Consider the following 72,089-nt stretch of genomic DNA (forward strand, 5'->3'; position numbering starts at 1 on the left):
AAAGTCAGTTGGAAAGGCAAATGGCCCAACCTTGACAATCATGTCCTCAATTATGCCTGATGGGTATTTAATGGAACCATCAGCAAGTTGGAGACATATCCGGGTTGGTTTGACTTCTCCAGTCAACCCAAGCTTTCTTATAGTGGATGCAGGTATTAGATTGATGCTTGCTCCAAGATCACATAGGGCTGTCTTGGTGCAAGCACCTTCTAATGTGCATGGTATCATAAAGCTTCCTGGATCTTGAAGCTTTTCTGGTAAGCTCTTTAATATGACTGCACTGCATTCCTCAGTGAGAAACACTTTTTCAGTTTCTCTCCAATCCTTCTTATGACTTAAGATCTCTTTCATGAACTTAGCATAAGAAGGTATTTGCTCAAGTGCCTCTGCAAACGGAATCTTTATTTCAAGAGTCCTTAGATAGTCTGCAAAGCGGGCAAATTGCTTATCCTGTTCCGCTTGGCGGAGTTTTTGAGGATAAGGCATCTTGGCTTTATATTCTTCAACCTTAGATACTGCAGGTTTATTCCTTACAGAAGTGGTTGAAGAAGCCTTATTAGAAGGATTACTGTCAGCACTCTCAGGTGTCTGATTTTCCTTGGGCGTTTGAACACCAGGGTTGGGAGGAAATTGGGCGTTAAACGCCAGCTTTTCCCCCTTTTCTGGCGTTTGAACGCCAGAACTGGGCAAGGAATGGGCGTTTAACGCCAGCTTTCCTTCCCTTTCTGGTGTTTGAACGCCAATGATATTCCTCTCCGGGCTCTTACTGTCCTCAGAGGGATTTTGAACAGTGGTTTGGTTGTCCTCTGTCAATTGTTCCTTGTTTGGCTTTTTACTCTTTTGAACAGTGTTATTTAGGGTCTTCCCACTCCTCAATTGAACTGCCTGACATTCCTCTGTTATCTGTTTAGATAATTGCTGTTTTGCTTGATTCAACTGCAGTTCTATGCTCTTGTTAGCAACTTTAGTTTCATAAAGCATCTCTTTAAAGTCTGCTAACTGTTCTGTCATCAGGAGCAATTGTTGATTAAGCTCAGTTATCTGTTCTTGAGGACTAGGGTCAGTGACTACTGCCATGACCTCCTCTTTTGGAGAGAACTCATTGCTAGAATATAAATATTGGTTTCTAGCAACAGTGTCTATAAGCTCTTGAGCTTCTTCAATTGTCTTCCTCATGTGTATAGATCCACCAGCTGAGTGGTCTAAAGACATCTGAGCTTTTTCTGTAAGCCCATAGTAGAAAATGTCTAACTGTACCCACTCTGAAAACATTTCAGATGGACATTTTCTTAACATACCTCTATACCTCTCCCAGGCATTATAAAGGGATTCATTATCCTCTTGTTTAAAGCCTTGGATGTCCAGTCTTAACTGTGTCATCCTTTTTGGAGGGTAAAAATGATTCAGGAATTTGTCTGACAACTGTTTCCATGTCTTTATGCTTGCTGTAGGTTGGTTATTCAACCACCTTTTAGCTTGATCTTTTACAGCAAATGGAAACAGTAGTAGTCTGTAGACATCCTGATCAACCTCTTTATCATGTACTGTGTCAGCAATTTGTAAAAATTGTGCCAGAAACTCAGTAGGTTCTTCCTGTGGAAGACCGGAATACTGGCAATTTTGCTGCACTATGATAATGAGTTGAGGATTTAGTTCAAAGCTGCTTGCTTTGATGGGAGGTGTACAGATGCTACTCCCATATGCAGCTGTAATGGGGTTAGCATATGACCCCAGAGTCCTTTTGGACTGATTGATCCCACTTAAGTCCATGATGGACAAAAGGGAAATGATAATGATTGCAAAGAGATAAATTTTGTTTGTTTTTTTTTTTTAGATTAAACGAAAAAAATAAAATAAAACAAAAGAAAATTAAAGTGAAAATTCGAAAATCAAAAAAAGAAAATAAGATCAAAGCAAATTGAGAACTGAATCAATTAGTTAATTAAAAAGATTTTGAAAACATAAATTAAAAAGATATGATTGAAAATTATTTTGAAAAAGATATGATTGCAAATAAAAATGATTAAAAAGATATGATTGAAAAAATTTTTTAGAAAAAGATTTGATTTTGAAAAGAGGAAAGAGAAAAACACAAAAAGACACCAAACTTAAAATTTTTAGAAAATCAAACACTAAATTTTCGAAAATTTTTAAGGGAAAAACACAAAGAGGACACCAAACTTAGAATTTTTTATAAATCAAAAAGGGAATAAGAACATGCAAAATCGAAAATTAAAAGAAAAACAAAAGCATGCAATTGACACCAAACTTAGAATATGAAACTAGACTCAACTAAAAGACTCTAAACTAACAAAAATAAAAAGTCCTAATCTAAGCAACAAGATAAGCCGTCAGTTGTCCAAACTCAACAATCCCCGGCAACGGCGCCAAAAACTTGGTGCACGAAATTGCAATAACACTTTTGTAATCCCGCACAACTAACCAGCAAGTGCACTGGGTCGTCCAAGTAATACCTTGCGTGAGCAAGGGTCGATCCCACGGAGATTGTCGGCTTGAAGCAAGCTATGGTTATCTTGTAAATCTTAGTCAGGATATCAGAACTTATCAGGATTGATTGTGAAAAGCAAAAGAACATGAAATGATTACTTGTTTTGCAGTAATGGAGAATAGGTTGAGGTTTGGAGATGCTCCATCTTTTGAATCTCTGCTTTCCTACTGTCTTCTTCTTCAGTCACGCAAGTCTCCTTCCATGGCAAGCTGTATGTAGGGTTTCACCGTTGTCAATGGCTACCTCCCATCCTCTCATTGGAACGATTCCTAATGCCCTGTCACGGCACGGCATTCCATCTGTCGGTTCTCAATCAGGCCGGAATAGAATCCAGTGATTCTTTTGCGTCTGTCACTAACGCCCCGCCTTCAGGAGATTGAAGCACGTCACAGCCATTCAGTCATTGAATCCTACTCAGAATACCACAGACAAGGTTTAGACCTTCCGGATTCTCTTGAATGCCGCCATCAGTCTAGCTTATACCACGAAGATTCCGGTTAAAGAATCCAAGAGATAACTACTTAATCTAAGGTAGAACGGAGGTGGTTGTCAGTCACACGTTCATGGTTGAGAATGGTGATGATTGTCACGGATCATCACATTCGTCCGGATTAAGAACAAGTATTATCTTGGAATGGAAGAAAGCATGATTGAATGAGAAACAGTAGTAATTGCATTAATCCATCAAGACACAGCAGAGCTCCTCACCCCCAACCATGGGGTTTAGAGACTCATGCTGTGGAAGAAAACGTGTACAATGTCATAAGATCATCAAAAGGTTGCATAAGGTACTGATACAATGTCAAAAGATCCTATAAATAGTAAACTAGTGTCCTAAGGTTTACAGAAATGAGTAAATGACAGAAAAATCCACTTCTGGGTCCACTTGGTGTGTGCTTGGGCTGAGCAATGAAGGAATTTCGTGTAGAGACCTTTTCTGGAGTTAAACGCCAGTTCTCATGCCAGTTTGGGCGTTTAACTCCAAATTTTATGCCAGTTCCGGCGTTTAACGCTGGAATTTCTGTAGGTGACTTTGAGCGCCGGTTTGGGCCATCAAATCTTGAGCAAAGGATGGACTATTATATATTGCTGGAAAGCCCAGGATGTCTACTTTCCAATGCCGTTGAGAGCGCGCCAATTGGGCTTCTGTAGCTCCAGAAAATCCGCTTCGAGTGCAGGGAGGTCAGAATCCAACAGCATCTGCAGTCCTTTTTGGTCTCGGAATCAGATTTTTGCTCAGGACCCTCAATTTCAGCCAGAAAATACCTGAAATCACAGAAAAACACACAAACTCATAGTAAAGTCCAGAAAAGTGAATTTTAGCTAAAAACTAATAAAAATATACTAAACACTAACTAGATTATACTAAAAACATACTAAAAACAATGCCAAAAAGCATACAAATTATCCGCTCATCACTTATGTATTTTCAACGGTGGAGTTTCTGCACACCATAGATTAAGGGTGTGGAGCTCTGCTGTACCTCAAGTATTAATGAAATTCTATCTTCTTTTATTCAAATCTCTTTTATTCTTATTCCAAGATATTCATTCGTACCCAAGAACATGATGAATGTGATGAGTCAAATTACCCTCATTATCATTCTCACTTATGAACGTGCGTGATTGACAACCACTTCCGTTCTACATGCAACAGAGCTTGAATGCGTATCTCTTAGATTCCCCAACAGAATCTTCGTGGTATAAGCTAGATAGATGGCGGCATTTATGAGGATCCGGAAAGTCTCACCTTGTCTGTGGTATTCCGAGTAGGATCCTGGGAATCCGGAAAGTCCAACCTTGTCTGTGGTGTTCCGAGTAGGATTCCGGTAATGAATGATCGTGACGTGCTTCAAACTTTAACCTGCTGGGCGTTAGTGACAAACGCAAAAGAGGGATTCTATTCCAGTAGGAGCGGGAACCAACCGGTGATTAGCCGTACTGTGACAGAGTGCGTTAGCATAGTTTTCACTGCGAGGATGGGATGTAGCCATCAGCCATGGGTGATGCCTCCAGACTGGTTAGCTGTGCGAGTGACAGCCGCACAGGTTATTTCCCCGTGAGGAATGAAAGTAGCCACAGTTGATAGTGAACCCCTATACAAAGCTTGCCATGGAAAGGAGTAAGAAGGATTGAGTAGAAGGAGTAGGAGAGCAGGCGTCCAAGAGCTCTACAGCATCTCCATCCGCTTATCTGAAATTCCCACCAATGAATCTGCATAAGTATCTTTATCCCTTTCATTATTTCTATTTTCGAAAACCCATAAAACTATTTTAATCTGCCTAACTGAGATTTGCAAGGTGACCATAGCTTGCTTCATACCAACAATCTCTGTGGATTCGACCCTTACTCACGTAAGGTTTATTACTTGGACGACCCAGTACACTTGCTGGTTAGTTGAACGAGATTGTGAAGGAAATAAACAATGCCCTCAGAGTATACATCCTACAAGTAGAAAGAACAAGTGATCACAATTTCGTCCACCAAAAGCTCTTCCATCGGTTCTGTGGGAATGATCCTTTGTGACTCCCTTTCTCAGTGGTTGCCCTTTTCACACACTCTTCAGCAACCCTACACTTGTTTACCAACTCGGAGAAGGTCCTAATCTCCATTGGTCCCACTGAACTAAAAATATCGCTCCGGAGTCCTCCTTCATACTTAACACACTTCCATTCCTCATATTCCATCGGAGTCCCTTGGCACATACGAGAGAACCTGATCAGTTCCTCAAACTTGTCAGTATACTCTGATATGGACATAGTACCCTGCTTCAGCTGTAACAATTCAAGTTCCTTGGCCGTCCTAGCAGAAGTCGGAAAGTACTTCTTATAGAACTCTTCTTGGAAAACATTCCAGGTGATATAGTCATCACCCTGCTGCAGAAGACGTCGGATACCTTGCCACCAATGCGATGTTTCACCTGTGAGCATATAGGTAGCAAACTTGACACGCTGTCCTTCAGGTACCACTTGTGCTTGCAGTGCTCGCTCTATAGCCTGAAACCATGTATCAGCCTCAGTCGGACTAGTAGTTCCCTTGAACTTAGGCGGATTAACCTTCAAAAAGTTTGCTAGTGTCATCGGGCCCTGAACTCCACCTCCATCATTACCATGGTTGTTCATCTGTTGACCAAGAGCCTCAGCAGTGGCTTGCATAGCAGCAGCCATGTACTCCAACGCAGTCATAAAGTTCACCGGGTCATTAGGGTTATTCTCCGGTGCATGAGCATTCGTACGACCTCTCGCACTACCTCTACCGCGTCCACGAGGAGCCATCAAGTTCCTATACATACCAAACAACCGATATTAAGTTGATCAGTCTCAATATCGGAAGTCTAGTACTTCAAAGTCCTAAATGCATGCTCATGAACGTTTATGCCAATTATATCAAGCAGATATACTAATAGCACATAACATACACACAGAGAATGCACAGAAGCATAGCCAGTCCATCCCTCAGGCTCTACAGGAACGAACTGCTCTGATACCATAATGTAACACCCTACCATACAGAGTCTTATGCTTAAGTCATAATTCAAAGATGGCAAGGTATTATGACCTCTAAAATAAAAATTAGTACATATAGTAGTATGAATGACTAATTATAACTAGGAGCCTTTGTAGAAAAAGGGGTAAACAAAAATCGCAACTCTAAAGCGCAACACTCCGATCGATAACGTAACGAGCAAGGATAAACCAACGCGAGATTATATATATACAAAGGTGATGTGTGGAAAACGATCCAACACAAAACTCACCGGCAAGTGTACCGGGTCGCATCAAGTAATAAAACTCACTTAGAGTGAGGTCGATCCCACAGGGATTGAAGGATTGAGCAATTTTAGTTTAGTGAGTGATTTAGTCAAGCGAATCAAGTGTTGGTTGAGTTGTTTGCAATTGACAGAAATTTAATTGCTCGAAATGTAAAGGGAGAGGGGAGAATTGCAGTAAATTAAATAGTAGGAAAGTAAAAGAAGCTGAAGCTTAAAATGAAAGTAATATAAAGTGCAGAAACTTAGATCGCAAGAAATGTAAATAGCTGAAACTTAAAGTGCAAGAAATGTAAATTGCTTGAATCATAAAAGGGATTGGGAATTGGGATTTTAGAATTTAAACAAGCAGAGGTAAATTGCAACAAACAGAAAAGTAGAAGATGAATTGAATTGAAGTGGGTCTCAAACAGAAGAGTGAAATGCCTTGGAAAATTTAGAACAGAGAAGCAGTGCTTAATTTGCAGCAATTTAAAGGTAGTTCACGATCTCAAGAGTGGAAGAGACTAGATAACAAGTCTAGATCTCAAATCCTTCCTTGATCCAACAAGAACAATTGCAAAAGAAATGAAGGAAAGTAAATTGCAGAAAGAGTAGAAGATGAAGCAGTAAATGGAGATTAAAATTCAATTCTGCAGAAAAGTAAAACAAGAGATCACAAGGTGAGATTGAAACAGAATTTCTTCAATTCTTCACCCAAGATCCAAAGCAAGAAAAGTAAAGAGTGCTTAAGCAAGAACAAGGAAGAAGAGAGATCAATTCTCCTTCCAAATTCTCTAAGAAATTAAAATGCAAGTCAAAAGGAAAATTTCAAAATGAAGTCTAAAGGTTCTAAAAAAAATAAAAGAAAGAAAAGTTCGTGCTCCTCATTACATCAAACTAGCTCCTATTTATACACTTTCTATTCTTGGATTTTGGGATTTGGATGGGCTTTTGATTTGGTGAAGAAATGAATTAAGTTGGATTTTTAATTGAATTTCAGTCCAAGAAGAATGTGCTCCCAGGAGGATGCTCAGCTCACAAGTTGAGCTGAGCATTGAGGCCTTGTGTGTTTGCCTTGTACCGTGCCAAGCATCAGGGGAATGCTCAGCTCACAAGTTGAGCTGAGCATTGGTGCCTTGGTGCCAATTTGGTGCGCGGTGTGCTGCTGGCCCGTGTCTTGGTGCGTGCTCCACTCCCTGGCCGTGCGATGCTCTTGAATGATGCACCAAGAATAATGCTCTGCTCACTAAGTGAGCTGAGCATTGGCTCTTCCAAGGGAAGGCCCTTGGTTCGAAACCCATGGAAAGCATGCGCTGAAGCTTTTCCTTGGTTTTCTTTTGGTGCTTTGCTTCCTTGCTTCCTCAAGGTGTGGGGTTCGAACCTTGGAGGATGCATTTTGGCCATTTTTGGCTTATTTTCCTTGTGAGTAGCGCCTCCCTCCTCCCCTTAGGTCATGGGTTCAAGCCTTAGAGCATGCACTTTACAACTTATTTTCTTTGAATTATTCTTCAGTGCTTTCGACAATGCTCACTTGGTGAGCTGAGCATTGTTTTTCTTCTCCTTGTTTCTTAGCTTCCTATTGTGCTCAGCTCATAAAGTGAGTAGAGCATTGTGCCTTGGTCCCATGGGAGTGAGTGTAGTGCTCACTTAGTGAGCATTGGTGCTCTTGGAGTGAGCTTCAAGGTTTCATGCGCCACACTTCCTCCTTTCTTTGCCACACTTTTTAGGCCACGTTTTCTTCTTTTCTTCACCTACAATTAATCAAAACAACCAATCAAAGTATCACCAAATTCACAAGGTTTATAAATCATTAAAATGCAATTAAATTTAGCCTAAACCTCATGATTTAGCATCAATTATATGGTGGTTGTTTGATTCAAAGAAACCATGCATTTTCATTCCAAATCACTTACTTAGAATGCAAGAAAGTGCATAAAACTTAATAAAAACAAAGAAAAAGGCTAGTGAAACTAGGCTAAGATGACTTGTCATCACAATACCAAACTTAAAACTTGCTTTTCCCCAAGCAAGCATCAAACACAAGAGAAGATAGAATGAAATAGATAATTATATATGTTCTTATTAAGCAGATAGTTGAATTTGGTCTATGGGGTTTTATGCAGATCAAAAGTAGCTCATTTATTTACTTGCTGTCGAACAAACAATGTCTCCTTAAAGGTCCACTAAGGTTGCTGCTACAATGTCCTACTTTTTGATCACTTCCCTTGTTAGCTTTTCTTCTTTCTTTTGCATAAAGAGCTTATTGCTTATTAAAGACTTGGTGGCAAATGTTGTAATGGCCTTTGGCTTAATTTCACTCAACATTTCTTCACCATAGACACATGGCTCACTTTTTCTTCCTAGGATCATTGATGCCCAGCATCTCTTTGGATAACTAAATGTTTTGTAGCTAGGTTGCTCTTTATTGTGGACTTTCAGTTGGTAATCCCAAATCAGTTGATCTAAGTTACCAAGTTTTAAGATACTCCTTAGAACTTACTTGTCCAAGCATATCCTAGTACATAAACACCACAGGCATATGTCTTAAGGTCCAAGCTATTGGTGTCTAGCCTTATTGTTTGTTTCTTTGCCAACTTTTGGCTTTTCTTCTTCTTTTTCTTTCTGTTTTGGTTTATTTTCAAGGGATTTTCAATAATTGGAAGATCATAGCAGCAAACTAGCTTAAGCTTCAAGAAACAAGTTATCCTGCAGCATTTATTCTATGAGCTAACAATTCAATCAAACACATACCACCACTAACTCACATTCTAACTTTTGCAACATTGAACAATTACTTTTCTAAATCAAATATCTTTCTTTTATTCAAATAGCAAGGGAAAACAAAACACAGTATTCAAGTTAATGAGTGATGACAATTATTATGCAATTTGCTTATTCTTGACTAACTATTGATGTAAACAAAAGAAGTAATTGAACATAAAGTATTTGGAGGCATGTCATGTTTCAGACATGCATCTTCCTTATTTAACAATAGTAAGAAGAAGCTTTTCCACCTCTATTTGTCAGGCATTTCCATTCTTTTGGATTTGCTGGATTCCCCCTTCTTCTTTTTCCTTTTTTGTGTATAATCTTGAGCTTCTTCATGAGGACATCTTCTATCCCAAACAGAATCTGTGAGACCTGAAAGTCTAACTTCCTCTAACCTTTGAATTGTCTTATGGATATAATGATGCTGCTTTGCTGCCTGCCGGTCTCTCAGTTCTTGGCATTGCTCGAATGATTTGATCTGTGGATTCAGCGTTGGCATGCTCTGGGTTAAATACTCCAACCTTGCTTGCACATCCTCATTACACTCAGATTGTTGCACGTATCTAACCTCTCCAATAGTGTGGTGAATGTTTTTCCATTGATATAGGTTGTGAGTATACTCCCCATATTTGGCTTGGGTCAAGAACATTTTACTATATGCCTCTTGAAGTCCTGTTGTTAGTTCCCTTTGTCCCTCAAGAATCTTGGCTTGAAACTCTTGTTGTTGGGCCATTGATTGTTGCTGCCAGCTCTCCATTCTTTCCTCCATTCTGTGCTGCCAAGCTTCATTCTGCTCCCTGTCTCTCAGGTATTGCTCTTGTGCTATCATATTTTGCTGTGATATTTCTTCAAGAGTTCTTTGCAGTTGACTCATGTCTATGGCCTTGTGAGCTTGTTCTCCTCTTTCCTCTGGTCTTCTTCTTCTTTGGGGCCTTTCTTCTTGATCATCATCCTCAGCAGTTCCTTCCATGCTTTTCTTTGAGATTCTAGATCCCCTTCTTACTTTTTCTGTATCCTCATCTTCAAAAATCACTCCAGCTTTATCACACAACCTCAGAATTGTGCTTGCATGTCCGAGCATAGTGGATTTGGTTGAGCTCTCAGCTATCTCCTGGATACTGTTGGCTATGAGTTTTGCAAGGTTGATTTCTCCTCCATGTAGGATACAGTATGTCAAGAGTGCTCGCTTGATTGTAACCCCTGAGGTGTTTCCAGTAGGGAGTATGGATCTCCTTACTATCTCATACCACCCCTTTGCCTCAGGGATGAGATTTCTTCTTTTCAGACTGCTTGGGACTCCTTTCGAATCCCTCTCCCAATCTGTGCCTTCCAAGCATATCCCTTGTAAGATTTCATCCGGGTCATTTTCTCTCTGCAATCTGTCCTCAAAGCTGGGCTCATCATAAGTTATAGTTCTCAACTTTAAGGCCCTTGTGATGGATGCCGGACTGAAATCTACTTCACTTCCTCTAACATAGCTTTTGTAAGGGGTGCTGTCTTTGCTTTCCTTCACAGCATTTGCGTAAAACTCTCTGATCATGACTGCACTGATCTTGGGGAGGGGGTCACATAGAAGATCCCACCTTCTTTCACAGGTGATTTGCTTCATGATGGGGTATTCTCCGTCCTTAAGTTCAAAGCCCCTTTCATGAATGATGAGCTTTGTTTTCATGAAATTATGATATTTTCTTTCATGAAATGGAGATCTGAACTTTCTTGCATCATATGCTGGGGGTTCAGCTACCATGGGTTCCTTTCCTGGCCTTCTTCTTGTGCTTGGTGAAGCCATGAGTGCGATCAGAAAGAATAGACAATGGTGGATTTGAGATCGGTTGAGGTGTGCTTTTGAGGTATCCAGAAAGTAATGAAATGAAAATTATTGTTATGAGAGGGATGGTGTGTGTATGTAGGATCGCACAATGTGGGAACAGAGGCTTCTGTTTATAGGAAGGCTTATAGGTACGAATGATGCAGGAGGTGCCTTGTCTCATTTATAGGCCGACTATCGAGATGTTGAGCGAAGACCATATTTGAAAAGTGATTCGGTCATGGCTTTTGAAGGGTGGAGATTGGATTGGATATCATGGCAGCTTCATGAGATGAACGGCTTTCATGTTCTCTTGAGGATTGACAAGGATTCTCTTTCCAATGGTTGCATGTAGTTCATCCTTTAAGATGAGTAGCATGCAGAATTTTTCACTTTTCCAAGATTGGCACATCCCTCTAGGTACACGTGGTCCTTGTCTTGACTTGTCTTAGCCATTCCTTTTTCTTGTCTTTTCCTCAAACCTTCTTTTCTAATTAAACCAAAATGAAATGTTTCAGAACTCATTTAAAGCACAGTGGTAAAGTGTCGAATGCTTTCATTCTATATTATGGTCCTTAGTCATGAAAGATCAATTGTGTCCCTTACTTGGTGAGCCAAACTTTGGTGAACACCAAACTTGTTTCTTGCTTAGTAATTAAAATAAACATTTGCCACAATTGATACTTTCATCATAAGTTTCCTATTTATTTCTTATCATAAACTCTTAAAATGAAACAATGCATGATCTATCTCTGCATGATTTGCCTTCCTAAACAAAAGTTTATTTTTCTTAAAGTTCGTACACATGCAGACACCAAACTTAGTGTTTGGTCATACACTTCACCAAGATGGCTGAGCATATGATCTAAGAATGCTTGAACTGTTAACTTTGGTGTGCTATCTAGCACACCAAACTTAGAAGTCTGGCATGTATTTCAAAACATTGTATGCATCTGTTAAGGGTGTCTAGAAAGATTCAAAATCATGCTAAAGTGATCACACTTTATTGAATTCAAAAGCAAACAGGAATCATAAAGCATGGGTTGCCTCCCATGGAGCGCTCTTTTATTGTCATTAGCTTGACATTGACTCCCTCTTTTAAGGTGGTTGATGACTGTAATGCCTCAACTTGTCCCCTCTGATTGTGAGCTTCTTCTTTGTTCCTTGGTGCTCTATCTCAGCATGCTCTAGTGAGAGTATTTTGTTCACAGTATAATAATCATCAGTCTGTTGACTTGCTCCTAGTTGTTGGTAGACCAATTGCACTTTGTCACCTTTGGAAAGCCCTTCTGTTGGAATTTTTTTATTCCTCCACCCCTTTTTGATCCTATTCTTGTCTTTCTTCCCTCCTTTTGTCGATCCTTCTTTTTTTACAACATGCTTCTTCTTGAGATTTCTTTTCTTGGTTGCCAACACTCCAATGTCCTTTTGAACTTCTTCATTATTTTGCACAGGTTCTCCCTCTTTTTGACCTGCTGTATCATCTATCTCTTACCTGGGGATGCAGCTGTTGTTTGTCTTGCTGATTCCCTCCTTCCATTGCAGATTTTCTCTGTCAGTTTCTGTATTTTCCTTCTTTTCATTGTTGAACTGTGTTTCTTGCAGTACACTCAAGGTTACACTTTTATCATGCATTCTGAGGGTTACTTCTCCTTGCTCTACGTCTATAATGGCCCTAGCAGTGGCTAAGAACGGTCTTCCTAGTATAATGGAGTCACCCTTGTTTTGATCTGATTCTAAGATTACAAAATCTGCAGGGAAGATAAGTTTGTCTACCTTGACTAGAAGATTCTCAATTACACCCCTGGTATATATCACTGACTTATCCACCAATTCTAGAGACATTTGTACTGGTTTCACCTCTTTTATGCACAGCTTTTTCACTAGAGAGGCAGGCATTAGATTGATGCTAGCTCCTAAGTCACACATCGCCTTGTTGATAGTCATACTTCCAATGGTGCAGGGTAAAAGGTAACTTCCAGGATCTCCAAGTTTAGGGGGAAGTCCTTTCTGGATTAGTGCTCTGCATTCTTCAGTAAGCAGTATAGTTTCATTAACTTGCCAACTCCTCTTTTTGTTGATAAGTTCTTTTAAGAATTTTGCATACAGGGGCATCTGTTCTAATGCTTCAACCAATGGAATATTGATCTCCAACTTCTTGAAGACTTCAAGAAATTTTGAAAAGTGTTGGTCCTTAGTTTCCTTGTTGAACCTTTGAGGATATGGCAAAGGTGGTGTGAAGCTCACTTCCTGCTTTTGTTCCTTTGTTGACTTTTCCATTGCTTCCTTCTCTTTTCTTAATTTTGGTGCTTGGTCTTCTTTTTCTTGAGGTTGATTATGAGGCTGCTTGCTTGCTGTTGCATCTTCATCATTGGATGCCTCTTCTTCAGCTTGTTTCTCTTCACTTTCCTTTGGCTTTTTGGTAGCTTCTTCATTTTTCACCAGGATCTTTCCACTCCTTAGCTGTATTGCCTTGCACTCCTCTTTTGGATTAGGAATGGTGTCACTTGGTAGTGAGCTTGATGGTTTTTTAACAGAAATTTGCTTGGAGATTTGCCCAATCTGCCTCTCCATGTTCTTCAATGAGGCTTCCTGGTTCCTTGTAGTCATCTCTTGTTGCTTTATCCACTTTTCCATGAGCATCTCTAGATTAGTGATCCTCTAGGAATCTTGTGAGATTGGTTGATTGTGGGATGTTGAGGATTGAGGGTATGTACTTTGGTTAGAGACTTGGTTATTGGATGGATGATGGTTAGAGTTGGGGTAAGTGTTTTGTGGTTTTCTATATGTGTTCTGGTTAGTATTCGGCTGGTTGTTGTGGTTTGTGTTTTTCCAATTGCTTTGGGTTGAGTTCCTTTGCCATGGCTGCTGAGTTTGATTGTGGTTGTCTCCCCACCTGAGGTTGGGATGGTTTTTCCAAGAGGGATTGTAAGTATCACCATAGACTTCATTTGATCCAGAATTTTGGTTGTGCATGTACTGGACTTGCTCTTGCTGTTGCTCCTCTTGAATTTCTTCATTTTTCCCCCAAGTAGTTGATGGTTGGATTGTGTTGACTGCTGCAACTTGGATGTTGTCAATCTTCTTGGCCATTTGCTCAAATTGTTGTTGAATTTGCTGTTGCATCATTTTGTTTTGAGCTAGGATTGAATCCACTCCTTCCAACTCCATTACTCCTTTCCTTTGTGATGGTTGACATTGCCTTTGGTGAGCAAAGAAGTACTGGTTGTTGGCCACCATATCAATAAGATTCTGGGCTTCCTCTGCAGTTTTCATGAGTTGTAAAGAGCCTCCAGCTGAGTGATCCAATGCTTCCTGGGATTTCAATGTTAAGCCTTCATAAAAATTCTGCAACTTATCCCATTCAGTGAACATTTCAGGGGGACACTTCCTGATCAGAGCCTTGTATCTCTCCCATGCCTCATAGATGGGTTCAGCCTCCATTTGTGTGAATGTTTGTACCTCAGTCTTCAACCTAATGACCCTTTGAGGTGGGTAAAATTCGGCAAGAAACTTGGTTACCAAATCATCCCAATTGTTGATGTTGTCTCTTGGGAAGGATTCCAACCATTGAGTGGCTTTGTCTCTAAGAGAAAATGGAAAGAGCAGTAGCTTGTAGCTGTCAGGAGGCACACCATTGGTCTTGACCATATCACAGATCCTCAAGAAGGTTGACAAGTGTTGGTTGGGGTCTTCAAGTGGTCCTCCTCCATAAGAGCAATTATTTTGAACTAGAGTGATAAGTTGTGGCTTTAGTTCAAAATTGTTTGCATTGACATTTGGAGTTAAGATGCTGCTTCCACAATGTCTGGGATTTGCAAAAGTATAGGAAGCCAAAACTCTCCTCTGTGATGGATTGTTGTTGTTATTGGCTGCTCCTCCTGGTGGATTGGTTGAATGTTCCTCCATGTCTTGAAATTCTTCTTCTGACTCCTCCTCCCCAACAATGTTTTTTCCTCTTTCAGCTCTCCTTATTCTCCTGAGAGTTCATTCGTCTTGCTCATGAAAGGTGGGTATGGTTCTTCTTGTATCTGACATACAAGCAAACCACAAGAAACACACAAAAACCAGTGATATTTCAATCTATTTCTATAATGAAATTTGAGTTAGCTTAAGCAAAAATTCAAACAGTTAGTGGGTCAGTCAAAAATTAAAGAAACAGAAAAGAAAAAGTGCTTGATCTAGACCTCCACTTCACTTAATCATTGTCAATCTATTTCAATCCCCGGCAACGGCACCAAAAACTTGATGTGTGGAAAACGATCCAACACAAAACTCACCGGCAAGTGTACCGGGTCGCATCAAGTAATAAAACTCACTTAGAGTGAGGTCGATCCCACAGGGATTGAAGGATTGAGCAATTTTAGTTTAGTGAGTGATTTAGTCAAGCGAATCAAGTGTTGGTTGAGTTGTTTGCAATTGACAGAAATTTAATTGCTCGAAATGTAAAGGGAGAGGGGAGAATTGCAGTAAATTAAATAGCAGGAAAGTAAAAGAAGCTGAAGCTTAAAATGAAAGTAATATAAAGTACAGAGACTTAGATCGCAAGAAATGTAAATAGCTGAAACTTAAAGTGCAAGAAATGTAAATTGCTTGAATCATAAAAGGGATTGGGAATTGGGATTTCAGAATTTAAACAAGCAGAGGTAAATTGCAACAAACAGAAAAGCAGAAGATGAATTGAATTGAAGTGGGTCTCAAACAGAAGAGTGAAATGCCTTGGAAAATTTAGAACAGAGAAGCAGTGCTTAATTTACAGCAATTTAAAGGTAGTTCACGATCTCAGGAGTGGAAGAGACTAGATAACAAGTCTAGATCTCAAATCCTTCCTTGATCCAACAAGAACAATTGCAAAAGAAATGAAGGAAAGTAAATTGTAGAAAGAGTAGAAGATGAAGCAGTAAATGGAGATTAAAATTCAATTCTGCAGAAAAGTAAAACAAGAGATCACAAGGTGAGATTGAAACAGAATTTCTTCAATTCTTCACCCAAGATCCAAAGCAAGAAAAGTAAAGAGTGCTCAAGCAAGAACAAGGAAGAAGAGAGATCAATTCTCCTTCCAAATTCTCTAAGAAATTAAAATGCAAGTCAAAAGGAAAATTTCAAAATGAAGTCTAAAGGTTCTAAAAAAAATAAAAGAAAGAAAAGTTCGTGCTCCTCATTACATCAAACTAGCTCCTATTTATACACTTTCTATTCTTGGATTTTGGGATTTGGATGGGCTTTTGATTTGGTGAAGAAATGAATTAAGTTGGATTTTTAATTGAATTTCAGCCCAAGAAGAATGTGCTCCCAGGAGGATGCTCAGCTCACAAGTTGAGCTGAGCATTGAGGCCTTGTGTGTTTGCCTTGTACCGTGCCAAGCATCAGGGGAATGCTCAGCTCACAAGTTGAGCTGAGCATTGGTGCCTTGGTGCCAATTTGGTGCGTGGTGTGCTGCTGGCCCGTGTCTTGGTGCGTGCTCCATTCCCTGGCCGTGCGATGCTCTTGAATGATGCACCAAGAATAATGCTCTGCTCACTAAGTGAGCTGAGCATTGGCTCTTCCAAGGGAAGGTCCTTGGTTCGAAACCCATGGAAAGCATGCACTGAAGCTTTTCCTTGGTTTTCTTGTGGTGCTTTGCTTCCTTGCTTCCTCAAGTTGTGGGGTTCGAACCTTGGAGGATGCATTTTGGCCATTTTTGGCTTATTTTCCTTGTGAGTAGCGCCTCCCTCCTCCCCTTAGGTCATGGGTTCAAGCCTTGGAGCATGCACTTTACAACTTATTTTCTTTGAATTATTCTTTAGTGCTTTCGACAATGCTCACTTGGTGAGCTGAGCATTGTTTTTCTTCTCCTTGTTTCTTGGCTTCCTATTGTGCTCAGCTCACAAAGTGAGCAGAGCATTGTGCCTTGGTCCCATGGGAGTGAGTGTAGTGCTCACTTAGTGAGCATTGGTGCTCTTGGAGTGAGCTTCAAGGTTTCATGCGCCACACTTCCTCCTTTCTTTGCCACACTTTTTAGGCCACGTTTTCTTCTTTTCTTCACCTACAATTAATCAAAACAACCAATCAAAGTATCACCAAATTCACAAGGTTTATAAATCATTAAAATGCAATTAAATTTAGCCTAAACCTCATGATTTAGCATCAATTATATGGCGGTTGTTTGATTCAAAGAAACCATGCATTTCCATTCCAAATCACTTACTTAGAATGCAAGAAAGTGCATAAAACTTAATAAAAACAAAGAAAAAGGCTAGTGAAACTAGGCTAAGATGACTTGTCATCAAAAGGAGTGTCAAAAACTGGAATATCAAGACTCAAAATCTGGCTGCGAAGATAACCGGTCCGAGCATAACAATATATACATATGATAAAATAAGGAAAACCCCAAAGGGACACAAATACATAAAACCTATTCTCCAAAATTTTCCCATAAGAGGAGTCATCACAGTTTGTATTATTTAATGGAGATAAAAGTATCTAAGCAGAACATATAAACCAAAACATAGCCCCGAGAACAAAGGATCTTCGCAAATCTAGAAGTCTCCAGCATGCCTCAGCGGGAAACCTCACGTCCTGCATCTGAAAACCACAAAATCCGCATGGGTGAGAACCAGAGGTCCCCAGCATGGTAACAGCTTCCACATATATAATACATAATAATAGAAGAAAGCCGAAGGCAATCCTAGAACTTCCACCAGATAATTCAAAGCTTATAAACAAGCTAAACCATAAAAGGGCATCTGACTAAAGATTCTTCAGTCTAACTAATACTTCCCTGTCCAATTCCTTCAAACCTCCCAACCACCAGCAGGAGTATAATGTAGCAAACACAGTTATATCAAACAAGGAATATACAAATAGGAACAATTAAGGCATTTAGACAATTAGCAAGTAATATGCAGTCAAATAGGCAATCTCAAACAATTCATATAGTATGCATATGATGAATGCCTGTCCCTAGTGGCTGATGATATCATCTGTCGGTTATAGAGCCAACCCGACAAGTCTTGGCAGTTAACCATTGGACTGTCCCTCTGTCGTGTCTCCCCAACTTGAGTCATGCTCATTATAACTTGATCATAATCATGATCCATATCCATCACCCTCACTGGTGAATATTTATCCATCACCATCACTGGTGAATATTTTTGGGGGTGAGCTCGTCCGGGAATTTCACAGTGCCCGGCCACCCTGACGACATAGGGTCAAAAGAGCTTCAAGTCTCGACCTGGAGCACGTGGTGGCTAGCCACTGCTTTCTCCCAGGAAAAATCTCATATCCGATAAGGGAAGTGCAACATTCACAATTCATTGAACAGCATATATATGCGTTTATACATAGCCATAATCATGGCCCCGCCGTAACATGGCAATAATCCAGCCATCCAGCTCAGTGTTAAATCCATAACCAGCCACCCGGCTCACGGTTAAATCTATAACCGGCCGTTTCACCAACAATTACAGCCTTTCGGCCCCATGGCATAACAAGCACTTCCACCACCATCCTCCGTATCTCACATAATCATCTTTGATCCTCTTTGGTCATTCATTTTTCCCTTGCTTCACTCGTAAGTTACCACATTCACTAGCCCTTCTTCTCATAGCTAGACATATCATAATGATTTAAGACATAAGTGGTGAGATCGGGGGCTTAGAAGTATGAAATTTGGCTTTTAAAACTCAAAAACCAACTTTGGGATGAAAACAGGTCCACGCGTACGCGCACTCCACGCACACGCGTGGCTGGCCTCAAAAACTCATCGACGTGTAAGCGTCATGCACGCTAACGCGTGGATTGAAAAATAGCCAAGCGACGCGCACGCGTCAACCACGCGTACGCGTGGGTACTCTCGTGCCCCAGGCACAAAACTGGCACAGTTCTGGCATAACTCTCTGGAAAATGGCTGGCCATTGGGTGCAGCACATCGGCGCGCACGCGTGGATGGCACTTTCGAGAAGAACGGCGCGTACGCGCCAAGTGCGCCTACGCGCGGGGGGTCATTCTGCTAAAAAATTTTCTAAGTTAAAAGCTGCAGAATTCACAGTTTCAACCCCCAATCTTCCGTCGGACATAACTTCCTCATTTTAAATCATTTTTCACCCGTTCTTCGAACGGCAGGGACATCCCGGATCCAATTTCATTTCTAAACAGATTTGGTACAAAACAGAGATCCGTAGTCCAAGTTATGTCCCGTCAAAGTATGCCCAAAAACCATGTTTTTCATACAAAACCACAACATGCCATTTTCAAAACAAGCCATATTCAACTCTTTTCAAAATCAATCAAAACATGCCATTTTCATCCCTTTTATTTGAAATCAATCAAAATATATAAATTTTAACATCAAGCCTCCTCAACTCACACATTGACACTTTACCACAATTTATCAAAATCACTATCTCATCATTTTAACCCACTTCACCCAAGTGGCTCAAACTCAAATATATTGACATATCATATACTCTTCCTCATGCCAATTCTCAACAACATCAATTCCACTAAATCATCATTGTACACAATCAATATCATACTCACCATCAACATGGTTCAACCCACAATTCAACCATAACCAATCATCAAGCATATATCACAACATGCATATTTCTCATACATCATACCATCAAGGCATCATTAATCATCATCACATATATGACCACATCATATATATCAACAATTCAACAACATCAACAATTCAATGCCTATCTTAGGGCCTCTAGCCTAAGTATTTCCTACCACATTACATATTAGATACGGGAAACCGAAACCATACCTTAGCTGATTTCCCAAGCTCAACCGGAGCACTTCCAAATCACTTATCCACAAGCTCTCAAGGCCTCAACACCTCCAAGAACAGATTTTTCACCACCAAATCCCTTTTTCAAGCTTTTCAAAATCACTACTCAAGCTCCAATATTCACATATACACAACCTTAGCCACAATCATCATACCCACACACAACATCTCAATACCCAAACATCATAGAACAAAAAATTACACTAGGGTTGAGAATCTTACCACACCCAAGGTTCAAAGAGACAAGATTAGCCTTCTCCTTCAAGAGAGTTGGGTCCTATAACATCAAAGAGCCCAAAATCTCAACATTTTTGCTCATAAAACTCGAAAACAAGGCTGGAATTTCGAAGATAAAAATGTGGCTTACCTCAAGATTAATTGTATGGTCTTTGTAGAGCTCTCCGCGGTGAATGCGTGGCCGCAAACGGAGCAGCAATCGGAGCTCTAGATCAAAAGTTATGGTGGTTTGAAGATCAAGTGAGAGAAAGAACTTGAGAGAGTGTTCTTCCCTCCATGGCCTCCATTTTCAGCATGTGAGTGTGTTTAGTGAGGAGAGAGAATGCTGAAAACTAGGGTTTTGGTTTAGTTATGTTGGACCAAGGGCCCACTTTGGGTCCGGTTGGCCCAGTTTGGCCTGTTCGGTCCAATCTTGGTCTGAATTCTATAAAATTGGTACCGAAATTCTCGTCTCAATCTCCTCTATCATATTTAGCCACAAAAATCACATTTTGGGCTTTCTAGAATAAATTCTCATTTATAGGTTAATTAGCCGTTAATTAACCAGGTTTTACAAAAAGAGGATCAACATTGGGAGCCCCAAGCTTGTGAAGAACTCCATCAACACTTGGCTCAATCCATAAGAAATCTTGGGGCACAATAGAGAACCAAGCATTGGTGGGAGTTCCAAGATGAGTACAAGCACAAGCCAACTTGAGAGAAGCTCCCCATAAGTCCAACTTAAGGACAATAAATAAAAGTGCTAGGTGGGAGACACCCTACCATGGTAAAATCTTTTCATTTTCTCTTTTGTAAATATTTGGTAGAATTAGTCTAATTTCATGTTTTGTTTAGTTAGTCGAGTATATTTGGTAGTTTAGTATGTTAAATAAGGTTTTATGTTGTTTTGGTAGCTGTTTGGAGGTTTGGAATGCTTGGATTAGTGCAAAAACATAGCAAAAATTTTTGAAAAAACAAAGCACCATCCACGCATACGCGCACTGTACGCGTACGCGTGCATCAAGCATTTTTTACCATCCACACGCGCGCGCCATGCGTGCGTACGCGTGGATTGAGAAGTTCCACATTCCATACATTTTCCAGAGAGTTATGCCTACGCCACGCCAACGTTGTGCCTTTGGCAAAACCCCACTCGCGCGCACGCGCACATGACGCGTACGCGCCACTCTCGAAATAAACCATCCACGCGCGTGCACGGCATGCGCGTGTACGCGCGGATTTCCTTCCTTTACCACATTTCTTTTCTTCTCCTCTTTCTATTTCTTTCCTTCTCCTTTCTTCTTCCCTCCTCCTACCCCTCATCCAACACTTCCAAACACCATCGATAACCATTTATTTTAGTTAGTTGTTAGTTAGTTAGTTAGTTAATTAGTTTGTTAGTTAGTTGATTAGTTAGTTTTAGTTTAGTTTTCATTTTATTTTCTCTCTTTTCATCATAAGTGTTGTATTATTGACTTTGTTTACTATACATTGCTGCCCCTTATTGCCTAAATGCTTATTTAGCATTAATGTTTTTAGATAATCTTTGTTGGATTCTATGATTGAGGTTATATTTTGCTACTTGGTTTTGAGTTTTTCATGCTTACCTTTTGAAAAATACCAAGTGATGAGAATTGCTTTTGAGCTTGTAACTCTTTTGAATTGCATGTTGTAGCTAGCCACCATGTGGTTTGAGCCTTATTCTTTGATTAGGCAACCTCTTGATGGATGATGTTGTGTATTTTCCTTAATGCATTGTGTTTCATGATCATATGAATCCATATACTTTAGCTTGAATGCTTCTATGCTTCTCTAATGCTTGTTTTACCTTACAAGCTTACTTAGAGCATCTCAAGCACACTAGGATAAGTGAAGTGCATGCTTCTTTTGTGACATAACTTTTAGGCTAATGTGTGTTCTAAACCGCACAATTTAGAATTCACACACTTATTTGTCATTCATGTCACACTAATCCACTCACTCATTTCTAGTGATTGGTACCTCATTCCAACAATGTATGCTTCCTTGTTTTTATATCTTCTCATCTTATGGGGTTATATTTTTGTTTTTCATGAACAATGCACCACAAGCAAACATGGAAGCAAGACTAAGAACACACAGCAACTCAAAGAGTCGCCGTACCCCCTTACTCATCTTTGAGTGCACCGAGGACGGTGCAAACTTTTAAGTGTGGGGAGGTCGTCCGACCGATCGGCGATTTTGGGTGACGAATTTCTAATCCCAACACTTTTGCATTTCATTTTAGGTTTTTAGGATTTTTGTTGCCAAAATAATGAAAATTTTTCAAGATTTCTATCTATAGGGCACATCAATTGATTTGAGTGAAAACTTTTTGGTGGACGAAATTGTGATTCCTATTTTCTTATAATTGGATTTTAGAAATTGGCACGAGTGGTCACAACTCCGTTCAACTAACCAGCAAGTGTACTGGGTCGTCCAAGTAATAAACCTTACGTGAGTAAGGGTCGAATCCACAGAGATTGTTGGTATGAAGCAAGCTATGGTCACCTTGTAAATCTCAGTTAGGCAGATTAAAAATGGTTTATGGGTTTTCGAAAATAGAAATAATGAAAGGGATAAAGATACTTATGCAGATTCATTGGTGGGAATTTCAGATAAGCGGATGGAGATGCTGTAGAGCTCTTGGATGCCTGCTCTCCTACTCCTTCTACTCAATCCTTCTTACTCCTTTCCATGGCAAGCTTTGTATAGGGGTTCACCATCAACTGTGGCTACTTTCATTCCTCACGGGGAAATATCCTGTGCGGCTGTCACTCGCACAGCTAACCAGTCTGGAGGCATCACCCATGGCTGAAGGCTACATCCCATCCTCGCAGTGAAAACTATGCTAACGCACTCTGTCACAGTACGGCTAATCACCGGTTGGTTCCCGCTCCTACTGGAATAGAATCCCTCTTTTGCGTCTGTCACTGACGCCCAGCAGGTTAAAGTTTGAAGCACGTCACGGTCATTCATTACCGGAATCCTACTCGGAACACCACAGACAAGGTTGGACTTTCCGGATTCCCAGGATCCTACTCGGAATACCACAGACAAGGTGAGACTTTCCGGATCCTCATAAATGCCACCATCTATCTAGCTTATACCACGAAGATTCTGTTGGGGAATCTAAGAGATACGCATTCAAGCTCTGTTGCATGTAGAACGGAAGTGGTTGTCAATCACGTACATTCATAAGTGAGAATGATAATGAGGGTAATCTGACTCATAACATTCATCATGTTCTTGGGTACGAATGAATATCTTGGAATAAGAATAAGAGAGAGATTTGAATAAAAGATAATAGAATTTCATTAATACTTGAGGTACAGCAGAGCTCCACACCCTTAATCTATGGTGTGCAGAAACTCCACCGTTGAAAATACATAAGCAAAGAGTTCAGGCATGGCCGAATGGCCAGCCCTCTCTAACGTGATCAATGATCTTCTAAGATGAAGAATAATACAAAACTGAGACCAAAGATGTCTAATACAATAGATAAATGTCCTATATATACTAGACTAGCTACTAGGGTTTACATGAGTAAGTATTTGATGCATAAATCCACTTCCGGGGCCCACTTGGTGTATGCTTGGGCTGAGCTTGATCATTCCACGAGCTAAGGCATTTCTTGGCGTTAAACTTTGAGTTATGACGTGTTTTGGGCGTTTAACTCCGGATCATGACGTTTTTCTGGCGTTTAACTCCAGACAGCAGCGTGTACTTGGCGTTCAACGCCAAGTTACGTCGTCATTCTTCGAATAAAGTATGAACTATTATATATTGCTGGAAAGCTCTGGATGTCTACTTTCCAACGCCGTTGAGAGCGCGCCAATTGGAGTTCTGTAGCTCCAGAAAATCCATTTCGAGTGCAGGGAGGTCAGAATCCAACAGCATCAGCAGTCCTTTTGTCAGCCTTCTTCAGAGTTTTGCTCAAATCCCTCAATTTCAGTCAGAATTTACCTGAAATCACAGAAAAACACACAAACTCATAGTAAAGTCCAGAAATGTGAATTTAACATAAAAACTAATGAAAACATCCCTAAAAGTAGCTTAAACTTACTAAAAACTATATGAAAACAATGCCAAAAAGTGTATAAATTATCCGCTCATCACAACACCAAACTTAAATTGTTGCTTGTCCCCAAGCAACTGAAAATCAAATAGGATAAAAAGAAGAGAATATACTATAAAGTCCAAAATATCAATGAATATTAATTTAATTACATGAGCGGGACTTTTAGCTTTTTGCTTCTGAACAGTTTTGGCATCTCACTTTTTCCTTTGTAGTTTAGAGTGATTGGCTTCTCTAGGAACTTAGAATTTCAGATAGTGTTATTGACTTTCCTAGTTAGGCATGTTGATTCTTGAACACAGCTACTTTATGAGTCTTGGCTGTGGCCCTAAGCGCTTTGTCTTCCAGTATTACCACCGGATACACAAATGCCACAGACACATAACTGGGTGAACCTTTTCAGATTGTGACTCAGCTTTGCTAAAGTCCCCAGTTAGTGGTGTCCAGAGCTCTTAAGCACACTCTTTAGCTTTGGATCACGACTTTAACCATTCAGTCTCAAGCTTTTCACTTGGACCTTCATGACACAAGCACATGGTTAGGGACAGCTTGATTTAGCCGCTTAGGCCTGGATTTTATTTCCTTGGGCCCTCCTATCCATTAATGCTCAAAGCCTTGGATCTTTGCTAAAATTTTCGCCACTTTTTTTTTTCACTGCTTTTTCTTGCTTCAAGAATCAATTTCATGATGTTTTTCAGATCATCAATAACATTTCTCTTTGTTCATCATTCTTTCAAGAACCAACAATTTTAACACTCATAAACAACAAGATCAAAAATATGCACTGTTCATTCATTCATTCAGAAAACAAAAATTATTGCCACCACATCAATATAATTAAATTAAATTCACTAATAATTTCGAAAATTATGTATTTCTTGTTCTTTTGAATTAAAACATTTTTCTTTTAAGAGAGGTGAAAGACTAATGGATTTTATTCATAGCTTTAAGGCATGGTTACACACTAATGATCATGAAGTAGAAACACAAAAACATAGATAAACATAACACTTAAAAACTGAAAACAGAAAGAAAATAAAGAACAAGGAATGAATCCACCTCTAGTGGCGTCTTCTTCTTGAAGGACCAATGATGTTCTTCAACTCTTCTATGTCCCTTCCTTGCCTTTGTTGCTCCTCCCTCATAGCTCTTTGATCTTCTCTTATTTCTTGAAGAGTGAGGGCGTGTTCATGGTGTTCCACCCTTAGTTGTTCCACGTTTTGGCTCAAGTCTTCTAAGGAGGTACTGAGTTGCTCCCAATAGTTGTTGGGAGGAAAGTGCATTCCATGAGGCATTTGTTGATGAACTTCCTCATGTTCTCCTTGGGGGCCGTGAGGAACTTCCCTTGTTTGCTCCATCCTTTTCTTGGTGATGGGCTTGTCTTCTTCAATGGAGACATCTCCATCTATGATAACTCCAGCTGAGTAGCATAAATGGCATATGAGGTGGGGGAAGGCTAGCCGTGCCATGTATGAAGGCTTGTCAGCTATTTTGTAGAGTTCATTGGCTATGACTTCATGAACCTCTACTTCCTCTCCAATCATGATGCTATGAATCATGATGGCCCGATCCACAGTAACTTCAGATCGGTTGCTTGTAGGGATGATGGATCTTTGGATGAACTCCAACCATCCTCTAGCTACAGGCTTGAGGTCCAGTCTTCTTAGTTGGACCGGTTTGCCTTTGGAGTCTACTCTCCATTGGGCGCCTTCCACACAAATGTCCATTAGGACTTGGTCCAACCTTTGGTTGAAGTTGACCCTCCTTGTGTAGGGGCGTTCATCACCTTGCATCATGGGTAGATGAAACGCCAACCTCACATTTTCCGGACTGAAATCTAAGTATTTCCCCCGAACCATTGTGAGGTAGTTCTTCGGATTCGGGTTCATACTTTGATCATGGTTCCTTGTGATCCATGCATTAGCATAGAACTCTTGAACCATCAATAATCCGACTTGTTGCATGGGGTTGGTTATGACTTCCCACCCTCTTCTTTGAATCTCATGTCGGATTTCCGGATACTCATTCTTTTTGAGCTTGAAGGGGACCTCAGGGATCACCCTCTTCTTTGCCACAACATCATAGAAGTGGTCTTGGTGGCTTTTGGAGATGAATCTTTCCTTCTCCCATGATTCGGAAGTGGAAGCTTTTGCCTTCCCTTTTCCTTTTCTTGAGGAAACTCCGGTCTTGGGTGCCATTGATGGTGAATGAAAAATAAAAAGCTAGGCTTTTTACCACACCAAACTTAAAATTTGCTCGTCCTCGAGCAAGAAAGAAAAGAGGAGTAGAAGAAGAAGAAGAGAATATTGGTAGAGAAGGAGAAGAGGGGTTCGGCTATTAAGAGAGAAGAAAGGGGTTTGTGTTGTGTGAAAATGAAGAAGAAAGGAGAGGTATTTATAGGGAGAGAGGGGGTTGGGTTTCGGCCATGTTGGGTGGGAAAGGGTGGGAAATTGAATTTGAATGTAATAGAGGTAGGTGGGGTTTATGGGGAAGAGGAGGTTGATGTGAATGGTGCATGGGGTAATTGGGAAGAGGAATTGATGTGATTGGTGAAGGTTTTTGGGAAGGGTGACATTGAAAATGAGATTTGGATTAGGAGAGTGTGAATAGGATTAAAAGAAAAAGGTAGGTGGGGATCCTGTGGGGTCCACAGATCCTGAGGTGGGGATCCTGTGGGGTCCACAGATCCTGAGGTGAAAAGAAATACCATTCCTTCACCATATAGGCGTGTAAATTGCCTTCATGCACCATTCTGGCGTTCAAACGCCCATTGGTGCATGTTCTGGGCGTTAAACGCCCATGTGATGCTTGTTTCTGGCGTTGAACGCCAGTTTCAAGCTTGTTTCTGGCGTTCAGCGCCAGATTGCCCTCTGTGTGTGCATCCTGGCGTTAAACGCCAGGATGTAGCTTGTTTTGGGCGTTCAACGCCAGGAAGATGCTCTGTTCTGGCGTTGAACGCCCGCCAGATGCATCTTCTGGGCGTTGAACGCCAGCCCGTGCGTCCTCCAGGGTGAAAAATTTTTTTCTTCTGTTTTTGACTCTGTTTTTAATTTTTTTGATTTTTTCGTGACTCCTCATGATCATGTACCTAATTAAACACAAAAATAACAAAGAAACAATAATAAAATAAAATTAGATAAATAAAATTGGGTTGCCTCCCAACAAGCGCTTCTTTAATGTCAATAGCTTGACAGTGGCTCTCATGGAGCCACAGAGCAATCAAGTCAATGTTGTCTAGTCCCAACACCAAACTTAGAGTTTGGATATGGGGTTTGAACACCAAACTTAGAGTTTAGTTGTGGCTTCACAACACCAAACTTAGAGTCTGACTGTGTGGGCTCTTCTTGACCTTGAACTGAGAGAAGCTCTTCATGCTTACTCTCTTTTGTCACAGAGGGATTGCCATGTGCTTGAAACACAAGGTATTCTCCATTCAATTGAAGGACTAACTCTCCTCTGTTGACATCTATTACAGCTTCTGCTGTGGCTGGGAAAGGTCTTCCTAGGATGATGCATTCATCATCTTCCTTCCTAGTATCTAGGATTATGAAATCAGCAGGGATGTAAAAGTCTTCAACTTTTACTAGCACGTCCTCTACTATCCCATGAGCTTGTCTTACTGACTTATCTGCCAATTGTAATGAGAATAAGGCAGGTTGTACCTCAATGATTCCCAGCTTCTCCATTACAGAGAGTGGCATAAGGTTTATTCCTGACCCAAGATCACATAGAGCTTTTTCAAAGCTCATGGTGCCAATGGTGCAAGGTATTAAGAACTTGCCAGGATCTTGTTTCTTTTGAGGTAGAGTTTCCTGAATCCAAGTCTCTAATTCACTAATGAGCAAGGGAGGTTCACTTTCCCAAGTCTCATTACCAAATAACTTGGCATTCAACTTCATGATAGCTCCTAAGTATTGAGCAACTTGCTCTCCAGTCACATCTTCATCCTCTTCAGAGGATGAATAATAGTCAGAGCTCATGAATGGCAGAAGGAGATTTAATGGAATCTCTATGGTCTCTGTATGAGCCTCAGATTCCTCTGGATCCTTATTAGGAAACTCCTTCTTACTTGGAGGACGTCCTAGGAGGTCTTCCTCACTGGGATTTTCGTCCTCCTCCTCCTTGATGCATTCGGCCATGTTGACTAAGTCAATGGCTTTGCATTCTCCTTTTGGATTTTCTTCTGTATTGCTTGGGAGAGTACTGGGAGGAGTTTCAATAACTTTCTTACTCAGCTGGCCTACTTGTGCCTCCAAATTTCTAATGGAGGATCTGGTTTCATTCATAAAACTGAAAGTGGCCTTTGACAGATCAGAGACTATATTAGCTAAATTAGAATTATTTTGTTCAGCATTCTCTGTCTGTTGCTGAGATGATGATGGATATGGCTTATTATTATTCAGCCTATTGCGTCCACTATTATTAAAGCCTTGTTGAGGCTTTTGTTGATCCTTCCAGGAGAAATTTGGGTGATTTCTCCATGATGGGTTATAAGTGTTTCCATAAGGTTCACCCAAATAATTAACCTCTGCCATGGCAGGGTTCTCAAGATCATAAGCTTCTTCAGAAGCTGCCTCTCTAGTAATGTTGGATGCATGCTGCAATCCATTCAGATTTTGAGAGATTATGTTGACCTGTTGAGTCAACATTTTGTTCTGAGCCAATATGGCATTCAGAGCATCAATTTCAAGAACTCCTTTCTTCTGAGGGACCCCATTATTCACGGAATTCCTCTCAGAGGTATACCTAAACTGGTTGTTTGCAACCATGTCAATGAGTTCTTGAGCCTCTTCAGGCGTTTTCTTCAGGTGAATAGATCCACCTGCAGAATGATCCAGTGACATTTTCGAAAATTCAGAGAGACCATAATAGAATATATCTAATAGGGTCCATTCAGAAAACATGTCAGATGGACATCTCTTGGTCAGCTGCTTGTATCTTTCCCAAGCTTCATAGAGGGATTCACCATCTTTTTGTTTGAAGGTTTGAACATCCACTCTCAACTTGCTCAGCTTTTGAGGAGGAAAGAACTTATCTAAGAAGGCAGTAACCAGCTTATCCCAGGAGTTCAGGCTATCCTTAGGTTGTGAATCCAACCATATTCTAGCTCTGTCTCTTACAGCAAAAGGGAAAAGCATGAGTCTGTAGACTTCAGGATTAACTCCATTCGTCTTTACAGTATCACAAACTTGCAAGAACTCAGTTAAAAACTGATAGGGATCTTCAGATGGAAGCCCATAAAACTTGCAGTTTTGTTGCATTAATGCAACTAGTTGAGGCTTAAGCTCAAAGTTATTGGCTCCAATGGCAGGAATGGAGATGCTTCTTCCATCAAACTTGGATGTTGGCTTTGTGAAGTCACCAAGCATTCTCCTTGCATTATTATTATTATTATTTTCGGCTGCCATGTCTTTCTCTTGTTCGAAAATTTCTGAAAGGTTGTTTCTGGATTGTTGTAATTTAGCTTCTCTTAATTTTCTCTTCAGAGTCCTTTCAGGTTCTGGATCAGCTTCAACAAGAGTGCCTTTATCCTTGTTCCTGCTCATAAGAAAGAGAAGAAAACAAGAAAAGAAAAAGGAATCCTCTATGTCACAGTATAGAGATTCCCTTATGTTAGAGGAAGAAGAAAGAGGTAGAAGAATGAAGAAGGAGATTCGGATTTGTGGATGAAGAGAGGTGAAGAGAAGTGTTAGTAATTAAATAATTAAATAGAAGAAGAGAAGAGAAGGAAATTTTCGAAAATAGTTTTGAAAAAGAGGTTAGTAATTTCGAAAATTAAAAACAAAATATAATTAAAATTAAAGTTTAAAATAAAAAGAATTTTTGAAAAAGAGAGGGAGCATTTTCGAAAATTAGAGAGGGAAAAGTAGTTAGGTTGTTTTGAAAAAGATAAGAAACAAACAAAAAGTTAGTTAGTTGATTGAAAAAGAGTTGAAATCAAATTTTGAAAAAGATAAGAAGATAAGAAGTTAGATAAGATATTTTGAAATCAAATTTTGAAAAAGATGAAAATTTTTTTTTTTGAAAAAGATAAGATAAAAGATAAAAAGATAAAAAGATATATTTGAAAAAGATATTTTGAAAAAGATTTAATTTTAAAATTGACTTAACTAACAAGAAACTACAAGATAAGATTCTAGAACTCAAAGATTGAACCTTTCTTAACAAGAAAGTAACAAACATCAAATGTTTGAACCAATCACATTAATTGTTAGCTCATTTTCGAAAATTTGATAAAAAGATAAGAAAAAGATTTTGAAAATATTTTGAAAAATAATTTTTTGAAATTTTCGAAAATTATAAAAAAGATGAAAAAGATATGATTTTTGAAAAAGATTTTGAGAAGATAAGAATTTTTAAAATTTCAAATTTTGACTTGACTTGTAAGAAACAACTAATTTTAAAATTTTTTTGACCAAGTCAACCCAAAATTTCGAAATTTTGGAGGGAAATAAGGAAAAGATATTTTTTTTATTTTTGAATTTTTAATTATGAGAGAGAAAAACAACAAAAATACTCAATGCATGAAATTTTTAGATCAAAACAATGAATGCATGCAAGAATGCTATGAATGTCAAGATGAACACCAAGAACACTTTGAAGATCATGATGAACATCAAGAACATAATTTTGAAAAATTTTTGATGCAAAGAAAACATGCAAGACACCAAACTTAGAAATTTTTAATGCATGGAAAATATGAATGCAAAAATGCATATGAAAAACAACAAACAACACAAAACAAGAAAACATCAAGATCAAACAAGAGGACTTATCAAGAACAACTTGAAGATCATGAAGAAAACTATGAATGCATGGGATTTTCGAAAAAATGCAAGAAAAATTTTAAAAGCATGCAATTGACACCAAACTTAGAAATTAACACAAAACTCAAACAAGAAACACAAAATATTTTTGATTTTTATGATTTTCTAATTTTTTTGTATTTTTATTAATTTTTTCGAAAATATTTTTGGAAAAACGAAAAATAAAAGAAAAATTTTTGAAAATGATTTTTGGAAAGAAAATTACCTAATCTGAGCAACAAGATGAACCGTCAGTTGTCCATACTCGAACAATCCCCGGCAACGGCGCCAAAAACTTGGTGGACGAAATTGTGATTCCTATTTTCTTGTAATTGGATTTTAGAAATTGGCACGAGTGGTCACAACTCCGTTCAACTAACCAGCAAGTGTACTGGGTCGTCCAAGTAATAAACCTTACGTGAGTAAGGGTCGAATCCACAGAGATTGTTGGTATGAAGCAAGCTATGGTCACCTTGTAAATCTCAGTTAGGCAGATTAAAAATGGTTTATGGGTTTTCGAAAATAGAAATAATGAAAGGGATAAAGATACTTATGCAGATTCATTGGTGGGAATTTCAGATAAGCGGATGGAGATGCTGTAGAGCTCTTGGACGCCTGCTCTCCTACTCCTTCTACTCAATCCTTCTTACTCCTTTCCATGGCAAGCTTTGTATAGGGGTTCACCATCAACTGTGGCTACTTTCATTCCTCACGGGGAAATATCCTGTGCGGCTGTCACTCGCACAGCTAACCAGTCTGGAGGCATCACCCATGGCTGAAGGCTACATCCCATCCTCGCAGTGAAAACTATGCTAACGCACTCTGTCACAGTACGGCTAATCACCGGTTGGTTCCCGCTCCTACTGGAATAGAATCCCTCTTTTGCGTCTGTCACTGACGCCCAGCAGGTTAAAGTTTGAAGCACGTCACGGTCATTCATTACCGGAATCCTACTCGGAACACCACAGACAAGGTTGGACTTTCCGGATTCCCAGGATCCTACTCGGAATACCACAGACAAGGTGAGACTTTCCGGATCCTCATAAATGCCGCCATCTATCTAGCTTATACCACGAAGATTCTGTTGGGGAATCTAAGAGATACGCATTCAAGCTCTGTTGCATGTAGAACGGAAGTGGTTGTCAATCACGTACATTCATAAGTGAGAATGATAATGAGGGTAATCTGACTCATAACATTCATCATGTTCTTGGGTACGAATGAATATCTTGGAATAAGAATAAGAGAGAGATTTGAATAAAAGATAATAGAATTTCATTAATACTTGAGGTACAGCAGAGCTCCACACCCTTAATCTATGGTGTGCAGAAACTCCACCGTTGAAAATACATAAGCAAAGAGTTCAGGCATGGCCGAATGGCCAGCCCTCTCTAACGTGATCAATGATCTCCTAAGATGAAGAATAATACAAAACTGAGACCAAAGATGTCTAATACAATAGATAAATGTCCTATATATACTAGACTAGCTACTAGGGTTTACATGAGTAAGTATTTGATGCATAAATCCACTTCCGGGGCCCACTTGGTGTATGCTTGGGCTGAGCTTGATCATTCCACGAGCTAAGGCATTTCTTGGCGTTAAACTTTGAGTTATGACGTGTTTTGGGCGTTTAACTCCGGATCATGACGTTTTTCTGGCGTTTAACTCCAGACAGCAGCGTGTACTTGGCGTTCAACGCCAAGTTACGTCGTCATTCTTCGAATAAAGTATGGACTATTATATATTGCTGGAAAGCTCTGGATGTCTACTTTCCAACGCCGTTGAGAGCGCGCCAATTGGAGTTCTGTAGCTCCAGAAAATCCATTTCGAGTGCAGGGAGGTCAGAATCCAACAGCATCAGCAGTCCTTTTGTCAGCCTTCTTCAGAGTTTTGCTCAAATCCCTCAATTTCAGTCAGAATTTACCTGAAATCACAAAAAAACACACAAACTCATAGTAAAGTCCAGAAATGTGAATTTAACATAAAAACTAATGAAAACATCCCTAAAAGTAGCTTAAACTTACTAAAAACTATATGAAAACAATGCCAAAAAGTGTATAAATTATCCGCTCATCACTTTTCATAAAACTTGCTTGAATTATATATATTGTGTATCATGTTTTTGAGCTAAGAACACAAGCAAGTGAGACTTGAGCCTAATGGTGTGGTTACATCTTATAACCACTTATTTTCCTTATTGTGTGCAATTATTCTCTTTCTATGAATGTAATCTTTGATTTGTTTGATTCTTTATTTCCATTATTTTGTGTATTCATGCATTTATATGATTGAGGCCATCATTTTATTTAGCTTACTTACCCAAAAAGCCTTACCTTTTATCTTCCTTTGTTAGCCAAATTTGAGCCTACAATTAACCCACTTGGTTCTTTAATTTAGCACATTACAAGCCTTAAAGCGGAAAACAATAAAAGTCCTTATTTGGATCTTTAATTAGCTTAGGCTAGTGTGTGTGAGTATCATTCAAGTGTGGGAACCTTGGGACATTGGGTGAATAAAAGGATAGTTTTGTATTATTATTGGAAATATTGGGAATTGGGTACATACTCATTTATTGATCAAATGTAAAACCTTATGCATTGAGGTTCTTGTATATAGAAAGAAAAAAAATGAGAAAAACAAAAGAAAAAGAAAAGAAAAATAATATGGAAAAGAAAAAAATAGAAAAAGAAAGAAAAAAGAAGAAAAATAATAAAAAGGGGACAAAATGCCCCAAAGCGAAGCTTAATAAGATCAATGCATAAGTGTTGTGAAATGAAAAAGAAAATGCATGAGTATGTGAAAAGGTGAAAAATGGGTAGTTAGGCTAGCTTTGAAATTGTATAGGATGTCATAGGTTAGGTGGGAAGTTAAGCTTATCAAAGATTCAAATTTCAAGCTCACTTAACCATATATGCATCATACCTTAACCCTAGCCCCATTACAACCTAAGGAAAGGACCTCATGATAGATGTATGCATGCATGAAATATATGTTGATTGTTAGAAGAAGAACAAATCTTGGAAAGCATGATTAGGGGAGAATTGAGAGAATCAACCCTAAACACTTGAGCGAATAGAGCGCAAACACATCCGGTGAGGGTTTGATGCCCAATTACATGTTTTCGCCTATGATCATCTCTTCATGCAAGTTTGTAAAAATATTTAATAGCTCAATTCAATTGTGGATTAGACTTGCTAGTCCTTTAGCCCTTGTGTATATATGTATTCTTGAGAAATTGATTTATTTTGACCAAGCAATTGCATTCATTTAGATAGCTGCATATAGGTAGATTGCATTTAGTTAGTTCCATTGAATAAATGCCATACCCTTACTTCATTCTTGGTTTAAGCATGAGGACATGCTTGGTTTAAGTGTGGGGAGGTTGATAAACCCATTTGTAGGGTTTATCTTGTGCTTGATTTAAGGGATTTTATGACCTTTTACCCACATTTATCCATTGAAATAGCATGGTTTTATAACTTCTCCTTTAATTGTGCTTAAGAGTGAAACATGCTTTTTAGGTCTTAAAATAGCTAAATGTAATTTACCTTGATTCCATTAGATGCCTTGATATGTTTGTTAAGTGATTTTAGATTTAGGAGGCAAAGATTGGATCAAGGGAATGAAGGAAAAGCATGTAAAAATGGAGAACTCATGAAGAAATGAAGGAATCGCAAAAGCTGTCAAGCCGACCTCTTCGCACTTAATCGACCATAACTTGAGCTACAGAGGTCCAAATTATGCGGTTCTAGTTGAGTTGGAAAGCTAACATCCGGGGCTTCGAAACGATATAAGATTTGCTATGGTTGAACTGCGCATGGTGACGCGTACGCGCATAGTACGTGCACACACCATTGCTGCCACTGGTTCACTTAAAGCAAAACGTGGCCAGCGAATTCAAAAGCCTTGTGGGCCCAATCCAACTCATTTCTAATGCTATTTAACCCAAGGAGTGAAGGGGGAATAAACATACTTTCATACTCTAGATGTTAGTTACCATTAGTTTAGTTTAGCTTAGTTTAGTAGTTAGAGTTAGTTTCTAGAGAGAAGCTCTCACTTCTCTCTAGGATTAGGATTAAGATTAGGTTTAGTTCTTAAATCTAGATTTTAATTCATCTTCTTCTATTTCTATCCTCTTAATTCCTTGTTATTACATTCATCTTCCTCTATTCTTTTGTTGTAATTTTCTTTATGTTGTTCTTGTATTTTGTTGTAGATCTACTTTTGTTCCTTCCTTTCTCTTTCAATTCAATAAGAGGTAATTCATGTAGATCTTGTTTCCTTTAATTGTTGTTGTTAATTCTTTACATTTGATTGTTGTTAGAATTAATTCTTGTTGTTGATTTACTATGCTTTTCTTTTGTGCCTTCCAAGTGTTTGAGAAAATGCTTGGTTGGATTTTAGAGTAGAATTTTATACTCTTGGCTTGGAAAGGTAACTTAGGACCTCTTGAGTTACTAATGTCCAAGTAATTGATGATTGGGATCCATTGACTCTAGTTCTCACTTATTGAATTAGTGGAGAGTTAGGACTTATGGACTAGGATTGATATAGCTCATTTGACTTTCCTTTACTACTAGTTAGAGGATGATTTAATGAGATTAATCCTTGCCAATTCTCATATTATGGTTAGTGATTAGGATAGAGATCCTTGACCACCAACCCTTGCCAAGATCTTTTTAGGCCTTAGTTTACTTTCTTGCCATTTATCTTTCATGCTTCTTATTAAAACCCCAAAAATAACTCACAACCAATAACAAAACACTTCATTACAATTCCTAGGGAGAATGACCCGAGGTTTGAATACTTCGGTTATTAATTTTAGGGGTTTGTTACTTGTGACAAACAATCTTTTGTATGAAAGGATTATTGTTGGTTTAGAAACTATACTTGCAACGAGAATTCATTTGTGAAATTCTAAACCGTCAAAAATCTATTCATCATGTAGCCACCAAAAAGAGAAAGAAGAGGGAAAATAGAATTTTCATTTTTATGCAAAGTAGTAAATTTCTAATGGCAGTTTCTCATTTGTTCACTGTTGGATCGGCTTGAAATTTAAACTGCGTGTTTCTATCATCTTTTTTCTTCATTCTGGTCGGTGGAGATGTTGATTGAAGGTTCGCAGTTGGAGAAATTGGCTTCGCAAGAGAGAAATTAGGTTTCCTATTTTACACAGAGCAGCAATCTTTGAACGGCAATTTCTCATTCTTTCACCGTTGGATCGACGTGAAATTTGGACTGCAGATTCTTCTTATCTTGTTCCTTATTCTGAACGGTGAAGAATTTAATTGAAGATCTACAGAGGGAGAAATTGGCTTCCATAATAGCTCTATTTGTTTGGGTATTTTTCATCTTCTTGCTTCTCATTTATGAGCTTTGGTGCTTTGATATTTTGGCTGGCTATATGCACATTTTTGTGCTTTTTTAAGACTCTCTTGTACCTCATTTGATTATAGTGGAGCTATTTCATTGGTCTAAACGACCCGTAGTTTTTACCTCTCACATTGAGAGGGTTTTTCACGTTAAAATCTCGGTGTGTTCTTGTTATTGCTTTACTTGCTATATTTGCTTGTTCATAGTTGCTACCATATTGTGTTATGGAGCTTTCATATTGTTCTTGTGTTGGATATTTGTGTTGTTTCCGCTGCTAGGCTCTTTCATACTGGCATCAGAGCTTGTTGGTATTTTTCTGGGCTTATGATTCTATGAACAATGGAAGTTAATACTAATACTAGTAGGATGATCACTCTTAATAGTCCTAATTATAATTTGTGAAAGTCAAAGATGAAAGATTTGCTTTATGTTAAGAATTTTCATTAACCAGTTTTTGGTACAGAGAAGCCTAATGATAAATCTGATGATGATTGGACTTTGTTGCATAGACAAGTTTGTGGATATATTAGGCAGTGGGTTGACGATAATGTGTTGAACCATATTATTGGAGAGACACGTGCTCGACCCTTTGGATTAAGCTTGAACAGTTGTATGCTCAGAAAACTGGAAATAACAAGATGTTTTTGATCAAGCAATTGTTGGCTTTGAAGTATACAAATAGGACATCAATAACAGATCACTTGAATAATTTTCAAGGAATTACGAATCAGTTATCTTCTATGGGTATCAAGTTTGATGAAGAGGTTCAAGGATTGTTACTTCCTGGCTCCTTACCAGACTCGTGAGAAATTCTCAGAATGTCATTGTCCAATTCTACTCCCGATGGTGTAATCTCTATGGATCTTGCCAAGAGTAGTGTTTTGAATGAAGAGATGAGAAAAAAGTCACAAGGTACATCAACTACACATTCAGATGTTCTTGTTTCTGAGTCTAGGGGAAGAAACAAAAGTCGAGGTCCTAAAAGTAGAGATCAAAGCAGAAGCAAGTCTCGAAGAAAGTATAAGAATATTGAGTGTCATCATTGTGGTCAAAAGGGACATGTGAAAAAATTTTGTTGGCAACTAATGAGGAAAAATCCTAGACAAGTAAAGACAAGAGCACAAATAAAGATGATGGTAGCAATGAAGACAAGGTTAATGTAACTCATGATGATTTTTTTTTTTTTTGTTGAGGAGTTTGAATATATTAACCTTGTTGATAATAGCACTAGTTGGGTGATTGATAGTGGTGCTTCTGTTCATGTTACATCTAGGAGGGGTCTGTTTATGTCTTATACTCCTGGTGATTTTGGTGATGTGAAAATGGCTCATCAAGGTGTTGCAAAATGTGCTGGTGTTGGACAAGTTTGCTTAGAAACCTCCAACGGTACCAAGTTGACTTTGAAGCGTGTGAAGCATGTTCCAGATATTTGGTTGAACTTACTTTCTATTGGTAAGTTGCGTGATAAAGACTTGGATAGTTCATTCTCTCGTGATAGTTGGAAGCTCACCAAGGGTTTCATGGTTGTTGCTAGAGGTACATGACACTTTACTCTTTATTTAACTCAAGCAAAGATTGTGAAAGATGTTGTTAATGCTGCTGAGTTTGTTGATGAAACTGATTTATGGCATAAGAGATTATGTTATATGAGTGAGAAAGGTATGAATATGTTATCCAAGAGGAATATTTTATCTGGTTCTAAGGTTGCTTTGAAAAAGTGCAACCATTGCTTTGCTGGGAAACAAAACACGATTTCTTTCAAGAGCTATCCACCTTCAAGGAAGTCGGATATACTTGACTTGGTGCTTTCTGATGTGTGTGGGCCGATGAAGACAAGAACACTTGGAGGGTCTATCTATTTTGTAACCTTTATTGATGATCATTCTAGAAAATTATGGGTTTACACTTTGAAGACCAAAGATCAAGTTTTGAATGTGTTCAAGCAATTTCAAGCTTCTGTTGAAAGAGAAACTGGGAAGAAGTTGAAATGTATTCATATCGACAATGGTAGTGAGTACTCAGGTCCATTTGATGCTTATTATAAAGAGCATGGTATAAGACATAAGAAGACTCCTCCAAAGACTCCTCAGTTGAATGGCTTGGCTGAAAGGATGAATAGAACATTGGTTGAAAGAGTTAGGTGCTTATTGTCATAATCTGGATTGGCAAAATCCTTTTAGGGTGAAGCTTTGAGCATTGTTGTTCATGTCTTGAACCGGACACCATGTGTTCCCCTGCAATTTGAAGTGTCAGAGAAGGTATAGTCAGGTAAAGATGTTTCTTATGATCATTTAAGAGTCTTTGGATGTAAAGCTTTTGTTCATATTCCAAAAGATGAGAGATCTAAGCTTGATGTAAAGACTAGGCAATGTATTTTTATTGGCTATGGCGTGGATAAGTTTGGTTACAGGTTTCATGATCCTATTAGCAAGAAGGTGATTCGGAGTAGAGATGTTGTCTTTGTTGAAGACCAAACACTGAAGGATGTTGATAATGCGGAGAAGCCAATGGTTTAGCCTAGTGATAATTTTTCTGACTTGAATATTACTCCCTTTATGCCTATGGTAGAAGATGGTAGAATTGAAACTCAAAATAATGAGCATGATACAAGTGCAGGTGAAGATGGAACAGTTGATCTGATACTTGATGAAGTTGGTGATGATGATCAAGATGAAGAACCAGCTTTGGAAATTCCTGCAAATGCACTAAGAAGATCTATAAGAGAGAGGAAGCCTTCATCAAGGTATTCTCCACATGATTTTGTTTTGTTGACTGATGGGGGAGAACCTGAATGTTTCGAAGAGGTTGTTGAAGATGAAAGCAAAGCTCAATGGCTTGAAGCTATGGAAGATGAAATGAAGTCCTTGCTTGAGAATGATACCTATGAGTTGGTGAAGCTACCGAAGGGTATGCGAGTTTTGAAAAACAAATAGGTATTCAGAATCAAGAATGAAGAACACAATTCTAAGCCTCGGTATAAAGTTAGATTGGTTGTTGAGGCCTTAGCCAGAGAAAAGGTGTTGATTATGAGGAGATCTTTTCTCCTGTTGTGAGGATGTCATCCATTCATACTGTGCTTGGAATAGCAGCGTCTCTTGATCTGGAGATTGAGCAAATGGATGTGAAGACAGCTTTTCTTCATGGTGATTTAGACAAGGAGATCTACATGAAGCAACCGGAAGGCTTTGTTGTTAAAGGAAAGGAAGATTTTGTGTGCAAGCTTAATAAGAGACTTTATGGATTAAAGCAAGCTCCAAGATAGTAGTACAAGAAGTTTGAATCTGTTATGGGGGAGCATGGTTACCGTAAGACAACTTCAGATCATTGTGTATTTGTGCAAAAATTTTCTGATGGTGATTTTATCATTCTTTTGCTTTATGTGGATGATATTTTAATTGTGGGCAAGAATGCTTTGAGGATTAATGAGTTGAAAAAATAGTTGAGCAAGTTCTTTGCTATGAAGGACTTGGGTCCTGCCAAACAGATTTCGGGCATGACTATTACTCGTTATAGAGATTCCAAAAAGCTTTATTTGTCACAAGAAAAATACATAAAGAAGGTGCTTCAAAGGTTTGGCATGAATGATGCCAAATGTGTTGCTAGTTCTTTTGCTTCTCATTTTAAGTTGAGCAACAAGCAGTGTCCAACCACTGATGAGGAGAACAAGCAATGGATGAAATTTCTTATACCTCAACTGTTGGAAGCTTGATGTATGCTATGGTGTGTACTAGACCAGACATTGCTCGTGTTGTTGGTACTGTGAGTCATTTTGTCTCTAATCCAGGTAAAGAACATTGGAATGCTGTTAAATGGATTATGAGATATCTCAAAGGTACAACTAACTTGAGTTTGAATTTTGGTAATCAGAAACCTTTGCTAGTTGGCTTTACTAATGCGGACATGGCAAGAGATATTAATTCTAGAAAGTCTACTTCAGATTATTTGGTCAAGTTTGCAGGGGGAGCTATTTCATAGCAGTCAAGGCTACAGAAGTGTGTTGCACTTTCTACCACAGAGGCAGAGTTTATTGCAGCAACTGAAGCATGTAAAGAGTTGTTGTGGATGAAGAAGTTTCTTGTAGAACTTGGTTTCAAGCAAGACCATCATGTGTTGTTGTGTGATAGTCAAAGTGCTATTCATCTTGCCAAGAATTCTACTTTTCATGCAAGATCTAAACATATTGATGTTAGGTATCACTGGATACAGGATGTGTTAGATTCCAAGTTGTTGGAACTTGAGAAAGTTCATACTGATGACAATGGTGCTGATATGATGACAAAAGCATTGTCAAGAGATAAGCTTGAAACATGTTGTTTGATCGCCGGAATGGCGAGGGCCTCCACCTAGTCGAAAATGGGGAGATTTGTTGGGTTTTTTCTCTCCTTTGTGAGGCCCAAGCCCAATATTTTGAGGGTGTCTCTTTATATCCATTGTGTCACAACCCTAATCAAATTTTAGGATCATTGAGAGGTAGAGAGTGTAGCCACCAAAGAGAGAAAGAAGAGGGAAAATAGAATTCCCATTTTTATGCAAAGCAATAAATTTCAAATGGCAGTTTCTCATTTGTTCACCGTTGGATCGGCTTGAAATTTAAATTGCGTGTTCCTATCATCTTTTTTCTTCATTCTGGTTAGTGGAGATGTTGATTGGAGGTTCGTAGTGGGAGAAATTGGCTTCGCAAGAGAGAAATTAGGTTTCCTATTTTACACAGAACAAGAATCTTTGAATGACAGTTTCTCATTCTTTCACCGTTGGATCGACGTGAAATTTTGACTGCAGATTCTTCTTATCTTGTTTTTTTATTTTGAACGGTGAAGATTTTAATTGGGGGTATAAAGAGGGAGAAATTGGCTTCGACAGCAGCTCTATTTTTTTGGGAATACTGCAAATTCTTCTTATCTTGGTGCTTTGATGTTTTGGCCGGCTATATGCACGTTTTTGCTTGATGTAGAGGCTCGCACTTGAGGGGGAGATTGTTAATGTTGCAAGTGTGAGGAGTGTTGAAGTTAGTCCAACATCAAAGAAAGCAAGGAGGAGTGAGGAGTTTATAAGATGAGAGACACATTAACTTACTACCTTAAGGTTTTGAGTTAGATGTGATGTCTTCTCATCTTATGTTCTCTCGCTTGATTCCTCCCCGAAATCTCCCCGATGGTCGAGAGCTCCCACGGTGGTCCAACAAAAATAATATTATTGTTATTATATGCATAGTTTTTTGATAATATTATTGTTATTATATGCATAGTTTTTTGATATTTTTATATATACAGGGAGAAAAAATATTATTTTTAAATAGCAAGTATAAATATTAATTATTTCTATTTGTATAACAGACTTAACAGTTAACACCTAATTAAATATAAAAGTATACACGTTAAATTATTTTAAATTTTAGATAACGAATATTAAAATTAATTATTAATAAAAAATTAGATTTTTTTATATAAAAATAATAACTAAAAATCTTATTATTTAATTTTTTTATATATAGATACCTTGGTCTTCTTAGCTAGAGACTTTTGTCAACCTATGACTTTTTTTTGTTAAAAGTAGTTTGATTTTATAAATCTGTTGTGCCATGCATAATCTATACGGTGAGAATAAAATAGAGTGTAGTTTTAAAAAATTTATATTCCCGTAATGTTATTACAGGTAAAAATATTAGTTATTATCTAATTTAATAACCAAATGTGTCACATGACATTCTCTTAGTCAAATTGAGAAAAAATATTTCCTTCCAAAATTAATAAACTCCCTTCTTAAATTCTCTTATCTATCTCTCTCCCTTTTTCTATTTCTCTCTACTCTTTCCACTCTATATATAATTTGTAATTTATATTTTATATTAGTAATTTGACAAATCAAAATGTATCATCAGATATTTTTTTATTATAATTAAAATGAAATTTTCTCATTCAAAATTAACAAACTCCCTCTCTCAGTTTTCATCTTTATCTTTCTCTCTCTTTTCTCTCATTCTCTATTTTTCTATCTTTTTGTTCTAAAAAAATAAAATTAACAAAATAATACAATTTAAATAAAAAATATTATTATTATATACATATTTTTTAGTTTTTTATTTAGTTTTAAATTTTCATTAATTATCTTTTTAATATATATTTTTATTTTTCTTTTTTCAAATATTTATTAAATATAATTTGGAGAGAATATTAATATTATAATTAAAAGTTAAAATCAAGATTCAATTGTTTAAAAAAATTAATTGAATTAATTTTATAACTATCAATATAATTTTTTTATGCTAATATCTAATTATATTTTTATATACATAGAGAGAAAAAATATTATTTTTAAATAGAAAACATAAAAATTAATTATTTTTATTTCTATAATAGACTTAACACCTAATAAAAAATATATAAGTTAAATCGTTTCAAATTTTAGATAATGAATATTAAAATTAATTATTAGTAATAAATCAAACTCTTTCACATGAAAATAATAATTAAAAATCTTATTATTTAATTTTTTTTCTATGAAGATCCTTGTCTTCTTAGTCGACGGAAACTTTTGTTCCCTACGATCTTTTTTTGTAAAAATAGTTTGATTCTATAAATTTTTTATGCTATAATCTATAGTGTTAAGACAAAACTAACATAATTTTAAAAAGATTTATATTTTCGTAACGTAATTACGGATAAAAATACTAATATTTTATTAATTTAAATAAAAAAAATTCCGTTTACTCTGTTATTATCCACCACACGATAACATATAGGGCACATAAAAAAAAATCAACAAGCTAAGTCTAAGCTGGTCCATAGCAAGGATGCAGCGTCAGTCCTCCAATAACAATTACTCACGAGTTATTCATGTCCAATCACTTCTAAAAAGGAGGCTATTTTTGTCTTTCCAAATATGCTAAAAGTTAAAAGCAACACAGGCCACTTGGACGTACATGAAACATCAGTGTTCCAAGATCGTACATGGGAACACCTGATGATTTTCGATTAATAATTTAATATTATATGAGGGTAGGTAACCGTTCTATTCCATATATATATCTTTTAGAATCTTTTTTACTCTTTACTAGTTCTTTTAATTTGTATATATCCTATTTTATATTTTATTGTATAAATATTCTTGAATAAATGTTTCATATATGTTTTTAAATAGTTTTTGAACATAGATTATATTTTTTGTATAAACATTTTTCAATAATTATTAAAAATATAAATATATAATTAAGAAAAAAAGACCATGTTATTATAATATAATAGTATAATTATAAATAGACTAACTAAAATAGGAGTGTTATGCATTGAATAAAACAAATACTTATATTGTTATTATGTCATAATTAGAATACATTAATGGAATGATAATAAGAGATAAATATTGAAGAAGCCATGTATATGCTCTTTTATCAACAACTATGTATGGCTATATTAATAAAAAAATATAAAGAAAATTTAACAAATTTAAAATATAAAAGAAAAAAGTAAGATAATAAGAGAACATAGTTAAAATATGAATTAAAAAAATGGAACTCCTGATTACATAGTATCATTTAAAAGAACAAAATAATAGTAGAATGATAAAAACAAATTAACATATATAAAGGAAAAATGAGCACCAAAAAAAAATCATTTTGAATAATTTAAAATAACATATAAAATATAATAATAATGAAATAATTTATAAAAAAAATAATGCAATAGGTAGCTTGCTATTAGCGGTAATAAATAAAGTAGTAGATTATAGATTTTAATTTTATATATATATATATATATACTTTTTATTAAGGAGTACTATACCCTGTTTTTTAATTTGGCAAACCATAATTCCATTTTAACCTGTCAAGTTAATCATTTTTTTTAATTTTCAAATGGGAGGTTAAAATGGAATTATGGTTTGCCAAATTAAAAAACAGGGTATAGTACTCCTTAATAAAAAGTATTTAAAATATGAGTTGTACTTTTACAATCTTGGTCTTAAATAATTGTCCATTTATGATTAAAATTGTTTTATTTAAAATAAATTTAAGTGAGCTTAAAATTTTGTTATTATTAATTTTTACCAAAAAAATTTATTTTATTAACATTGAAAATCAACCCTTTGTATATATTTATATGTATATTACATATATTTTCAATGAAGTAATCAATCATGCACCAAAATAATCGAATTTTCATAACACGAAAACATCAATCATTAATCAACTCAATTATTTTCGTGCCTTTATTTATATTTGATTATAAATGTGAGGGTAATAAAAAATTAGTTGATCGGACAATAAATTTTTTATACCATATAAGATAATTAAATGTTCTATATTTTATAGGCTCCCAGTTAAAAAGGAAAAATAGTTAATATTGTCTAATTCTTTTAAATAGTCAATTATTTAAGACAACAATTAAATTTTATAAATGCAAAATATTTATAGGCTTTAAAAAGTGTAATTATTTACAATCTTCGTTTTAAATCCCCCCCCCCCCCAAAAAAAAAAAAAAACAAAAACACAAAAAGAAATGTCACCTTTTAATTTATTTGTCATATATCAACTGCTCTAAACAAATGTGTACATTTTGTTTCAGATACAATCACACTCGATGCATGTTCAACTTAAATCCACATTTATTTAGATTGCAATCATCGAATGTCAATTGAAGTCACTATATACAAACATTTCCCTTCTTAAAAATATCATCAAACCATAACACATGCTCCTTGTTCTCCAGAATTGTTTAGCAGAGAATGTATTAAACAAAATGTCACAACATTCATGCATTTGCACAGCACTTTTGAAACCTCTCTTAGTTTACAAACCTGCCATCAATTTTCTTTTGTTCAAATCATACCTGCAATGCAACCATTTAAATTGATAATAGAGTAATGACTCAAGCTTATTATATGTCTCTACATATACATATTAGACAAAATCCTTGCTTACTATATATATTGTTAACATGTCTTAGAAAGTTGTATCTACAACTTGCCAAAAGCCATTTCAATTAACTAAAGGTGGAATGGCACTTGTACAAGAAACTTTGATTCTTGTGTTACTAACCTTCTCAACCTGGTGTTTCTCAACATCAATCAGCACCAATTCTTCAACAACCACATCCTTGGCTAAATTACCAAATGCTACAACTGCAAAGCCTAAAAGATTGGTCACCAAACTCATTCATCAAAGATCTGTTCACCATCCACACTACAACCAAAGTGAAACAGCCAAGGAAAGGATCGAACTCGACATCCAACATTCCATTGCACGTGTCACGTATTTGCATGCGAGGATTGAAGGAACTATGGCTGCCAACGACCATAGGACTCAACTTTCTCCCTCCTCGTCTGGTAGAACGATAATGGCAAATATCTCGGTAGGCCAACCTCCCACCCCACAGCTAGTTGTCATGGACACTGCCAGCGAAATCTTCTGGATTATGTGCAACCCTTGCTCGAATTGTGATCAGCATTTAGGTCAACTTTTTGACCCTTCAAAGTCTTCCACCTACACCCAATTATGCAGGACACCTTGCGGCTTTCGAGGCTGCAATTGTCACCCCTTGGATAGGTCGCCATTCAGTATCACTTATGCAGACCATTCCTCTGCATCGGGAACCCTTGCCTATGAAACGTTAGTCTTTGAGACATCTGACGAAGGTTCCATTCAAATACCAAATATAGAATTCGGGTGTGGCCGCGACATTGTGTACAATAATGATCCAGGGTATAATGGAATATTAGGACTAAACAATGCACCTATGTCTTTGGCATCACAAATAGGCCATAAATTCTCTTACTGCATAGGAAGCCTAGCTGACAAAAGTAGTAATTACAACCAACTGATCCTAGGCGAAGGAGCAGATCTTGAAGGCTATCCAACCCATTTTCAAGCTCTTCGTGGCATGTATTATATCACCATGGAAGGCATAAGTATAGGAGAAAAGAGGCTTGACATTGCTCCTGCAACTTTTGAGATAAAAGAGAATGGTGCGGGTGGTGTCATCATTGACACAGGATCTACGCTCACCTACCTACCTGATGATGTGCAAAATTTACTATACAAGGAAGTTAGGAATATCCTCGGCGGGTCCTTTAGGAAAGTTATAATCGAAACTTATCCCTGGCTATATTGCTATTTGGGGGTTGTGAGTAGAGATTTAGTTGGATTTCCAGTGGTTACATTCCATTTTGCTCAAGGTGCAGACTTGGCTTTGGACACAGGAAGCTTCTTTGAACAGCTCACAGACAGCGTATTTTGCATGGCTATAGGTCCAGTCAGTGCCACTGGCCTCGACAACCGATCTTCTGTTATCGGCTTATTGGCTCAGCAGAGTTACAATGTCGGATATGACCTTGTTAACCAGATTGTTTACTTTCAAAGAATTGATTGTCAACTGCTTAGTGGCTGATGGAAGTCTATGCATTCCAAAACGAAGCGACCAAATTTCCTGTTAAGCATTGAATGAGAGCAGGCTCAGAACCAAATACTTCTACACTGATGTCAACAGCAACTGAGCAAGGCCATGCTATTTCTCAAAAATGCATCGTAAAATTAACTGTTGAAAAATACAATGGGAATTAGAACAACTGATTACTAAGCAACTATTGGCATCACAAAGAACAAAGTTACATGCTGTGCGTGTGCATGTGGCCATGTGAAAAGTAACAAGGACTTATACTTACAGGCTTAAAGCAACAAAAACACGGTTTTTTTCCAGATAAAAGTTATGGCCACAACCAAAAAAAAAAAAAAAAAAAAAAAAAACTGCCATATCCCTAAAAGTATATTGCATACATTCTTTCTGAAATAAATTGAATAAAAGATAATATGGCAGTGAAGACTCAGAAAACTAAAGAACCAAATCACATACATCTGATATCAACATGTTAACAAATAAAATAAAAAGTGCAAACCATAATCTGTTTCACCAAAAGCTCAAACTTGACAACATATTATAACAACCTGAGTATACACTATTAACTGAGGCAACATAATGTAGAATGCTGTGCACCGGACTTCCCTTTCCCTTAGATTTATGATCTGAGGCAACATACCTGTTTGACAAAGTAATAAAAGAAATTCTCTATGGCCTCACGAGCTTAAGGCTGAAAGCCAATGCTTCACACTGACCCAATCGGAAGCTAAATCTTGCATATAAAATAGAGGGTTTCAGCTTCGGAACAAGGGGAATTCCCTCCAATCAAAGAATGGGCTAAAAATGGAACCAAAATTAAGAAGGGTATAAAAGTCTTTTCAAACATTTAGATACCAAATGATTTCCAATCAAATACATAGGAAAATGATAAGATCTGGGGGAAAAAAATAAGGTATACCCAATTTGATCTGATCTATAAATGAAATCACTTCATTCTTTTCTCTACATACCCAAAAAAGAAAAAGAGATCTGATTTAAGAATGAAATCATTTCTGGTTCTTTGTCATTCAAAACTCCTCCATGAAGGGCAAAAGGCATTAGGATTAAGGTAGATTTCATTTGTTTGAAGTCAACCATTCTCTCGTTACACAGGAAGTTCAGGCAGGGAGGGAAAAAGTGTAAGGAAATGAAAGAACAAACTGAAAATACAACTCAATCCACTTTAAAATAAAAAAATTGTCTCCAGAAAAAGTACTTACATTTGATCTCCACAAATGCAGAGCATGACTTTCTTAATTTCAAGCTTAAAGCAGCAATTAGCATGTAATCAAGTGCCTGCTCCCATTATCTGTTGTCATAAGAAAACATTAAGCATTCTTAAGTGCAAATCCTTTACTACAAAAACATATGGTGCCTGAGAAACAAGTTATCGAAAGACATGAATGCACCCATGTCATCCTGATAATGACAACACTTCCTAATCCACAAAATTGCTACAAAAGAGCTGTGTCTTTATATGTTCATTTAGAACCCAAAAGAATTTGCCTCTTGTTTTTGTATAGAAGTACTATCTTAGCCAACCAATATGTATATGCATTGCCTAATATTAATTAAAAACCAATAGAATAAAAATTAAATTTCATCATCCTCTGGGCCTAAGTATCTAAAACTAAAAAAGAAAAGTTCAATTGTATGTTCAAGATATGCATTGACACAATCGTTGTAGTGAAGCTCTTAATTACATGCAAAGGTTTATAACTCAAGTTAAATCAAAGTTGAGCATGTATTTACCATTTATATATCTTACAGGTCAGATACGGATCCCTTGCACTCCAATTGGCACCTTGTTGTCCTTTTCAGACTGGTTCTGCGGTCAAAGAAACTGGAATGACAAGAGGTCTAGGACATCATTTTCTTGTTTATCTGGTTGATGCTGCAATGAAAATTTGAGAACTTTATACTGTAGCGAGGACTATAAAGCTAATCCGAGATGATCAAATAAAAAAGGGGTAACAGTTGAGCAAGGCAAGTTGAAGTTGTCTAAGAAGTTATGAACTTATAATAAGGTCAAATCAATCTATCAGGTGTATGCTAATGTTCTGTAATACTTTGACCTGAAACGAATGTGATTAAAAATATATACTGAAAACTTAATTATGAGGAAAAATATATACCTGCAGATGTCAACTGTGTGATCTCTCCTGTCATTAAAAATAGAGAATTTGCCACATTGAAAGAATTCATTTTCTCTCTTCTTTCTTATGTTCAGCTCCTCGACTTAGGTGGGAAAGCATTCCCTTGGCTACTTGATTAGCTTTCTGTAGCTCCCCTTTGGCACAATGTGTGGCAATCACGGAATAATAGAAGTCGAAATTGAGTGGCCGGGACCTTGTCACATGACTATCATTATTTATTGTAAGATCACTTTCATCGCTAGCATCACAGGATCCAAAATCCAAACCAGTTCTACAAGAGGAGGATAGACGCCTTGAAGATTGTAAACCAGCGTTCAGCTCAGAAATGTTCCTCTGTGCATGAGCTCCTTGATTATATGTAGATAACCTTAGAACAGGATAAAGCGTGCTTGCAATTTCATTGAGAACTGCAAGGGCTTCTTGAATACTTCCTTGCTCACACAAAATGGCAAGAAAGCCACCTATTGACTCATTATCAACCTCATTGTTAACTATGTTAATTATCTCTTCAATATTCTTCGATTTGAGCATTTCTCTCAAGACACTCCTAGCTTCTTCCATCCGTCCCTTTGAACATAATCCTCTTATCAAGTACAAGAACCCAAAAAAATCAGGTGATACATCCTTCCTCTTGAACTTATAATAGAATTGAAGTGCTCCTTCCATGTTGCCCTTTTGGCAATGGCAATTTATGACAGCACTAACCGTCAAGCTGTCAGGCTCAATATATTTTGTCTCCATATCGTTTAGAAGCTCGAGCGCATTCTCTAATTGACCAAACTTTGAAATACCCTCAAGTAGTGAATTATAAACTTGTGTTTTTGGTTGAAAGCCCTTCAGAACCATTTTACTGAAAACATGCTCGGCATCTACCAGATATCCCTCCCTACTTAGTGCATAAATTAATGTGGCATAAGTTATTTCAGATGGTATCAAATTAAGTTTCTCCAATGAATCAAATAGCCGAAATGCTTCAGTAAGACGTCCCTCATGGCACAATCCATTTATTATAGAATTATATACAACTATGTCCAAAGTGATCCCTTTCTTTTCAACGAAGGCACAAAGATCCAATGCTTTATTGAGATATCCTCCCTTGCATAAGGCATCAATCAGAATGGCATAATCAGCATACATGACTTGTAAACTATCTTGAGTCTTTACCACAAGCTTATATGCATCTAAAGCTCTACCTTCCTTTATCAGAACCCTGAGGATGGAGACAGGAAGAGAGATTGTTTTTCCCATAAATTGAAGGGGACTATGGATATCTTTTAAACATAGGTAGCATGCTAGTATCCTTCGCATCATTGGATCAACTAGGCCATATTCTTTTAGAAAGATATTCAATAGGGGCAGCATGTGCTCCCTATTCCTGTTACTAAGATAGCTTCTCAAAACAGAATAATAAGAATTTCTTGTAACGTATAAACCTGTCTTTCTCATCATCAAGCACAAGCGATATGCATCCTCAAGAAATCCTCTTCTGCATAATAAAAAGATCGCATCATTACATACTGACTCATATAAGTCTTGGCCCAATCCTTCCATTGTGTAAACTAAATCTAAAACCTCTTTTGCACCCTTTTCAGTGAGAATTGTCCTCATTAACATCCTAAATGTATATCTACTTAACTCCAGTCCTTTATCATTGAGTTCGACTAATGCCTCAATGGCCATTTCTACCATACCCTTCTTGCAGAGGCCATGAATAATACTAGTGTAGCATACAGGTGAAGAGAATGATGTTTTTCTGAAGTCGTCAAATACCACAAGTGCCTCGTCAATTCTACCTACCTTGCAATACTGATCAATCATTGTGCAATAAGTAACGGAATTCGGAACCAGACCCATTTCCGGCATTCCTTTATAAAGAGCATAAACATCTTCAAAAGCCCCCATCATAAACAATGCTTTGATCAGCACATTGCACATTATGATATCCATGGCGATTCCAGCTTCTTCTAGTCGCCTCTTTGTCTGCAAAATCCCCGGAGTGTTCTCTTCTTCGGTATAACCGTGCAACAACGTGCTGTACGTAATCACATCTGCAGCCACATCTTTTGATAACTCATCCGCCTCAGACGTCCTCCCGAACTTGCACAAACCATTTATTATGGTATTATACGTAACAACACTAGGACTAACCCCTCTTTTCTCCATTTCAACAAATAGCTTAAAGACACTACCAAAATCTCCAATCCAACAATATCCATCAATCAAAACTGCATACACAAACTCATCCAACTCAATTCCCAACTCACCTATCCTGTCAAAAACACCACGTGCTTCCTCAACTTTACCCTTCTTACAATAAGCAGATATTATTGCAGTGTAAGTGACCTTATTGGGTCTCTTCCCTTCCTTTATCATCTTAGCCAAGATCCCAAATGACTTCTCCACATCGCCTAACTTAGAAAACCCATCAATGAGTATAGTATAACTCACATGATCATGATCGATACCCTTCACCACCACCATTTCCCTCATCTTTCGAAAAACCTCCACCAAGTCATTCCCTTTAACATACCCACAAACCCAAACACTATACAAAACAACATCCAAACCAATCCCATCCTCCTCCATCCTCCTAACCAAACCACAAACCTCATCAAGCCTCCCCAACCTAACAAGTGCACCAACAATTGCAGTTAAAGTAACCAAGCCGGGCCTCAACAGTGCCCCAGAACCCACAGCATTGTCATAAAACCCTAACGCAAGTTCAGGCTTCCCAATCCTACAAAACCCAGAAATCACGGAGCTACAAACAAAATCATCAAAAGGGTACCTTACCCTATGATCTGTCATGATCTCCAGCGCCTCCATTGCCATGCCTAGGTCCCCCTGAGAAGAGAGCCTGTGAATAAGAGAAGAGAAAGTGAGAGGAGAGGGCAAAACGGCACCGTTTTGGAGGCAATAGCGTAGAAGAAAGAGTGCCCTTTGAGGGTCATGGTGGGTACGGATGAGTGTGTCCCAGATGCGAGGATGGGAATGGGTGAAGTGAGTTAAGATGAGATTCTCGGCATCTTGGAAGCTTCTAGAATGGAGGAGTGCCCATGTGAGGATGGAGTGGGTGGTAGGGTTAGTGGGGATGAGTGTGGCAGAGGTGAAGAGGTGGATGATGAGGTTGAACTTGCGGTGGCGGAGGAGGGAGAGGAGGAATATGTTGATGGATTTCAGGGTTGGTGTGAATCCACGCTTCAGTAACGTTTGGAGTGAATGGTTCTTTGAGGAGCAAGAAGAAGAAGAGGAGGAGAATGGTCTTCTTGTGTAGAACATGTTCATGGGAGGGAATAACAGTGTTCAGTCAGAATCGAAGATCGTGAAGTGGCAACTGAACTCAACATGAAACTCTCTCAGCCTAGCCAGTTTTGGTCAGACGCTCCAAATAGGCAATGCCATAGTTGGACACAAATGATAGTTGTTTCCTGACCAAAAAAGAAAAAAATAAATGATAGTTACTTGAATTGTTATGTGTCATGTCGAGGGTGTAACTTTGACAAACAAACAAACAATAAACACATAAATTCTTTGGTAGAGAGTATTTAGGGTAGAAACTCAGGCGCAGTTAATTTCATGTGAAGTTAATATAGCTGAGAGTCGTTAAATGATTTGACAGGTTTGACTAAATTGTCATCTAACGGCTCTCAGCTATCAATTTCGCATGAAGTTAACTGCACCCATGGTTATCAGAACCAAACCGGTAATCAATTCGATCATATGACCAGGTCAGGTTACTGGTTCAACCGGTAGGTCACTGATTTACCTGGTTAACCCGGTCATAATTTAAAAAAATATAAAATTATATAAATAAAATTAAATTAAAATCATGTGTTAAAACGAAGGTTCTAAAAACCGGACCGATCATCAAACCGCTCTGGTCACTAGTTCATTAGTTTATTGGTTTCAAGCGGTTCAACCGTGGCCTAATCAGAAAAACCGTTTTATAATAAAATAATAAATAAATTATAAATAAACACCCAAATACATACTTGTAGTCTAATACAAACTTGGTCATTCCATAAGAAAATCATCACCATCTAAAGCAAAATGCAATTCCAAACACGAAATACTATTCAATAAGTCAACACTGTTCAAACAAAATGCAATTCTAATAATTTAATAAGTTAATACTGTACTGAGTAGCAAGACCTCTTCAACAATTAAGCTCAACCTAATCACTGAACCAAACCTTCTCAAAACATAACAATTATCAAAATTTATCACAATCTAAACTTATATCTAACATACAGCTCAAAACTCCATACCATCAACAAACTCAAAAGTCAAATAACAAAAGAAACAAAATTTATTCAGTCATTTACTCAATTATTAACAATTTCACACTCGTTAGTCTTTGTATCACTATTGAACTTATCAAAATAGTCTAAAGAAACAAGAAAATTCATTCAGACATCTACTCACACTCATTTGGTTAATTGACTTAATTCAATTCATCTATTTCTTCACTGAATTAAAAACAAAGCTAACCAATTTATTCCTTCCCTAACAAAGAGTTAATCATAATGAACAAAGTTTAAGTTTGAACAAACTTGACCAATTCAGCAGACAGTAGTAACGTGCCAAATTTTTAAGTTTTAGCAAAGTTCTCAGCACAATTTGAACAAATATTAACAAGATTTTCAGCATACAGCAGGCAGATCACAATGTTAATAAGGTTTCAGCACAATTTTAACAAAGATTAACAAACTTTTCTAAAAATTAACAAGGATTATCAAAATTTCAGCACCATTTTTTCAGCGCAGAACAAATAAAATAAAATAAAATAAAAACAGAGTACACTGCTACTGAGCAGAGCTAATCATTTAACAATTAAATCTGAGTAGCACTAGCAAAATCCTAAACCAAAAAACAAAGAATGAAGAACGAAAAATAAAAAATAAACCAAAGAAACCAATCTGAGTAGCAGAATCCTAAACCGAAGAACAAAGAATGAAAAATTAAAAAAACAAAAACGAAGAAACCAATATGAGTAGCAGAATCCTAAACCTTGGTTCTGACTTCTAAGCAGTCTGAGCAGAGAGGCAGAAGTGCGACGGAGACGGAGCCCAGACGACGAGAACGACGACGGACGGCGGCAGTCCTGCAGTTGAGCAAACGAAGAGCACACTCGAAGACGCCGAGCTCGATGAAGAAGCTGCGATTGGTGGGTTGGGGACTTCGAGCACCACGACCAGACAAAGACGATGCCTGAGCGCGGCAGACGGCAGCAGGAGTGCGCCGGACGACGGCAGGAGTGCGACGGAGCAGATGAACACCAGGGACTGACACCGAGCTCAAGGAAGAAGCTGCGATGGACGAGCGGTGGCAATCCTTGCAGCAGTCCATGCGACGGTGGTGCCTGGGCACGATGGACAGCGGCAGCCCTTGCGGCGGTGGTGGAGAAGCTAGGGTTTCTAAGCCTTAGGCTTCAGCTTTCTTTTTGTTTTGGGGAGAAGTGGAGAAGGGCAAATGCGTTTTCAGCAAGGTTCTGAGAACCGGGACGGGTCATCGAACTGCTCTAGTCACTGGTTTACTGGTCCAACCAGTCCAACTGTGGTTCAACCGAAAAAACTGTTTTAGAATAAAATAGTAAATAAAGTATAAATAAACATCTTAAAATATAATTATAGTCTAATATAAATCTTAAAATATCTTTAAATTTAAAACACTACATGAAATGTCATCAACCAAAACCATATGATCTTATCAAAATATACTAATAAAACTAAAATTAAACATAGAACTACAAGTCATCATCTAGATTTTCAATGATAGAAAAAATTAAAAAATTCTGATTCCAATGAATCGGAATAGAAATTGAAACTCTATATTGCAATTCCAATTCTACTATCCAAATGGCAAGTTAAGCTTATGAAAAATATACAGAAACTTTTTATTGACTTTACATTAAAAAAAAAAGGCTTACCTATGGATTGATGAATCAATATGCTCAATCATGAAATCCACAATACAACATGAGATAATCAAGGTTCACAGAGAGTTAAGTAGAAATCTTAAAAACACCCAAAAATGAAAATTATAAGTTTGACATGGTGCAAAACTTCTATCCCGTGTTCGATCAGATTCTCAACAATTGTCGCTTCCCTTTCTGCACTCTTCAACACCCTCGGTCATAATCCTTAATCAACATTTTATGACAAACCCCATCAACAATAAGGAAACACCACAGTAAAGAACAGCAGCTCTCATAAACACAATCAAAAACACCATTACCAACGGCACAACAGACTGACAGAGCCAGAAATCAAGAACAATCAGCAACAGGAATTAAAAAACAGCAACAAATAATAACCAAATCAAAAATCTATCAACAAAAATTCAAAATCGATAAACAACAGCTCTCAAACGACAAACCCAATAAAAAATCTATCAACAAAAATTCAAAATCGATAAACAACAGCTCTCAAACGATAAAACCCAATCAAAAATCTATCAACAAAATTCCAAAAACGATCAACAGAAGCTCTCAAACGACAAACAGCAGCTGCCACTAACCTTCAAAAATGATAAAAATCGTATGAGACATTCAAAACAGACTCAACACTCAACAGAGCATAAAAGGGGAAAAAAGTGAAAACCCTGTAAACAGTGCTACTTACCTTCGACGGCGAGCAGGACGACGAAGAGACAACAGCGAGACGACGGCGACACAACGGCGAGGAGCTCGAAGCCTCAAACAGAGAAGCCACCGCAGCATGGACGATGTGCCAAGCTACAAGAGAGGGTCTGGGTTTGAACAGGGGGAAGGAGGAGGCCGCGGAGGCGTCGACAACCACGGCCGGCGGCGGCGGAACCGTTGAAGGAGCTAGGGATTTGGTTTGGGTTTTGACTTTTGAAGAAGCTAAGGCTTTGTTTGCTTCTGATGCTGAGTGACATTCACTGATTCACGAAGGAGGGGGTGTTGGGGCAAGGGGGTGGGTGAGTGACTCGCGCCGCGTGGGTTTACTCTTTTTTTTTTTTCTCTAAAAAGCAGCGAAAAGTCGTTTATCAAGAACCGGCCGGTTCTTGGTCCGGTCCAACCAGCTGGTTCAACGATTTCTGAGCAATTTTACATTTGGTGGTTTTTGACAACCGACTGGACAGTTTTCTTTATTGGTTCAATCCAATTTTCAAAATCATATTTTTAGCTCACCGTTTTCCTTTTTTTTTCCTTTCAAAATAAGTGTCACTTTATGCAAACCAGCCGGGGGTCCCAGTTTGTACTGACCGGCTGGTTCCCAATCGGTTTAGCGGTCCAATAACGATTTTATTATTGCGGTTTTCTATTTCAACCGAACCGCAAAGGCTTTCGATACCTGGTCAGACCGATTCGACCAGTTGGTTCGATCTGATTTTTAAAACCATGGTTAAAACTTAAAATGCAAGTCTTTACAATAATAATAATAATAATAATAATAATAATAATAATAATATCAATTCTTAGACATAACTAATTATTCAAAAGAGATAATAAACTAGTCTCTAGTACATAATACTTTCTTAATTTAAATAAACAAGAGCAAACAAAAGATAACACAATCGGTAAATCAAATCCAAGTAATCTCAAAATTGACATCTATATCTTCATATGACAAATTTAAAATTTGATCAATATTTTTCTCATTTTGATTTGCATCTATATCTTCCATAAGAGACATTGCATTATCCAGAATAGCAGAAACAGAGAAAGAAGAGTTTGAAGAGAGAGCTTCAAGAAATTAGTAAACTGAATTAACTTTATCTTATTCTTCCATCAATGAATCAATCATATACACCTCTTAAAGGATGCAAGAGCTTTATTTATAACAGAGTTGGAAAAGAGAGAAAGATCAGAGATCAGAATAACAAACCCAAACTAACTATACTAAACAGATTTTGTTACAAACCAACTCTCTTATCTCTTATCCCTTAACATACAGCAACAAAAAGATTTAGCATTTTTTAAGTAACACAGCAACAAGGTTTAGAAACAAATTCAATTCAACTCAGTTATCCAACAACAAAAATGTACAACAACAACCACCAGTCCACTATCATAAAAATCTAATTTCACTATGAAACTCTAAGATACACAGAAATTGACACTGAAAGTCTGAAAAGAACAGGGCCGAATACTCAAAGGGAGCTCACCTGGGAAGCTAACTAATTGCACAAATGGCTGAAACAAGAAGACGACAACCACCACCACCCAAGAAACCAGAATCCAGATGCTGGTTCCGTCTGTTTCTGCCGCCGACGAAGCGAGCGCAGTGAAGGCGGCGATTGGTGTGAGACCGCGATGACAAGTTTGACTTAGGCATGAGTGCGAGACCGAGAGAAAAGTGAGAGGGCAGAGATGAGAGGTGAGACCGTGAGAGTGACTGTCAAGGTGAGGGGAGAGACTGATGAGGTGAGGCCATGAGGGACTGACGAGGTAAGGCCATGAGTGTAAGAACCGCGACTAATTAACCACTTAATTAAATAATTAATATTGCCCAAAATAGGATCCAGAAATTTAGAATGAGAATTCGAGGATTTAAATATGATTTTTGGACTTAGTAGATTTTTCTGAGTCAGAAAATGTATTTTCAGCAAAAAACCGAGAAAGCCGCAAACCAATAGCCGAACCAGTCAAATCGGTTTAAGTATGTCCGATGCTGTGCGAGAAAAATTAGAAATAGCAGAAAACCTTAGGAAAATATTGAAAGTCAAAAATCGGGCATTAATTTTAAAGGTTTGGCCCAACTGGGCTAAAAACGCTAACGGGTTAAACCGGTCCCAAGTTGGGCCTAAGCCCAACATATATAAGTTCATTAAATGAACCCAATCAGCACATCACATACACAAACACAACACTTTCATGCTGAAAAGGGGAAGAAGGAGAGAAACCCCCATTGTTACTCTTCATGCTCAACTTTCCAAGCTCATAACTTGAGCTACGGAGCTCCGATCGCCGCACCATTTGCGGCCACGTAATCCTTGCGAAGAGCTCTACAAAATTCACCCAAGAAACTGGTAAGAAAATCACGAAATTCCTCTCAGTTCTTCCTTCCAAAATTTCAAAATTTTAGGGCTTTGTGTTGAGTGAAATTTTGTGATTTTGGGTGTTTAGGTACACTCTAGCACTTGATTACCATTGGATTTTACTTCCAAAACTATTGGGTAAGTTGATTTGTTTTTGAACCCTTGTGAAATTGTGATTAAGTTGAACCCTAAATTGATTGGTTATGAATTATGTGTATTATAGCTTGAAGTTGTGGTTATTGGCAATTATTGGAGCCTGTTGATGATTAGTGGTGCTTGTTGGAGTTGATTGGTGGCTTGGATTGTGGTTGGAAGCTTAAATTTCGCTCAATTTTGGATTTTTGGCATATTAAAAATTAGCCAAGGTATGGTTTCGGTTTCCTCTGTGTAGTATATAATATTTCTGGACACTTAGGCTAGTGACCCATAGGATAGGATTAAATTAAATTGGTTGTTGGAATTGTTGTATGATGATTTGATGATTTGGGTTGTTGATGAATTGCATTGTTGATGTTGATAGCATGATATTGGAGATTGAGCTTGAAATTGATTATAATGATTGTTGGTAAGGGTGAAATGATATTTGATTAATGTGTTGGTGGAAATATGAGTGTATTATTATGTATTTGATAATGGAAATTGATGATTGCATAAAGTGGAGTGGTGAGTTGAGGTATGATAAATGGTAAAATCTGATGTGGGATGGAGTTAATGTGGTTTTGGTTGGTTTGGGTTGTGAAAATTGGAAAATTGAGAATCTTTTAGAATTTTGGTAAAAACTGGGTTTTTGTGAACTTTGACGGGTAATAACTTATGCCTCAGTTTCCAAAACTTGTTGGAATTTATTTCGAATTAAAGTTTATTGAAAAATCTTCAAATTGATATAAAATTTGTAAAATTTAGATTTTTGTAGAGGAAGTTATGATCATTCAAAGTATGGTGTCAAAATTTGAATTCTGCAATATTGCAGAATTTTATGATTTCTGGTTTGTGTGCGCACGCACACCCCGTGAATTTTTAAACCTGTGCGAACGCACACATGGGGATATGGCTACTGATGGGAGCGCTAGCACGCCCTGTGCGCGCATAAAATCAACGAAGTTCTGCAATCTGTGCGCACACACACATTGGAAGGTGCATTCTGTTGAGGGCATTCGCACGCCTTGTGCAAGCGAACAGAATTGTAAAATTTTACACTTGTGTGTACGCACACCTCTATACGTATGCACACCTTTTGAAAATCTTCTTGGGCGTGCGCACGCACACCCCTGTGCGTACGCACATGCCCTGTTTTTCAACTAAACTCTTGTTTTTAACTGTTTCACCTTTTCAACAAGCTTGTAAACTTCTGTAATACTATTTAAAGAATCTTTGACTTATTTTCGGGTATTAAAACATGGAAAAGGTCCTAAGAGATTTAATTTGGTATTACCTTGAAAAGTTAGAGAGAATGGAGGCTTAGGTTTCAGGTGCACTAAGGATGGGTTTGGTGGAGTGAGAAGGAAGAATGGTATATGAGCTGAGAAACTGATGAATTAATGAGTTCGGAATAGAAATGTTGAATTGACAATGGTTGAGATGAGTCGAGGACTCGGAATGGAATGATGGATCCATAATATACTGAAAAATGTTTTTGAAAACCACTGAATTACTATTTTATGCTGAGAATTATGAGACGCTATGCGTCTAGCAGGGACGGTGGTTAATCCCGCCTGTTGAGCTTGTGGCGGAGGCGTAAGGACAGTGGTTAATCCCACTTACGTTGAGATGTGAGGTCTGTGGCAAGAGTATCCCGCTCGCATCCTTTCGGATCACTAGAGTGTGCATGCATAAAATCCTGGACGGTGTTCCGAGCACCATATCTCGGGGGTTCCCAATTATGATTCCGAAGGGCGACATCTCCATGGAGATGTGTCGGGTTGGCAGTTGAACCGACAATGTGATATCACAGCCAATAGGGTAGGCATTCATCATGTGCATCTTCTATTTGTTTGTTTGCTTTGCCGACTTGTAATTGCTTGCCTAATTGCATAACATGCTTAATTATTGTCTACTTGAATTACTTGCCTTATATGCCTATACTTGTATTTTACTTGCATTGATATTAATTGTGTTTTCTACTGGGATTGAGGAGGTTCGAAAGGCAGTGGTGATGGGATCACATGGAGGATAGGTTGGTGAAGGCTGTGGGACAGCGGAGAACTATTAGATTAGAAAATCCTTTAAGATAGACTACCCCTTTTTATTATGTTAAGGTTTTAAGTTATGCTTTACTGTTTTAGTTATGCCTTAAGATGAATCTTGTGATGGATATGAAGTTCTAGGATTGCCTTTGGCATCCCGGGGTCTTATATCTTACATCACTGGGCACTGTTACCATACTGCGAATCCCCGATTCTCATACCACATTCTGTTATTATTTTTCAGATGTAGGTCGCAACCCATCTCGGTGAGTTATTTTGATGGTGACAGACCAGAGGATCCTGGATATATTTTGGATGTCCTTTTTGCTTATTTTGTATTAATCTCTCTTCTTTTGTATTTGCTTTTACCTAGAGGCTTACTTTGAGAGAAAAACTTGTATAAGCTATTTTAACTTATCGATTTCTGTATGGTCTGTATATAGCTAGCCGGCTTAAACACCGCGAGCCGTGGCTAGATTCTTATACTATTCTACTCTTATATTTTGCTATATTATATCTATATCTTGGGCGTTAAGTTTGTAGCTTTGTGTGTACGTATTATGCTTTTCAAATCCTGTTTTTGAGCTATATCCTTCTTTCTATATATTATATGTATGAGCTTAGAACTATCATAATTCTTTGATTAACCTTTACTTTACGACGCGAGGTAAGACTTAGGGTAATTAGGGTGTTACAATGAGGGACTGACGAGATAGAAGAGGGACAAGGGCTAGCGGAGTGTGTTGGGGGTGAGATTAGGGTATAATCAGAAAATGGAGGAACCTGAACGATGCCGTTTTGGGTATGAAAAAAAAATAAATAAATGTGATCCAGACTGGGTTATATAAACTAGCCAAATCACCAATTTTGTTGAAAACCGACCGGGTCAAACCGGTTTTCATCGGATCTAATACATGTCCAGTACCATGAGTGGCTCGATCCGGCCAGGTGTCCGGGTGACCAGGTTTCTTGTCAAACCGGCTGGGTCAAGTCGGGTTTGATAACTATAGTTTCCTCTAAATACTCAGTGGAAACTTAGGTGTAGTTAATGATGAGCGGATAATTTATACGCTTTTTGGCATTGTTTTTAGGTAGTTTTTAGTAAGTTTAAGCTACTTTCAGGGATGTTTTCATTAGTTTTTAAGTTAAATTCACATTTCTGGACTTTACTATGAGTTTGTGTGTTTTTCTGTGATTTCAGGTAATTTCTGGCTGAAATTGAGGGACTTGAGCAAAACTCTGATAGAAGGCTGACAAAGGACTGCTGATGCTGTTGGAATCTGACCTCCCTGCACTTAAAATGAATTTTCTGGAGCTACAGAACTCCAAATGGTGCACTCTCAATGGCGTTGGAAAGTAGACATCCAGAGCTTTCCAGCAATATATAATAGTCCATACTTTATTCGGGAATTGATGACATAATGTGGCGCTCAACGCCAAGTACATGCTGCTGTCTGGAGTTAAACGCCAGAAACACGTCACATCCCGGAGTTGAACGCCCAAAACACGTTATAACTTGGCGTTCAACTCCAAGAGAAGCCTCAGCTCGTGGATAGATCAAGCTCAGCCCAAACATACACCAAGTGGGCCCCGGAAGTGGATTTATGCATCAATTACTTACTCATGTAAATCCTAGTAGCTAGTTTAGTATAAATAAGACTTTTTACTAGTGTATTAGTTATCTTTGGCCATTCGGTCTTTTGATCATTCAGGGGGCTGGCCATTCGGCCATGCCTGTACCTTTCACTTATGCATTTTCAACGGTGGAGTTTCTACACACCATAGATTAAGGGTGTGGAGCTCTGCTGTACCTCAAGTTTTAATACAATTACTATTATTTTCCATTCAATTCTCTTTTATTCTTATTCCAAGATATACGTTCCACAACAACTTGATGAATGTGATGATCCGTGACACTCATCATCATTCTCATCTATGAACGCACGTGACTGACAACCACTTCCGTTCTACCTTAGGCCGGGCGCATATCTCTTAGATTCCCCAACAGAATCTTCGTGGTATAAGCTAGATAGATGGCGGCATTCATGGAAATCCGGAAAGTCTAACTTTGTCTGTGGTATTCCGAGTAGGATTCCGGGAATCTGGAAAGTCTAACTTTGTCTGTGGTATTCCGAGTAAGATTCCGGTATTGAATGACTGTGACGAGCTTCAAACTCCTGAAGGCTGGGCGTTAGTGACAGACGCAAAAGAATCAATGGATTCTATTCCAACCTGATTGAGAACCGACAGATGATTAGCCGTGCTGTGACAGAGCATTTGGACCATTTTCACTGAGAGGATGGGATGTAGCCATTGTCAAGGGTGATGCCTCCAGACGATTAGCCATGTAGTGACAGCGCATAGGACTATTTTCCCGAGAGGATGAAAAGTAGCCATTGACGACGGTGATGCCCTACATACAGCTTGCCATGGAAAGGAGTAAGAAGGATTGGATGAAAGCAATAGGAAAACAGAGATTCGAGAGGATTATAGCATCTCCACACGCCTATCTGAAATCCCCACCATTAATTTACATAAGTATTTCTATCCTATTTTATTTTCTGTTTATTATTAATTTTCGAACTCATCATAAACTATTTAATCTGCCTAACTGAGATTTACAAGGTGACCATAGCTTGCTTCATACCAACAATCTCTGTGGGATCGATCCTTACTCACGTAAGGTATTACTTGGATGACCCAGTACACTTGCTGGTTAAGTTGAACGGAGTTGTGAGCTTCTCTAACAGTGCCTTTAACTCTTTTGGTCCAACAACAACACTAAGCTGTTGGTGCCATTACCAGGGATTATTAAGATTCCAATTCATCATACCATGATCTCTTTGGGGTATTTTTGATTTCATACAAATACAAAGAGAACAATTTTGAGGATCACAATTTCGTCCACCAAGTTTTTGGCGCCGTTGCCAGGGATTGTTCGAGTATGGACAACTGACGGTTCATCTTGTTGCTCAGATTAGGTAATTTTCTTTTCAAAAACTTTTTCAAAATTTTTCTTTTCTTTTTCGTTTTTTTTCAAACTTTATTTTCGAAAAATATAATAAAAATACAAAAAAAATCATAAAATCATAAAAATAAAAAATATTGTGTTTCTTGTTTGAGTCTTGAGTCAATTTTTAAGTTTGGTGTCAATTGCATGTTTTTAAAAATTTATGCATTATTTTTGAAAATTCGATGCATTCATAATGTTCTTCATGATCTTCAAGTTGTTCTTGACAAAGTCTTCTTGTTTGATCTTGATGTTTTCTTGTTTTGTTTTGTTTGTTATTTTTCATGTGCATTTTTTGTTTGTTAGAGTCCATGCATTAAAGACTTCTAAGTTTGGTGTCTTGCATGTTTTCTTTGCATAAAAAATTTTTCAAAATTATGTTCTTGATGTTCATCATGATCTTCAAAGTGTTCTTGGTGTTCATCTTGACATTTAAAGTGTTCTTGCATGCATTATGTGTTTTGATCCAAAATTTTCATGTTTTGGGTCATTTTTATGTTTTTCTCTTTCATCATTAAAAAATTCAAAAAAAATCAAAAATATCTTTTCCTTATTTCCCTCCAAATTTTTGAAATTTTGGGTTGACTTGGTAAAAAATTTTTAAAATTAGTTGTTTCTTACAAGTCAAGTCAAATTTTCAATTTTAAAAATCTTATCTTTTTATCTTATCTTTTTCAAAATTTTATCTTTTCATTTTTTATTATTTTCGAAAAACTCCAAAAATATTTTTCATATTATTTTCAAAATCTTTTTCTTATCTTTATGTCAAATTTTCGAAAACTCACTAACAATTAATGTGATTGATTCAAAAATTTGAAGTTTGTTACTTTCTTGTTAAGAAAGGTTCAATCTTTAAATTCTGGAATCTTATCTTGTAGTTTCTTGTTAGTTAAGTCATTTTAAAAAGTTTATCCTTTTTCAAAATTTGATTTCAAAAAAATCTTATCTTATCTTATCTTCTTATCTTTTCAAATTTGATTTTAAAATATCTTTTCCATCTTCCTATCTTCTTATCTTTTTTAAAATTAAAAACTCCAAATCTTTTTCAATCAACCAACTAACTTTTTGTTTGTTTCTTATCTTTTTCAAAACCAACTAACTACTTCTCCCTCCCTAATTTCGAAAATATCTCATCTCTTTTTCAAATTTTTTTTTTGTTTTAAATTTTAATTTTAATCTTATCTTATCTCTAATTTTTGAAAATTACTAACACCTTTTTAAAATTATTTTCGAATTCTCTTCCTCTTCTCTTCTTCTATTTAATTAATTATTTACTAACACTTCTCTTCACCTCTCTCCATCTAAATATCTGAACCCACTCTTCTTCACTCTTCTCCCCTTTCTTTTTCTACTAACATAAAGGAATCTCTATACTGTGACATAGAGGATTCCTCTTTCTTTTCTTGTTTTCTTCTCTTTCATATGAGCAGGAACAAGGACAAAAGCACTCTTGTTGAAGCTGATCCTGAACCTGAAAGGACTTTGAAGAGGAAACTAAGAGAAGCTAAATTACAACAATCCAGAAGTAACCTTTCAGAAATTTTCAAACAAGAGAAGGAGATGGCAGCCGAACCCAATAATGATAATGCAAGAAGGATGCTTGGTGACTTTACCAAACCAACATCCAAATTTAATGGAAGAAGCATCTCCATTCCTGCCATTGGAGCAAACAATTTTGAGCTGAAACCTCAGCTAGTTGCCTTAATGCAACAGAACTGCAAGTTTTATGGACTTCCATCTGAAGATTCTTACCAGTTTTTAACTAAGTTCTTGCAGATTTGTGAGACTGTTAAGACGAATGGAGTTGATCCTGAAGTCTACAGACTCATGCTTTTCCCTTTTGCTGTAAGAGATAGAGCTAGAACATGGTTGGACTCACAACCTAAAGATAGCCTGGACTCCTGGGATAAGCTGGTCACGGCTTTCTTGGATAAATTCTTTCCTCCTCAAAAGCTGAGCAAGCTTAGAGTGGATGTTCAGACCTTTAAACAAAAAGATGGTGAATCCCTCTTTGAAGCTTGGGAAAGATACAAGCAGTTGACCAAAAGGTGTCCATCTGACATGTTTTCAGAATGGACCATATTAAATATATTCTATTATGGTCTATCTGAATTTTCGAAAATATCATTGGACCATTCTGCAGGTGGATCCATTCACCTAAAGAAAACACCTGCAGAAGCTCAAGAACTCATTGACATGGTTGCAAATAACCAATTCATGTACATTTCTGAGAGGAATTCCGTGAATAATGGGATGCCTCAGAGGAAGGAAGTTCTCAAAATTGATGCTCTGAATGCCATATTGGCTCAGAACAAAGTGTTGACTCAGCAAGTTAACATGATTTCTCAAAGTCTGAATGGATGGCAAAATGCATCCAACAGTACTAAGGAGGCAGCTTCTGAAGAAGCTTATGATCCTGAGAACCCTGCAATAGCAGAGGTAAATTACATGGGTGAACCTTATGGAAACACCTATAATTCATCATGGAGAAATCATCCAAATTTCTCATGGAAGGATCAACAAAAGCCTCAACAAGGCTTTAACAATGGTGGACGCAATAGGCTGAGCAATAGCAAGCCTTTTCCATCATCTTCTCAGCAACAGATAGAGAATTCTGAACAAAACACTTCTAATTTAGCCAATCTAGTCTCTGATCTGTCAAAGGTCACTTTCAGTTTCATGAGTGAAACAAGATCCTCCATCAGAAATCTGGAGGCACAAGTGGGCCAGCTGAGTAAGAAAATCATTGAAACTCCTCCCAGTATTCTCCCAAGCAATACAGAAGAGAATCCAAAAGGAGAGTGCAAGGCCATTGATGTAATCAATATGGCCGAATGCACAAGGGAGGAGGAGGACAAAAATCCTAGTGAGGAAGACCTCCTGGGACGTCTCTCAAGCAAGAAGGAGTTTCCTATTAAGGATCCAAAGGAACCTGAGGCTCATATAGAGACCATAGAGATTCCATTAAATCTCCTTCTGTCATTCATGAGCTCTGAAGACTATTCTTCCTCTGAAAAGGATGAAGATGTGACTGGAGAGCAAGTTGCTCAATATTTAGGAGCTATCATGAAGCTGAATGCCAAGTTGTTTGGTAATGAGACTTGGGAAAGTGAACCTCCCTTACTCATTAATGAACTAGATACCTGGATTCAGTAAATTTTACCTCAAAAGAAACAAGATCCTGGCAAGTTCTTAATACCTTGTACCATAGGCACCATGACCTTTGAAAAAGCCCTGTGTGACCTGGGGTTAGGGATAAATCTTATGCCACTCTCTGTAATGGAGAAGCTGGGGATCATTGAGGTACAACCTGCCTTGTTCTCATTACAATTGGCAGACAAGTCATTAAGACAAGCTTATGGAGTAGTAGAGGACGTGTTAGTAAAGGTTGAAGGCCTTTACATCCCTGCTGATTTCATAATCTTAGACACTAGGAAGGAAGAGGATGAGTGTATCATCCTTGGAAGACCTTTCCTAGCCATAGCAGGAGCTGTGATAGATGTCAACAGAGGTGAATTAGTCCTTCAATTGAATGGAGACTACCTTGTGTTTAAGGCACATGGCCATCCCTCTGTGACAAAAGAGAGTGAGCACAAAGAGCTTCTCTCAGTTCAGAGTCAAGAAGAGCCCTCACAGTCAAACTCTAAGTTTGGTGTTGGGAGGCCACAACCAAACACTAAGTTTGGTGTTAAGACCCCATATCCAAATTCTAAGTTTGATGTTGGGACTATACAACATTGACCTGATCACCTTTGTGGCTCCATGAGAGCACACTGTCAAGCTATTGACATTAAAGAAGCGCTTGTTGGGAGGCAGCCCAATTTTAATTACCTAATTTTTATTTTATTTTGTTTTATTGTTATTTTGTGTTTTATTAGGTACATGATCATGAGGAGTCACGAAAAAATCATAAAAAAATTAAAAACAGAATCAAAAATAGCAGAAAAAATTCGCACCCTGGAGGGAGGACAGACTGGCGCTCAACGCCAGTAAGAAGCATCTGGCTGGCGTTCAACGCCAGAACAGAGCATGAATCTGGCGCTGAACGCTAGAAACAAGCAACATTCTGGCGTTTGAACGCCAGGAATGTGCCTTGAGAAAAGCTGGCGCTGAACGCCAGTAACAAGCATGGAACTGGCGTTCAACGCCAGAAACATGCTACACATGGGCGTTGAACGCCCAGAACATGCTTCACATGGGCGTTGAACGCCCAGAACGTGCACCACCTCGGCGTTTAAACGCCAAAATGGTATGCAAAGGCATTTTACATGCCTATTTGGTGCAGGGATGTAATTCCTTGACACCTCAGGATCTGTGGACCCCACAGGATCCCCACCTAACATATTCCCACCTTACCTCCTAATCCTATTTCACTCTTCCCCATGTCACACTTCCCATCAACTTCAATCCCTCTTCCCAATTACCCCCTTCACCATTCACATCCATCCACTCTTCCCCATAAACCCCACTGGTGCACGAAATTGCAATCACACTTTTGCAATCCCGCACAACTAACCAGCAAGTGTACTGGGTCGTCCAAGTAATACCTTGCGTGAGCAAGGGTCGATCCCACAGAGATTGTCGGCTTGAAGCAAGCTATGGTTATCTTGTAAATCTTTGTCAGGATATCAGAAATTATCAGGATTGATTGTGAAAAGCAAAAGAACATGAAATGGTTACTTGTTTTGCAGTAATGGAGAATAGGTTGAGGTTTGGAGATGCTCCATCTTCTGAATCTCTGCTTTCCTACTGTCTTCTTCTTCAGTCACGCAAGTCTCCTTCCATGGCAAGCTGTGTGTAGGGTTTCACCATTGTCAGTGGCTACCTCCCATCCTCTCATTGGAACGATTCCTAATGCCCTGTCACGGCACGGCATTCCATCTGTCGGTTCTCAATCAGACCGGAGTAGAATCCAGTGATTCTTTTGGCGTCTGTCACTAACGCCCCGCCCTCAGGAGATTGAAGCACGTCACAGTCATTCAGTCATTGAATCCTACTCAGAATACCACAGACAAGGTTTAGACCTTCCGGATTCTCTTGAATGCCGCCATCAGTCTAGCTTATACCACGAAGATTCCGGTTAAAGAATCCAAGAGATAACTACTTAATCTAAGGTAGAACGGAGGTGGTTGTCAGTCACACGTTCATAGTTGAGAATGATGATGATTGTCACGGATCATCACATTCATCCGGGTTAAGAACAAGTATTATCTTAGAATGGAAGCAAGCATGATTGAAGGAGAAACAGTAGTAATTGCATTAATCCATCAAGACACAGCAGAGCTCCTCACCCCCAACCATGGGGTTTAGAGATTCATGCTGTGGAAGAAAACGTGTAAAAATGTCATAAGGTCATCAAAAGTTGCATAAGGTACTGATACAATGTCACAAGATCCTATTAATAGTAAACTAGTGTCCTAGGGTTTACAGAAATGAGTAAATGACAGAAAAATCCACTTCTGGGTCCACTTGGTGTGTGCTTGGGCTGAGCAATGAAGGAATTTCGTGTAGAGACCTTTTCTGGAGTTAAACGCCAGTTCTCATGCCAGTTTGGGCGTTTAACTCCAAGTTTTATGCCAGTTCCGGCGTTTAACGCTGGAATTTCTGAGGGAGACTTTGAGCGCCGGTTTGGGCCATCAAATCTTGGGCAAAGTATGGACTATCATATATTGCTGGAAAGCCCAGGATGTCTACTTTCCAACGCCGTTGAGAGCGTGCCAATTGGGCTTCTGTAGCTCCAGAAAATCCGCTTCGAGTGCAGGGAGGTCAGAATCCAACAGCGTCTGCAGTCCTTTTTGGTCTCGGAATCAGATTTTTGCTCAGGACCCTCAATTTCAGCCAGAAAATACCTGAAATCACAGAAAAACACACAAACTCATAGTAAAGTCCAGAAAAGTGAATTTTAGCTAAAAACTAATAAAAATATACTAAAAACTAACTAGATTATACTAAAAACATACTAAAAACAATGCCAAAAAGCATACAAATTATCCGCTCATCACAACACCAAACTTAAATTGTTGCTTGTCCCCAAGCAACTGAAAATCAAAATAGGATAAAAAGAAGAGAATATACTATAGACTCCAAAATATCAAGGAAACATAGCTCCAACTAGATGAGCGGGACTAGTAGCTTTTTGCCTCCGAACAGTTTTGGCATCTCACTCTATCCCTTGAAGTTCAGAATGATTGGCATCTATAAGAACTCAGAACTCAGATAGTGTTATTGATTCTCTTAATTGAGCATAATGATTCTTGAACATAGCTAGTGTATGAGTCTTGGCTGTGGCCTAAAGCACTCTGTCTTCCAGTATTACCACCGGATACATACATGCCACAGACACATAATTGGGTGAACCTTTTCAGATTGTGACTTAGCTTTGCTAAAGTCCCCAATTAGAGGTGTCCAAGGTTCTTAAGCACACTCTTGTTGCCTTGGATCACAACTTTATTTCTTTTCTTTTTCTTTTTCTTTCTTTCTTTTCTTTTTTTTTTCGAAATTTTTTTTTGATTGCTTTTTCTTGCTTCAAGAATCACTCTAATGATTTTTAGATCCTCAATAACATTTCTCTTTCTCCTCATTCTTTCAAGAGCCAACAATTTGTTTTAACATTCTCAAAACAACAAATTCAAGAGACATATGCACTGTTCAAGCATTCATTCAGAAAACAAAAAGTATTGTCACCACATCAAACTAATTCAACTAGTTTCAATGATAAATTTTGAAATCCTGTACTTCTTGTTCTTTTGTGATTAAAGCATTTTTCATTTAAGAGAGGTGATGAATTCATAGGACATTCATATCTTTAAGGCATAAAAGTTCAATTTTATTAATTATGAATTAAAACAAGACTAAAAAAAAATAGATATAGAATGAGACTAGAAAAACGAAAAATAAAAACAAAACTCAATAAAAAAAAAACGAAAAACAGAGGCTCCTAATGATAGAAGTTTTCACAGAGTTAGGACTCAACAACCTTGATTTTGAGAAGTGGATGCTCCCTCAACTTGTGATGAGAGCTTTTGGCGTTTCTTGGAGTTCACGCCCCTTGTCCTTCCATTGACTTCTTGGTGATTGGATGTTCAATAGGTATGAATTCATCTGCTTCCATCTTCACTCCAGCCTCTTTACAGAGCAAGGAGATCAGGCTTGGATAAGCCAATTTGGTTACAGTGGAATTCTTATTTGCAATTGTATAGATCTCACAAGCAATCACATGATGGACCTCCACTTCTTTTCCAAGCATAATGCAATGAATCATCACTGCCCTCTTGATGGTGACCTCAGAACGGTTGCTAGTGGGCAATATGGAACGCCCAATAAAGTCTAGCCAACCTCTTACAATTGGCTTGAGGTCTCCCCTCTTGAGTTGGTTTGGGACACCCTTTGAATTGGTTATCCACTTAGTCCCAGGGAGGCAAATGTCCTCTAGAACTTGATCCAACCCTTTATCTACTCTCACCATCCTCCTATTGAAGGAGTCAGGATCATCTTGTAGTTGAGGTAGTTTGAAGATTTCTCTTATTTTGTCCAGATGAAAGTACATAACTTTCCCTCTGACCATGGTTCTGTAGGTATGGTAAGCAGTTCCAGTCATTCTCTGCTTATCTGTCAACCACAGATTAGAGTAGAATTCCTGAACCATGTTCCTTCCAACCTTTATTTCAGGATTGGTCAGAACTTCCCATCCTCTGTTTCGAATTTGCTCTTGGATCTCCGGATATTCATCTTCTTTCAGATCAAATTTGACTTCCGGGATCACTGACCTCAGACCCATTATTTTGTGATAATGGTCTTCATGTTCTTTGGTTAAGAACTTCTCTTGATTCCAAAGATTCTTTGGATTAGTCTCTTTCTTTCCTCTTGAGTTAGTTTGTTTTCCCTTGGGAGCCATGATCTTGATAGATCTTGGCTTAGTGATCACGGAAAAGCACACCAAACTTAGAGGTTTTGCTTGTCCTCAAGCAAAAAGAAAAGAAAGAAGAGAAGAGAGAGAGAGAGAGGGAGAGGAAATTCGAATGGTGTGAGGAAGGAGGGGTGAGAAACGTTCATTTATAGAGTGGGGGGAGGAGAATTTCGAAAACCAAAAGAGAGATTTGAAAGGAAATTTGAAAAGATATGGAAAGAAATTGAAAAAAGGGTGAGTTTTTGAAGAAGATTTGAGATTATTTTGAAATAGATTTGAAGAATGGTTTTGATTTGTGAAGATTTGAAAGTGAATGATAAAAGGTTGAAGTGCATTTATGTAGAAGAGTATGGGTGAAAAGAGGAAAGTTTGAAAAAAATTGAGTTGAAAACAAAAGTGTGGTCCCCCCACCTTTCTGGCGTTAAACGCCCAGAATGGCACCCATTCTGGCGTTTAACGCCCATATGGCACCCCTGGCTGGCGTTAAACGCCAGAAAACCTTCCTCACTGGGCGTTTTTCTGAACGCCCAGTGATGCTGCACACCTGGCGTTAAACGCCCAGAATGGTGCCCATTTTGGCGTTTAACGCCCAAAATGGCACCATTCCTGGCGTTAAACGCCCAGAATGGGTACCATTCTGGGCGTTTAACGCCCAAAATGCCCCTTACTGGCGTTTTTTCGCCAGTAAGCTCATTTTCTCTGCTTTTTGAGCTGAATCCTTCTGTAACTCTGTGAATTCCTTCATTTTTGATATTTGCCTCTGTAGGAACTAATCATATAACCTCCTAATGACTGGGTTGCCTCCCAGCAAGCGCTTCTTTACTGTCTTTAGCTGGACTTTCACTGAGAATCACTCAAGTCTCAGTTTTGAGCATTCCTGCTCAAAATTTCCTTCAAGATAGTGCTTGATTCTCTGTCCATTAACAATGAACTTCTTGTCAGAATCAATATCCTGAAGCTCAACATATCCATATGGTGACACTCCTGTAATCACATACGGACCCCTCCAACGGGATTTGAGTTTTCCTGGAAACAGTTTGAGCCTAGAGTTGAAGAGCAGAACTTTTTGTCCTGGCTCAAAGACTCTGGTTGACAACTTCTTGTCATGCCATTTCTTTGCCTTTTCCTTATAAATTTTTGCATTTTCAAAGGCATTGAGTCTGAACTCCTCTAGCTCATTTAGCTGGAGCAGTCTTTTTTCACCAGCTAACTGTGCATCCATGTTTAGGAATCTGGTTGCCCAGTAGGCTTTATGTTCCAGTTCCATAGGCAAATGACAGGCCTTCCCATACACCAGTTGGTATGGAGAGGTTCCTATAGGAGTCTTGAATGCTG

General features: G+C 38.0%; 2 protein-coding genes and 1 non-coding gene across 15 annotated transcripts; 1 reads left to right on the plus strand and 2 right to left on the minus strand.

Moving 5' to 3' along the window:
* Window positions 1-44,593: 44,593 nt before the first annotated feature.
* Window positions 44,594-55,611, minus strand: LOC112796605 (pentatricopeptide repeat-containing protein At5g57250, mitochondrial). 13 transcript variants are annotated; one of them, XM_029297839.2, is made up of 8 exons: window positions 55,273-55,611; window positions 53,660-54,203; window positions 48,629-52,077; window positions 48,246-48,387; window positions 47,714-47,802; window positions 47,134-47,226; window positions 45,140-46,634; window positions 44,594-44,930 (listed from the first exon to the last, which is right to left on the minus strand). In XM_029297839.2, the coding sequence occupies exon 3, from the start codon at window positions 51,932-51,934 to the stop codon at window positions 48,695-48,697; it is 3,240 nt and encodes a 1,079-aa protein (XP_029153672.1). In that variant the 5' UTR covers window positions 51,935-52,077; window positions 53,660-54,203; window positions 55,273-55,611; the 3' UTR covers window positions 44,594-44,930; window positions 45,140-46,634; window positions 47,134-47,226; window positions 47,714-47,802; window positions 48,246-48,387; window positions 48,629-48,694. The 13 variants fall into 13 exon arrangements, with proteins under 13 accessions (XP_029153672.1, XP_072091582.1, XP_072091579.1 ...); XM_072235481.1 differs by having other exon boundaries at window positions 44,909-46,526; window positions 47,134-47,220; XM_072235478.1 differs by having other exon boundaries at window positions 44,909-46,634; window positions 47,134-47,220.
* Window positions 45,099-46,487, plus strand: LOC112796606 (aspartic proteinase CDR1). Its single transcript, XM_025839153.2, has one exon. It carries the CDS (start codon window positions 45,099-45,101, stop codon window positions 46,485-46,487), a length of 1,389 nt encoding a protein of 462 aa, XP_025694938.1.
* Window positions 55,612-64,807: 9,196 nt separating the features above from the next.
* On the minus strand, window positions 64,808-64,911 carry LOC112799408 (small nucleolar RNA R71). Its single transcript, XR_003200990.1, has one exon. It is a non-coding gene; the product is annotated as a small nucleolar RNA R71 (small nucleolar RNA).
* Window positions 64,912-72,089: the final 7,178 nt, after the last annotated feature.

Source organism: Arachis hypogaea, chromosome 4, assembly GCF_003086295.3.
Source record: "Arachis hypogaea cultivar Tifrunner chromosome 4, arahy.Tifrunner.gnm2.J5K5, whole genome shotgun sequence".
Classification (NCBI taxonomy): domain Eukaryota; kingdom Viridiplantae; phylum Streptophyta; class Magnoliopsida; order Fabales; family Fabaceae; genus Arachis; species Arachis hypogaea.

Excerpts from the sequence above, each read along its gene's own strand:
- LOC112796606 (XM_025839153.2), top strand. The coding sequence starts at position 45,099 with ATGGCACTTGTACAAGAAACTTTGATTCTTGTGTTACTAACCTTCTCA.
- LOC112796605 (XM_029297839.2), bottom strand. The coding sequence starts at position 51,934 with ATGAACATGTTCTACACAAGAAGACCATTCTCCTCCTCTTCTTCTTCT.